The sequence below is a fragment of the Taudactylus pleione genome, unplaced genomic scaffold (assembly GCF_031769625.1).
Source record: "Taudactylus pleione unplaced genomic scaffold, aTauple2 ptg000013l, whole genome shotgun sequence".
Classification (NCBI taxonomy): Eukaryota; Metazoa; Chordata; class Amphibia; order Anura; family Myobatrachidae; genus Taudactylus; species Taudactylus pleione.
The window spans coordinates 769314-841402 of record NW_028284416.1 but is presented as its reverse complement, the minus strand read 5'-3'; the positions used below and the strand labels follow the sequence as shown (position 1 = coordinate 841402).

The 72089-nt window shown below is 45.1% G+C and overlaps 1 protein-coding gene across 3 annotated transcripts; it reads left to right on the top strand.

The window, feature by feature from the left end:
* The first annotated feature begins 15093 nt into the window (after positions 1 to 15093).
* Positions 15094 to 41847, top strand: LOC148542259 (LIM domain transcription factor LMO4-A). 3 transcript variants are annotated; one of them, XM_088469591.1, is made up of 5 exons: positions 15094 to 15115; positions 22259 to 22505; positions 36616 to 36712; positions 37966 to 38136; positions 39158 to 41847. In XM_088469591.1, exons 2-5 carry the CDS (start codon positions 22267 to 22269, stop codon positions 39164 to 39166), a joined length of 516 nt encoding a protein of 171 aa, XP_088325717.1. In that variant the 5' UTR covers positions 15094 to 15115; positions 22259 to 22266; the 3' UTR covers positions 39167 to 41847. The 3 variants fall into 3 exon arrangements, with proteins under 3 accessions (XP_088325717.1, XP_088325699.1, XP_088325707.1); XM_088469573.1 differs by lacking the exon at positions 15094 to 15115 and adding an exon at positions 16200 to 16288; XM_088469581.1 differs by lacking the exon at positions 15094 to 15115 and adding an exon at positions 17578 to 17637.
* Positions 41848 to 72089: the final 30242 nt, after the last annotated feature.

Genomic DNA, 72089 nt, shown 5'->3' with positions numbered 1-72089 from the left:
TGTACCCTTGTACAATGCCCACATGAACCCTCGGGTTCATATATGTATGTGTGAATCTGGCTCTGATACTAGCCAAAGCCCCCTCAGCCATTTACCTCACCGCACGTCACTGGTATCTATCTATAATGAGTGCAGGGTGTGCTGTGCACACAGGCCCCTTGGTCCAGGGGGGGCCCACACCGCACACCCTGCACTCATATTATCTAATACTTACCTCTCCGAGGTCCTGCATTGGTTCCCTTAGCGATCTGCGCATGCGCAGTAGACTCTGGGCGCACTCTAATGCCCAGAGTCTACTGGTTCTGCGGTGGCCGGCTGGCCAGCTGCGTCAGTCGGCTGCTGGCCACCGGGGTGAGAGGAGGGGGCCCGTGATGGGGGATGCAGCATCTAGCAAGGGGCTGCTGCAAGTGCCGATGTTAATGATGATGGTTGCGGCAGCCGGCGTAAAAGCGATGGGCATCTCGGCTTTCCCCTCGCAGTTGCACGAAACCACACATTAGCCCTATAGAATCTGGCATTAGCTTAAGGTAGTAAATCTAGCTTTCCGCCGCTGCCCGCAAATACAGCCACTTGGCGTTACGTCTCAGAATCAGCCCTATTATGTGGTCTTCTTCATGGAAATACCCAGACAACAGTGATTCAGTACATACGAGGGACAGGTGGAAATAGTAGGCTTATAAGATGTTCCCTGGCCAGGAATTAATGTGCTAAAGTAACGGTACCGTCTCAGCGCAGACATTTTTATGCTTCCACCGGGCGATCACTGTGAGTGAAATACAGGGATCGGCTTTAACGGTGGTTTTAAACCATGGAGCAATCCCCTTTTAATACCAGTAACACGGGAGCACCGATGTTTCCCACACTAATATTTACCTCATAGGAAACATGTATACTTGAACAGGGGGGAGTGTAAATAAGCCCCCTCCATATTTCCGGTAGCTACCTTTTACGTCCTTCTCCTCAACGCAAATGGTCACGGAAGCCCTTCATGCAAATACAGCCTATTTATAAAACCACAGAGGCCGTATATATTTTTAGCTTAACATACATTTATTAGCCATGGTGGGCTGAGGCGGAAAGTAGGCCGACGTCAATAATAATTTTGATGATTATATATTTTTATTTTTTTCCTGTTTCCTAGAGGCTACCCCCAGCCACCATAACAAAGGCCTTGAATAAATTCCTACAAGTCAGTCAGGAACAGCGAACAATCCCCCAGCTCTAGGGTGGTCTGCGTTAAGTGACTTTTAAGGAACGACACACAAATTAGGCCTGACACAAAGAGGCTGATGTATGGATACGCTGCTGGAATTAAATGGCGTAAATTACTCCGGTGTCAGTGATGGAAGTCAGATTTTGTGAAGGGACCGGGCAGGCTGTCAGAATTCCTCCTCAAGGACACAACAGGTTTTGTCACTAGCCTAGCTGGGTGATTACAGCGAGATTTATGCATGAGGACATCCTGACAGCCTGGCCAGTCAGGGAGAATCCAGAGGGCTCTACAGTAATAACGTGATTAGTTGTCCATCATTAAGTGACTCTCCATTAATCTATGCAGACAATTTATATACCTTAAATAATAACGTACTCTGCCTATAAACGACAAACTGATATTTCCGTCAAACAAACGGCATAATTTACTAAATGCAGCGCCGACATTATGGACGTAAGGGATTGACTTCAATGCGGTGTCTCTCGGGCATTTCACTTCTTTGACCGGACTTTCAAAAGCATTTTGGTGTTAAAACCCCCACATGTAAAATCCCACATGTGACCTGTAACATTTGACCTGCAGGTACAGCGGAATACGACAGTCGGGAAGCCGGCTGTCGGTATAATGTCAGCAGGTACAGCATATATACATTTTAAAACTGTAGTGTTAATGGAACCTTAGATGAACCACTAAATGCCCATATACATAGCTGAACAAAGCATATTACCTACGCTTTTATGACTAGTTTTCTTATAAACTGAAATGAGGATCAGATGAGGCAGTGTATCTGCACAAGCCAAGATGGCCGGTAGCATTCCATTTCCGCACATGAATTTAGAGCGTTCGCGAGTGCGCAAATCACCCAGTTTTGTACCTTGTGCTGCTCTTTATTATTCATTTTTGCACCACAAATTCTATTTTGCACCATAGGCTTTTAGGCTGGGTGCCCACTAGAAGTTTAAACACCAGCGACACGCGTTTCATATGCGGTGGCTTCCGAACTCTTCCGATCCTCATTTTCACACAGCAAAAAGTGCTGGGAAGGGAAATATACAAATGAAGGAATTGGGCAATGGTGTGGGGGACCAATCCAGGAGAGACCTTCGGGTAAATTTACTAAAGTGAGAGTTTTTAGAAGTGAGTTTTAGAAGAGATGTTAGCCATAGCAACCAATCAGATTCTAGCTAGTATCTTCTAGAAGGTGCTAGTTAAATGTTAAGTAGAATCTGATTGGTTGCTATGGGCAACATCTCTTCTAAAACTCACTTCTAAAAACTCTCACTTTAGTAAATGTACCCCCTCCACTCAACACCCCACTATTCGTAGTATTAGGTACTTCAGTCTGGTTCTCAGAAGTCTCAGGTTATTGTTGGTTACCTTGGCCTCTTTACACAATGATTTTGCAAGATTCTTAATGCATGCTATATAGTCCATCTGGTATATGTTCCAAAGTATGCGTTATTAATGCTGGGTACACACTGACAGATACATTGGCAGATCAATTGATCGGCCAATATATCTGCTGCACGTCGGCCAGTGTATATCCGCGATATGTCAGTGAACGTCGCCGTTCACTGACATATCGCATTATCTGTGTTGGACAGCCGATGGACAGATATGTTTGCAGACATACAGTATCTGTCCATCGTCAGGTGTGTACGGGTGGACGGCAGACCGCCCGTACACACACAGCGGCAGCCGTGAGGACTCGGGGGCGGGACACGCCCCCGCCCCGGCCCCCATCCGCTGGGTTCCGGCCCCCGGGACCCAAGGGCACAAGCAGATAATGGCTGTTCAGTGTGTATGAACGACCATCATCTGCAGATATATTAATCAGGTGTGTACCCACCTAAAGACCGTTGGCTGCTATCAGGTGGCGGCTAAGGCAATGGGGTCTATTCACTAAGCGCTGGAGAGAGATAAAGTTAAGAGAGAAAGTTCCAACAAATCAGCTCCTAACTGTCACTTTGCATGCTGTGTTTGAAAAATGACAGTTAGGGGCTGATTGGTTGGTAATTTATCTCTCTTCACTTTATCTCTCTCCAGAGCTTAATGAATAGATCCCAATATGCCTAACCAGTTTATTCAGCCAGCGCAAGGTTATGTGTACTGTGGTTACCTGTAGAATATGTTTCAGAGAGAAGGGAACATCTATTTGTATGATTGATCTAATAACGTTCCAGATCATAGAACAGAAATGTCATGCATTCCCACCATATGTGGATGAAGGAGCCGAGCCCCGCACATCTCTCCAAACTGGGTTTGAGGTACTTAGGGTCAAGTTTATGCAGCCCGGTTGAAACATAATACCACCTATATTTTGACACACACAGAGCTCCTGGCTGCGTTGTACCTTTTCTCTGCCCTCTCCTCATTGTCTGCTGTCTCCGCCAGGTCTTCTTCCATTTTGTTGAAGAGCACGGCACAGGTCATTTAGCATATGATGTTTATGTGAAGCATTTTGAGGAGGCCCGGAGGAGACAAAGAGACTCTGGCGATGGGTCTTTTGGATAATTATATTTTAGTTGTTTGCTTGAAGTGTCCAATATGAAAGAATTGATAAAATACCTAGAATGGAATATTTCATTTTTCCTGCTTGTCTGGGAAAGGCGGGAAGTTGGATGAGGTGACATGTAGAAGCTTAATACCACATGCCAGCCATGGACCAAGGGGTTTTGTGACCCTCCCAGGTTACTACAGACTTGGCATACATGAAGTTGGTTGAGAGCTAGTGGGCAGCGTTTAGCACAAGTGTTGAGATCAGCTTTGACTTTAGTCAACAATGCAGGATATACAGTCAGGTCCATAAATATTGGGACATTGACAGAATTTTCGTATTTTGGCCTCTATTCACCACCACAATGGCTTTGAAATGAAACAAACAAGATGTGCTTTATCTGCAGACTTTCAGATTTAATTTGACGGTAATTACATCCAAATCAGGTGAACGGTGTAGGAATTACAACGGTTTCTATATGTGCCTCCCGCTTTTTAAGGGGCCAAAAGTAATGGGACAAACTAAACAATCCTAAATCTAACTTTCACTTTTTAATACTTTGTTGCAAATCCTTTGCAGGCAATTACAGCCTGAAGTCTGGAACGCATAGACATCACCAGACGCTGGGTTTCATCCCTGGTGATGCTCTGCCAGGCCTCTACTGCAAATGTCTTCAGTTCCTGCTTGTTCTTGGGGCATTTTCCCTTCAGTTTTGTTTTCATCAAGTGAAATGCATGCTCAATCGGATTCAGGTCAGGGGATTGATTTGGCTATTGTATAACATTCCACTTTTTAGCCTTAAAAAACTCTTTGGTTGCTTTTGCAGTATGCTTCGGGTCATTGTCCATCTGCACTGTGAAGCGCCGTCCAATGAGTTCTGAAGCATTTGACTGAATATGAGCATATAATATTGCCCGAAACACTTCAGAATTCATTCTGCTGCTTTTGTCAGCAGTCACATCATCAATAAATACAAAGGAACCAGTTCCATTGGCAGCCATACATGCTCACACCATGACACTACCACCACCATGCTTCACTGATGAGGTGGTATGTTTTGGATTATGAGCAGTTCCTTTCCTTCTCCATACTCTTCTCTTCCCATCACTGTGGTACAAGTTGATCTTTGTCTCATCTGTCCATAGGATGTTGTTCCAGAATTGTAATGGCTTTTTTAGATGTTGTTTGGCAAACTCTAATCTGGTCTTTCTGTTTTTGTGGCTCACCAATGGTTTACATCTTGTGGTGAACCCTCTATATTCACTCTTGTGAAGTCTTTTCTTGATTGTTGACTTTGATCCATATACACCTACCTCCTGGAGAGTGTTCTTGATTTGGCCAACTGTTGTGAAGGGGTTTTTCTTCACCATGGAAATAATTCTTCTGTCAACCACAACAGTTGTTTTCCGTGGTCTTCCGGGTCTTTTGGTGTTGCTGAGCTCTCCAGTGCGTTCTTTCTTTTTAAGAATGTTCCAAACAGTTGATTTGGCCACACCTAATGTTTTTGCTATCTCTCAGATGGGTTTGTTTTGATTTTTCAGCCTAATGATGGCTTGCTTCACTGATAGTGACAGCTCTTTGGATCTCATATTGAGAGTCGACAGCAACTGATTCCAAATGCAAATGTCACACCTAGAATCAACTCCAGATCTTTTACCTGCTTAATTGATAATGAAATAACGAGGGAAGAGCCCACACTAGTCCATGAAATGGCTTTTGAGTTGATAGTCCCATTACTTTTGGCCCCTTAAAAAGTGGGAGGCACATATAGAAACCGTTGTAATTCCTACACCATTCACCTGATTTGGATGTAATTACCCTCAAATTAAATCTGAAAGTCTGTAGTTAAAGCACATCTTGTTTGTTTCATTTCAAAGCCATTGTGGTGGTGAATAGAGGCCAAAATATGAAAATTCTGTCAATGTCCCAATATTTATGGATCTGACTGTATAACTGGAAAAATCTGGTGGAAAACATTTAGAAAAAGAGATTCCCAAGTATTTACACTTGCGGCATAAATACTTAAAGTCATATTAAAGGGAAAATTTGTTTCTTCATGAGCTTTTCCAGAGGCAGGAGTGTAAAAATCTGTTTTTTCATCTTGTCTGGCTTAATTTTGTACCCAGAGAGTGAGTCGTAAAGCTCAGGCAGCAGATACGTAAGACATATGAAATCTTATGCGTCCAGGTTCCAGGGCAAAGGCTTGTTATTAATGGGCTGTAACTAGTGGCGTAGCCAGAATGGTGCAAGGAGGATGACCGCGGCGCTACCCCAGCTGAAAATCGGTGACTAGTCAGTACCTAGGCCGGTGACAGCGTTGCTGGCACACTCAATGAGCTTTTATTTTTTTACTGAACCTGTCTTGGTTACCTTAAGAAGAAATAAAGATAAGGTGGGGGGGGGGGAAGCATTTGGGGAGCTTGTTGTGCCTTATAAGGGGTATGTGGAAACAGCTGGGCCTGAGGTGCCTATTTTTTTCATGTTCGCTCCTCGTCATGGTAAAAGCTGGCTACGCCGCTGGTTGTAATGCAGCAATTTGACAGCCTACGGCTGAATAACAAGCACTCATGACAAGGGTGAGAGATGGCAATCGTATCTCTCCCCGTTCAATATTTTCAAGGCCGTCAGTGTTACGCCATTTACGCAAATAGTCGCTGAGGGGTTACGGTACAGGGCAGAGATGCCGCCTATAGATTTTCTCGTTTGAAAACTGGTGCTCTGCAAAAAAATTAACTTTGGTGTCCTGAAGAGGACAAGCCAACGGCGAACGTCTGACACAAATCAAGATGTAAGCATCAACTACTTGTTCTATTATTGAATGAATTCTAGAATTTACAGCAATATTCAACACCGTAGTGAATACATTCAGTGAACCTGATGGGAATATAAAGACAGACAGAGATCAAACAGTCTCTCAGGTTTCACAGCTGATAGTGAAAGTAAAGGCCAGAGACAGGTACCATCTGATACCCTGCTAATTACCTCAGGTGATGTCTAGGTTTGTTTGAGGCTTCTATAGTATGTAAATGCCTCGGCCTCACCCGTGGCTCCAGTCCAAACCCTTTATTATCCAGTAAAGAGCCAGTGGAAACAGCGTGTTTGACATTAGATGGCTGTGATCGAAGTAATAAGGGAGACGTGATAGTGATCAGTGTATGCATGGCAATACAGACTAGGAGGCCGAGGAGGGCTGTGTTATTATTAGGGTGTGAACTCAGTTGTATAACACTGATATAACATCGGTGTGAGTGGACATAAATAAATGCACAGCCAGCTCCAGGAATACGTCTGAAATTAAAATTACAGCCGGAACTAGTGACTTTGCTGGTTTCAAGTTTATTAGTAGTCGGAATTGCCAAGGATACTGGTTGAATTCACAAAATGGCTGCCTCCCTGTTCCTCACAACGTGCCTCATGTTCAGGAGGCCGGGGATCAAAATAAATAAAGTTTGGGGCTTAAAGAATTTGTATTCAATATTAGAGCTGCACACTGGCCTTTTGTTACCCAGACAGAGAGAACTGATAAGAAAGAGGGGTCTTGAGTCTCTATTTGATGTGCTCAGGAGGCAGCTGTAATGCACACAGCTCTTCTCTCTATCAGGAGTTAATTTACCTATTTATGGCACCTATTAAAAAGCGTGTCGGCTCATTACCACAGACTAACGATCAATAAGTAATTTAATAAACAATCAATGCAGTGGAGGCAATTTACCATGGCTGTTTTATGGGGAAGTCAGTATGTATAAATAATTAATCTAATGTTTTCATTGGTAACTTAAACGGAAATGTCTGCGTCTGCAGAGTGGAAGCGGACATCTTGCGCAAGGACTCGTTTTTCTGTGGACCAAAGTACCTGTATCGTTGCCTCGCTTGTTGGGTGTGATTGTGCCAGGGCTGGGATGGTGGTGGGCAGAAGAGAGATAGGTGTCTTGCCACCATGATGAAGTGGGGAAAATGATTCAGCTTCTAATTTATCTCCCAGCATTTTATAAGCACAAGAGAACATGTCATGCAAACCTGCAGCCGGGTCATACGGAATGGATAAATGGAAGCCTTAGTACATACATGCAGGGCAAGATTAACATTGGGGTGGATGGGACTACAGCCCCTGGCCTTCACATACCAATAGGCCCGTCACCATGACAGCATGATGTTAACTCCGGAGCTTGGTAAATCTGACAGCCATGGAGGCTGCAGCTGCTGTCGTTAATGGGGGGGGGGCCGCGGGAGGAGATAACTGCTGCTGACCTTCCTTGGTACCTTCGGGGGATCCTTAATATTTGTTTGTACACCTCACAAAACGAGTGTTTTCAGGAAATATGCTACAAACTGTATTTGATATATAGGCCCCATATTTTTTTTTAAAAGCCATATTTAAATCTGTTCACAAAATGTTTTCTCCTAAATTATTTTTCTTAATATTCATTACACGTTTAACTGATACGCATTTTCCTCCTGCACACATTGCCCGCCACTGTCGGATACTGCAAGTGGCCACCTTATAACTCAGCTAACATGTGACTAGATTACAGAGCACTTAGATCACTGGGTCCGAATTTGATCTGAATAGGTCCCCATTGTCCCGTCGTTCCAAAGAAGGGTTTGAAGTCATTTTGAAGCCATTTGTCATGTAAAACAAAGACTCAGTGGAAATCATGGACAATGTCCCAGGCTCCCTGGATCTGACACTGTGATACCAAAACATCCATTCAGCTTTCTTCTTAAGGCCTGAATATTATCTGTTAAGTGCATCAAAGTCTTACGGTCCTTTGGCTGCTGGAGTCACTCTCCATCCCTGTGTATTCTAAACCAACGGCCATTCATCCTTCCCCGAAACTCAATTAAAATATGAAGAGAATCAAAGGGCAAAAAGGGCGGAGAAGAGATGTGCACAGTCTTAAAATTCCTTTTTTTTCCTTTTGCAAATACACACAGGACGAGGATCCCGGTGACTTCCCTGCAAGCTGGAAGCTTTGTGGCCAGAATGAGTCCAGGGAATGGGGAAAGGAAACAGTTCTCCAAAACCATAAAACCAGGAGGTCTATTTGAGAAAAATCAGTCAAAGCAGATAAATAAAACAAAAATTCCATTCACTGCCATGCACGTTTTAAACGTGGAAACCTCTTAGTATGAGAATAGATTATATTATTTATAACGCTAGCTACAAATTACTTTGCTTCTAAATTTGTGGGATTTTTTCCTTCGCTTAAAGGACGTCGTCATTGACACACAGCTAAGGTAGCCATTTTGTGGAGGTAAGTATCCAAGATATCCATTCAACTATTACAGAGGTATGAGGTACTTTACGATGTCACTAGTTCCAATGGAATAGGTAGACTAAATATTGGTTGGGCCCACAAAATGGCCGCTGCTGTTTGCAGTGACAGGTGCTCATTAAAGAGTAGCATAAGAAATGTTTTCTTTCCATAGAGGTCATGCTCTGCTTAATACATGGATTCACAATTGGGATGTTAAAAATGAAAACAAAATCTTCATTGTTTCTGTCATGAAAGTGGAAATTTTCCTTAGATATGTCCCTTTGCCTGGGACTGTCCAGGGCTGTTTTACTAGACAGTTGTTTTTAAGTATCTCTGACGAAAAAAAAAAAAGTCTCATTTGATAACATAACATTTACATGCAAAATGTGCATTAAGCTATAACAACCAATCAGACACTTGCTTTCATTGTCTATCTTGCACTAGGCAGATAAAAGCTAGTTGCTGATTAGTTGCTTTGGTTTAGTTTACACAGCGTACAAAAATGCAATACATCAATCAGTTTCCATTTTAAAGGGGTCATTTGCCAACTGAAAACCCACCTCTCAGCTTTTGGGTTGGTAGTTGTAGGGCCGCCCACATGGGGAAGTGGGGGCAAAGGGGACACATGTGAGGGCCCGCGATCTCAGGGGGCCTGTGGGCTATTATTATCAGAACTTACATTATGAAGTAACTTTTGATAAAGGGGGCTACGTTCTATCCCACCGGGTTGCCTCGACAACCATTCACTCAGGCGGAACGCGTCCCGAAGCGTCCTCTCCTTGTAAGAAGACTAAAGACAGAGAGTCTCCCATTAGCCCTTTTGTATGAGATCCACATGTTGAAGCTGCAAACGGCTATTTTTCTGCATTGCTTGCGGGCTATTTCTCCCTCGGCAGTCAGCATTGCACCTGGAGAACGGGGCAAACTCTCACACCCCTCCGGCCCACACTAGGAGGAGAAACACATAACAACTTGGTTATATCATTAGTAGTCAATGAATTCACTTCCGAGATCAATTTTTCGAAGATATAGAAGATTTTCTCTCCTCCTAGAAGGCAAGACTCAGGATGGTGGCCTAACCATCTTCTGCTGCATCTGGCCTGGGATGTGCTGTATTTCTTAAGGTGCCCACACGCTAGGCAATATTTTACACAATCAGCCCGATTCCGACGCATCGGGACGACAGATCGTGTAAATGTCCTAATCGTGAGTCTCTACTCGCGATTACGATGCCGATGCGCATACCCGCTGATCGTACATCGCATCTTCAGATCTTGCCTGCTGCAGGCAAGATCTGAAAATCTTATCACGATGCACTGGAATAGTATAGATCGTGGGTCAATTTGGATTGTTTTTAACACCAAATCGTGCCCACGACTGCATGGGGCGAGAAATCGGACACGATATCAGATCGTGACCTGAATACCTAGTGTGTGGGCACCTTTAGTCTATATAATGACATTTGAAGTTACTTAAAGGTGCAAAGTACCTTCCGTTATAGTTGTAGTAATGCGACCTAAATTACAGCAACACTGTAAATGTTATCTTTTATCGCTGTCATTTATCTTTTTAAAAAAATCCATTTCCACAAAATGAAATCCCATTTCTGCACATCGGTCCTCCGGTAAGCGCCCTTCTGCACCTCATCCACACTTGTGCCCGACTCCTCTTTCCCCCTAGCGCGTGGACGACCGCCATCTTGATCCACAAATCCATGCGCTTCTCGTCAAAACCAAAACTACATCCCTGATGTCACTAAAGAGCATTGGCGCTGCCGTTACACATTCTCACGCTTCGTAAGCGACTCTTTAAGCCACCTAACCAGCTTACACAGCCAGACTACTTAGTCATTTATTTATTAACATTTCTTTATATTACGCTAGCATATTCCGCAGCGGTAAATTGGAGAAAAGAAAAAAAAATTTAATGAAACGACACTGGGTATAAAGTATAAACAGACAGACAGAAACCCTGTCACGAGAGCTGTAGATTTGTTATCGAACCTTCTACTAGTTCCTCAAAGTTTTAAAAAGTTTTTAAACTTCAATAAAAAAAATGTGAGCCCTTTCTGTGCGTCAGTAAGTTTGCCCTCCCCCCAAAAGCTTTCTGACATGGGCCATTGATGGGTTAAGACAGTAGTGGAGGATAAACCAGCAAGATGTGAATGGGAGATTGACAATATAAACTTGCAAACAAACTCATAACTCGCTCGGCCAGGGAACAGGCTTCAACCCGCGTTGCCACAGGCTAATTTCTGTATATAATATATGCTGTGAGGAAAACGACATTAGCTCAGCAATGTGGCAGGCTCGGTAATGCTTTTTATGAGGCTTTGAATGGTTAATGGGCACTGCTGGCTCTGGGCTTTCGGCTAATACCAGACGTGGTGTCGTATGCAGTGTGTTCTAGGGGTGAGATATAAATTGTAGCCATTTAGGAATTGTCTGCACACATGAATTAGAGGCAGGTATGCCGGATGTTCAGAGTACTGTATGATGCTGGTATTTAGTGTTTGCACAGCTGTGGGGATCCTGCAGGCTAATCTGTGCTGGAGACATATGAATGAGAGGGTACAAGCGCCCAGTGCTCTGCGAATGCTGCAAAATAAAAGTTGAAATAATACTACGGGGTCTATTTACTAAGCCTTGGATGGAGATAAAAATGAACGGTGATAAAGTACCAACCAATCAGATCCTAACTGTCCTATTACTGGCTGTGTTTGAAAAATGACAGTTAGGAGCTGGTTGGTTGGTACTTTCTTTCCGTCCACTTTATCCTCTCCATCCAAAGCTTAGTAAATAGACCCCTAAGCTGAGAGTTTATTAAATTGCGGTATTAGTGCGGAGGCTGCATTGTGGTTAACCCCCGGCACTATAGCGAGCTAGAATTACACCGATCAACACTCATTTAATTGGCAATCATACTAGGGTGATTTGGGGGTAACTTTGTGGTGTTGATTCCGAATAGGACATCGGTTTTACTAGATTGGCTGTAATTTTTGAGATATGCGCAGAAGAAACAAGGAAAGCGCAATAGACGACTGTCAACTAACTGCTGGCTGGATGGCCGATCGGTTATTTATGGAGGGGAATTATTCTAGACTGATCGTGGAGTGGACATCTAGAATCAGGGGCATTTCTAGAGAGGAGGGGGCCCGTGTGCAGTCTCCAGCACGCGCCCCCTCCTCTCTGTCTGGCGGCTGGCGGCGCACTGAGCTGTGCACGGCCAGCGCCGGAATTATAGAATCTGGGCACCAGAATGCACCTAGAGTCTATACAGGATGCGATGGTCACCGGGAAAATGGCAACGGTGGCCCTTTTCCCTGTACTGCGCATGCGCAAATGACGGGAAACTGGCCGCGGCGGCCATTTTCCAGTCGGTTTTACAGCGCCGGACCCCCACGTCGACATGGGACTCCGGAGAGGTAAGTAATTCTATGGGTGCAGGATGTGCGGTGCAGGCCCCCCTGGAGGGCCGTATTCCCCGCACACCCTGCACCCATTATAGATACGCCCCTGCCTAGAATATTTGCATCTCACCTTCTTGAATGTACCGATAGATTCCCATATACACACGTTACGGCTGGGAGCAGGATGCGTCAACGCTAAAAATGCAGTCACACCCCCGAAAAGGCAGTTTTCACTGGTTTGACCACATTATCCGGAACTTAGACCCGATAGGCAACACCATCTATAGATGGCCTATTAGCAATCTATGAGCTTCTTATCTAGAATCTTCCCCATGAGGCCACCATTAGGATCCCTCCTGGGGTCCCCAGTGGCTAGCGCATCACGCACAAAGGGACTCCCGGGTCATAAACTGACACCGCAAAAGAACAGCTCTTATCGGGAGAGCTGTCCTTTGCTTAAATGATCATGCATACAGCATCCCTAAACGTCACTATGTATGCAATCATTGGCAGATTGCATCACATCCAAAATGCGATGCCTGATGTACCCTGCCCTAAGTTCCCTATTACTTGAGGGTATCCATTAGCTCAAGATTCAGAGCCCATTCGAAAAAACTACTTTCACTTTTGAATTATGCAAATCTAAAATACCCTAATTTGTTCAAATAACCTTGACGATTTAACCAGTTGGTTTTTTAGTTGGTTTTTTTTTTTGGGGGGGGGGGGGGGGGGGGGCTGTAAAATTTCATATATATATATATATATTATATATATATATATATATATATATATATTATTTTACTATACTTTTACAACAATAGAGAGTTATATACAGATACCTGGGATATGGAATATGGAAAGTGAGAGAAACATATTTACCGTGGCTGATTCACAGGGAGACTTGATGTAAATGATCTGGAACGTTACAAGATGGAGTCTGGATCGCCAAGCCCGGGTTGTGCAGACTGTATCACAAGTTTACACAGATCTGAACATTTCTCAACACATCAGTGCATGCTTAAGGGCCGTAAATCCAAATATGCAAGGGGCCTTGTGTAAACAAGCTGCTTCTAACAAGCACAGGCCGTGTGGTGTGTGTGCACGCGTGTATAATACACACACAAATCTTTATATATATATATATTATATATATATATATTTATTTATTAGAGATGAGCAGGTTCGTATTAGTTCGTATTTCCATGCCAAGTTTGGATTTTTCCCGCCAAAAAAACGGGACTCAGAAAGAGGCAAAATGTCATTTTTCATGGACAAACATCATCATTCCTAGACAAAAGTCCAGGAATGATGATGTTTGTCCATGAAAAATGAAGTTTTGCCTCTTTCTGAGTCCTGTTTTTTTGCGGGAAAAATCCAAACTTGGCGTTGAAATCCGAACTAATCCGAACCCGCTCATCTCTAATGTATATACACACACATATAAATAGAGGGAGAGACACACACACACACAAATCAGTAAAGCTGTTAATTTTTCCTGTCTAAGCCAAATTCTAGTAGATTCAGTCAGTGGCTAGTGGCTCTCAGTTGTCGTGGAACTACAAGTCCCAGCATGAGTATGTTGGAACTTGTAGTAGCAGATCAACAGCAAATGATCCATGCTTGGCTTTAGGAATAGATTTTGTTACGTCACTTAGATGATGTAATTAGTCTCTTTATATTACTATGCTGGTAATGACATTAGACATGTTCCTGATCACAGACGAATCCAGTAGGTTCCACATATGGAATCTTGTCCAGTTTGCGTTACAAATACATTATATATATTTTTTTATGTCTGTTAATCTGTGGAAAACAATCCTGCTTAATTTAATGCAGCCATCTGCCAGCAGGAAACCGGAAGCTGAGCAATCTGTGTCATTTTATTACTAGGGGCTGTAATCAATATTTGGAATTGTTGATTTATTTCAATTTGATAATAAAAATGTATGTCTTTAATAGGACGGAGATTGAGAAAACGACATAAAAACCCCTGTGGACTAAACTGGCAAATCTTCCACGTTTGTCAGGGAAGAAACCATACGACATAAATACAATAATACTGTAATTATGATCCTTTACTTAGAAGAAAAAAGAAACTCTCTATTGCATGAGGTTAGTGCATATAGCAGTAAATAAATTCTCCTAAGTGACAGTTCCATTGTGCGAATAATAAGTCGCTCTTGACACAATACAAAAGACCATATTGACATAAATACAATCCTACTAAATATAAAACAATGCTGAATGTAATTATTCCTCTACGCTATTATCTGTAATTATTTCCTACACAATAGCACTAATATTGGGGGGTGTCAAAGGCATTGAATGTTTGCATTTTGATTATTCTAAATCAGTGATCCTAAACCTTACTAGAGGCATCTGTAAGTGTCAGCGTGCTATTGTTCCGGGACCCCAAAGCAGGTCGTTTCTGAATATATATATATATAGGTATATATTTACCAATGTGTCTCACTCATAGATTCTTCTCCTTTGCTATAATATAGATGAACCATACTGCATAGGCACTATGGAATGGTACAAGCAGAAAAAGATAACAAATGCAAGTGCACACTCTAACCACACGTGGAACCTAATAATAATACTGCTATATTGCATCAAAGAGCTTCTTAGCATAATAATGGCCATAATTATGGTCCTGACCACCTGTTTTTGGGTGTTTTTAATTAGCAAGGAGTCCTTGCACTCCAAGACTGCACATTTAATAAGGCACAGTGAGGGTAAGACCTACTATATATATGCTGTGTGTTAGTTTTGGGACTGGAATTGGGGCGCTGGGCTCTCTGGGGTGGTGTGGCTGGACTGTTTCATGGCAACATAATGTACACTTTTTCACTTCTTTAGTTTGTTTTTTTATATATGTAGCACTTTATACACTTTTAATTATAACCTCTAAGACTTAACACACAGGAGTTTCTTTATAATTCTTTAACCATCACTTGCAATCTTGCACTAGTGTGATGCCGTGGGGCGGTTCTGCTGGGTTGGCCTGGGGGGCTCCCGTGCCCTGTATTTGTTCCATAGGAGTGTTAGGGACCTGCCTGGTAGAGGTCAACTGGATGTGGTGGGCAAGCCCATAATTATGGCCATTATTATGCTAAGAACCTCTTGCAATATAGCAGTGTTATTATTATTAGGTTTAGCATGGTTAGAGTGTGCACTTGCATTTTTTCTCTTTTTCTACTTGTAGCACTACTAGTCTCAGCAGGTAGCAATCTAGGGCCCCTCCCCCTATGCACTATGGAATGGTGGGTTACTACTAATATAAAAGAAAGTTGCATAAAAATAGCAATTATAATAATACTGCAATTCTGTTTTCTGTTGACGCACTTTGGAAGGTGCAGTGAACCCCATGTGGGGCCATATAAATAACAGTTAATAATAAATTCTAATGAGCAATAATCATTTTTTTTTTTTTTTTTAGATCATAAGTGTAGATTGCATTGGTGATGCCAGTAATAAAATAGGATGCTGCCAGTATCCCATGAATACTAATAGGTGAAACAATAATAATAAATATATTACAAAGAATGATTTCTGTTGGGAGGAATGTTATTATTACTAGCTGGCAGGGCTACTAACCTGACATAGGACAATGTAATTATTATTATTATAATAGCAGTAGACGGGGGTGCCAGGGAAGAACTGCACTATACCAGACAAGCCTGATGACGGCGGGCTAGAGCCCTTTAACTATTTAAAGGTCCATCTATCTCCCTGACAGCAGCCACGCCCCCCAGGCATGACGTCGCGGGGGTGGTTATATAGGGATGGGACAGGCAGCTGCTGCTGCAGTCACTCTCTGTGCAGGGATCTGGATGTGTGTGACTGGTACCACTGCAATAAACCCCCTGGATCTAGTGGATCTTACTGACCGTGCCCAGGAGCAGCAGGTAGGGATGCGACATAACCCCCTTTCCCCTGTGTGTGTGCACAGCTTTGCGACTAACCCCTGATTGGTGGGGCTTCATAGTATCTCCTAGTGCTATGTTCCGGGGGATGCATGCATGTAGGTGACTGAGCAGGTTGCATGTGGCAGTGTGTACAGCTGCGCTGCTCATACGTGTTGCCGGGAAATCGCAGTGCGAGTCGCTGCGACCCTAGGGGCTGTTCAGTGGACGCTCCCCCCTCCGTAACCGTGACATGCCTGTGTCACAGCGCTGGCTGCCTCCGCGACAATGTTACTGAGTGTGTGTATTGGTAGCGCTACAAAGTTGCTGTGTATCTTAGAATGAGTATGAAGTGCCAGCATAGGTGGGTTTCCTGGGATCTGGAGGCAGTGATGTGCGTGGGATCTCCCTGTGCTGTTACGCTGGGTCTTGACGGGGCTCACAAACGCTGCATGTAGCGTTTGCACCTAGTGCGTGAAGTCGCTGACTTTGAGGTCCATGGCAATGAGTGTAAAACGCTTCTGCTGGTCACACACATAAGCTGTAAACGGCCTCGGAAGTGCCAGAGCCCTGGCAGATAATGTAAAACAGAAATTGGTGAAAACACTGGGTATCAAAGCATGGAGAGAAAATTGTGAGAGATAAAGTACTAACCACAAACTTACAATGGTATAGGCTGTGATTTAAAATGACAATTAGGTGCTGATTGCTTGGTACTTTATCTCACAATTTTATCTCTCTCCAAGCTCTGATAAATGCCCAGAGCCCTAAACTTAGAGGGATAAGTGGGAGAAATGTTCCAGCTTATCAGATATAGCTAACAGCAACCTCATGTACAGTGCATATAACCTCACCAGCCTTATGTATGTAACAGCTGTAATGTATGAGTAGAACTCCCCCCAATCCTGGTCTACCTTGGTTTGTAATCTCAAACTACAGATTTCACAATATTATATTTTTATATTTTTTTTTAACTGGGGAGGGTGTTGTGTGGAACCAGATTGCAATGGTATGTAATAGATTAGGGCCCATTCACTGTAGCACTGGTACATTCACTAGACTTCCCTAATATCGATTGAGGCTAAAATATTTGTGCGGTCACGTAGCCATCCAAAGTGTGTATTAAGCTTTAACGGCGCTGCGGAACCCTTGTGGCTCCATATAAATAAAGGATGAAGTTAATGATAACTTTGCTGTCTTAAACGTGCGATGAGTGTGTTCCTGTAAATTGATCTGCACTTTTTTTTTTTTCTATATGCGATGGTAAATAATGAAATCCCCACTTTTATAGGGATGAAAAATTAACAAAACGGCGTATTGCAACGTCAGATGTGCTTTGAACACACTTACTGGTAGGTTAAATTGCCTCTGACAAAAAAAAACGTTAGTGTGTCGATTTGACAGGGAAGGGAGTATAGATTGTAAGCTCCACTGGGCCAGGGACTGATACCAGTGGCTGAAATGCTCTGTACAGCGCTGTGGAATATGTGTCTATATTAATACCACATTAAGGCAAATATATTTACTTACATATTTATATGGCACACACATATATAGCAAAAAATTGCCCATTAGAGTTGAAGTTATATTTCACTGCTTGTAGGCTACAGTGGCTCATCCTCCGTTATACCTGAGACCTGACGCTGAGGCTTGGGGATCTCTGAGGACAGACACAAGGAGCTGGGGAGTGAGATTGCTTTGAGGTAGCTGCCAGGGACCTGGAGTATATACATCCCTGCTTATATTTCACAAACAGCTGCAACTGTTTCAGCCACATTAGAGATCCTTTCAGTACAAGGAACATGGAGATAATGGGGGATTGTATTGAAATTCTAAAGTGTTTAACTCCTGGGCAGCCAGTCCCCTGGTTCTGTGTTATGCCCAATGCAAGAATATTCTTTCATATGTAGGGGCACATTGTTCCAGAGGGTGATGGTGTAACAGGGCTGAGTCTTTGTGCCATCGCTGCTGCTACAGATTAAAGTAGTTGTCTCTTTTCTTGCAAGTCTGATCACGCATCTGCAGTTGTGTATCGACGACAGGTCATGCTGGGGCTGGTAGTTCTGCAACAGCTATGCAAGATGCCTACATTTCACCTGCTTTGTGGTCACGCTGAATTATCACCCCTGTGTTATTGCATGAAAATCACATGCCCAGATTGCTTTGACCATGGCATGAGTGAATGTATTGTGTGCCACAGAGCTTGCAATCGAACAGTGACACTGGACAGCAGCGCTAGAATTTGGGTATTAAATAGTCGGTGAATAACTTTAAAAAAAAAAAAAAAACATAAATGTGGCCTATAACCAGTTACACTTGTACAAAATGGACAATGCTTTCTTCTGGATACGTTTTTGTGTTAGCTGCACTTGCTAATTCTAAGTTACAAAGTGTATACAAGACTGGGGCAATTGGGTACTGTACCACACAACAGCTGGCTTTCAATGGGGAAAGGATAGCTTCTGTGAAGACCGTCATGAAATCTGGGTTTATATAGCTTTTCCCGGGTTTATATACCTTCCCTTTATGCCTGTTCAGTAATCCCAGATACACGGCACACGCCTGAATTAGTCACAGGATGTCAATGTAATTATTACTGCAGTGTTTCAGACATTGAAGGATGCAACAGACTCCACATAAATCAGGTTAGAGTGGTGTCTATAGATTAGACTATAAATTATAAACCTTTTATCACCGTAGTCGCCTATCTCCAAAGACCTGACCTAACGAATGATGCTGTACCTTATGCTGTAAGCATTTGGCAAATTGAGCCGGCTCAGTCCTTGTTACACGTATGTAGATAACACGTGAGCCCCAGGTGGGACGTTTGGCGTGACCCGTATTCACGTTAAGGTACTGAACTTGTAAGACTGCCATTCGCAGATGTAACTGAGGCGACTTCGCTTGGGATCTCGGCAAACCTTGCTTTTTGGTTTTCAAGCAAAATTAACCCCCTCCGAACTGCTGGAGCTGCCTGTAGCTTGCGAGAGCGTCTGGTACCTCTGCTGTGGAAGGGTTAAATGTTAATTGCTCTTGTGAAACAGTAATATTTCCACCCAGGGCCATTTATGCTATATGGTAGAGGGGCACGGGGCGACCTGCTGTACACAGAGGGATAAATTAGGACATTATCGCAGCCAGCTCGAGGTTACGATGTAGGATAATGTGGCAGTCTCTGGTTAATTGGCAAAGAGGAGACAATCCTGGAGTGTGTGTAATATGAATGCCTTTCCTGATGCTGTAAATCTACTTTAAGCTTCCCCTTCTAGGGGGCTACTCTAATGCCCCCTGGGGCCCAGCAGCCTGGAATTAGATGGTAGTTAGTAGTTAGCACTGGATTTTAAAACAGGAACTACACATGCGATGCAAAATGCACTAGAGGATCCCCTTGTTTTAAATTGAAAAAACATGGATGCTCACAGTGGCAGGTCAATGTGAGTATCCATGTTTTTTTTCAGTTTATTAGGGGCGCTAAAACTACACCAATTGTTTATATTCCAAATAAGTTAAATGTCGAGATACTATCCACTTATTCCATGATTCCACTGTCTGAATAATTGTAGATTTTCACCTAGGCCGATGTGGTCCCGTACAAATGCCCGATTTCCATCGCCGCGCAGTCACACCTGCGCTAGAACCGAGCATCAAGAAAATCGCTCTTAAAGTTCTGCACAAGTGAATGTACGCCAGACTGATTAATCCGTGGACATCACTCACTTTATAAAGTCACTATCTTTCAAAATGTTTAGGGGGAGATGTACTAAGCTCTGGAAAGTTATCAAGTGGAGAGTGATAAACCGCCAGCCACTCAGCTCCCAACTGTCATGGCACAGGCTGTGTTTAAAAAATGACAGTTAGCAGCTGATTGGCTGGTGGTTTCACTCTCCAATTTGTCACTTTTCAGAGCTTAGTACATCTGGCCCATTATCTGTTAAAATCAATTTTTTGTGGGTTTTCTAGAATATATTTACAAGATATAGCTTCTGCTATACACTATACAGCAGGATTTCCCAAACTCTTTCCTCAAGATACCAAACAGCCCAGGTTTTAAGGATATCCTAGTTTGTGCACAAATGGTATAATCAAACTGACTGAGGTACTAATTAAGTCACCTGGGCTTAAGCATGGTTATCATTAAAACCTGGACTGTTAGGACACCTTGAGGATCGGGTTTGGGAACCACTGCTATATACAGTTTACAACAATCGTATTTTCCAAGCTCTCCCTACAGACAGTGACATCTTAGGGCCGGATTTAGCGAGAAACGCAGTTGCTATTACGCACGCAATTGGCCGATTGTTGCGTACTGCGTATGGTTCGCAGTGTGTACGAAGGCGCCATTGCGATTGGGACTGTGATTGCAGTGACTACGCAGACCCATCGAAGAGTGACTGACAGGAAGTGCCGTTTGTCGGCAATCGCGGGGGGTGGTCGGAGAAACACAGGCGTGCCAGTGCGTTTGAACACCATTGTAGGGGCGTGCGTATAGTAGCCACTGCGATTCCCTACGCAGCCTGAGGCCTGATGGCGAGGGATGAAGTTAGCAATTTCTGAGTAAGGTCAGAGCTTGTGAAAGTGTGCGTGAGGCTGCGATGGTACTCGATTGTACCGATGTTTTCGCAGTCTTGCTAAACATTACGGATGTGAAAGGTAAAGTGGGCGTCCTTATATAGTGCAGCATTGCAATGGATTAGCATACTATCGCATTTGAACCGCGTGCATAATCGCGATTGCATTCGCAGTTGTCTTCCGTAGTGAATCAGGTCCTTCGTTAGAATGTCATGCCTTGTACTTCCATCTAGTTCTTCCTTTGTATGTGCTCTGTAAAAGTGGCCTGGCTGTTGCTTGTGCATCAGCCAATATGAGAATTCTGCAAATTACGAGGCGTTTAACATCTGCAGCTCCTAATTTGCCAGGAATGTCTGGTTCCCTACAAATTGCTGCTGGTGGTTTGAGCGTCGGGATCGCAAAACATCAATAGTCATTCTGCTGACTTCTAAGTAATCTATTTTCTTTTATTTATTTATTTTTTACCCTGCACAGAATTGATCTTTGTAAGGCAGACAACCTCTCGCAGTAACTAGCCTAGCTTACTGGTTACTTCTTATGACCGGGTCACTTGGTTACACCGGTTATTGAATTTAATAATGTATAGCGAGCTTGTGACCATGTACAGATTATATTATTGTAATGCAGCTGGTCTCTTTGCTGAAAGGATTACTGTACAGTGTGTTAATGTGCAGTAGTGCTTTTAGCACTTGCTGTGACACAATAGGGAATGTTTTAGTCGCCTCAGGGTTACAGGTAGTATCGCATCCCACCGATAGTCAGCGTTTGACTAGAGTGCATTATCGTAAAGGCCCCAAGCAGCCATTGATGTGAGAGTCTAGTACAGTACCTTGCAGCACGCAGCATTTTCTGAGTTACAAATGTTCTATGTATTATGCCCTTGGCAAGTGCAGGATTGTAATTGTGTAATGTTGCTGCCATCTGGTAGTCTGAGGAATAGAAGTGAGCCCCCTGGCATTCACGGGGGTTATCAGTCGGGTGATATAACGTTGTGTGATGCACTTCAGCCCAACAGGCAGTTGCTATACAGTGTAATGTTACAGCCCCCCTCCCCAGTAGCGGTTGCATGTAATGCGTTGCAGTGAGAGTGTTCCCGTACAGTGTGATCGGTTGCAGACGGGGGTACAATACAGTGTGCTGGGTTGCAGATTCCTGGCAGTACAAGTTGCACAGAGTAGACTGTGGAGCTGCTAGAGGGGTGATTAGCTATGCTCTCTGGGGATGTCTGTATAATAAGCTATTTTCTGCTCCTTGAGCAAAGTGGTTCTTTCAATCACTTAGGTTTCTGCACAAACTGTAACTGGAGAATTACAGCTGCAGTGCCGTTCAGCAGCCTATTGTTAGGAAACGTGTTTTGTTTTGTCCACCTCTAACCCTCCTGTTTTACGTTCTGTCCTCTTACAGAACCAGGAATGGTAAATAACCGGACATCGGAAGCCACCACCACGTCTGTCAGCAGCAATGGTTCCCCTCCCAAAGCCTGCGCTGGCTGCGGGGGGAAGATCGCAGACCGATTCCTCCTTTACTCCATGGATCGGTACTGGCACACCCGATGCCTCAAGTGTTCCTGCTGCCAGGCTCAGCTCGGTGAAATCGGCACTTCGTGTTACACGAAAAGTGGCATGATCCTGTGCCGAAATGACTACATCCGGTGAGTGTTCATGCTGTCGTTTTAGGTCTGTGAACTAAAAGGTGGTGGTTTCAGGGCCAAGGTACTTTGGTTGTCTACTGAAGCGCTAGGTGAGTCATACACAAGCCCTGGCTTTCTAGCTCCTGTGGAACCGAAAGTCCCAGAATGCCCTGCTAACTGTGCCAGAACTTGTATTAGGTTAATACTGGTTCTGTTATAGATCACAAGGCTGTTGGTAGTCATCTTGGAGTTCTGTGACTGCTATAAATGGACTTTACCTCACTGCTGTATTTGGCCACTGAACTCAGACTGACATTTAATATCTTTATCTACAGTAGCTATAACCTTATCCCATGAACATAAGAGAATAATGTTTTCTGCAACTTGACTCTATCCAGTTTTGCTAATTTGTCACCTTCACTGCTGAGGATTTTGCAACCCCTGTGCTGACCCTATTTTAGCACTTTTCAGGCTGGTCACATGCCAACATCCGTATCAGTAACTTCTTTATGCAGTATGAATGCTGTTCAGTCGCTAATTTGCGGTGCAAGTTGCTTTAGAAAGAATTGCTTTCCAGTCTAATCGTGTCGTTCCAAAGCACAAGTTATTTATGTAAAAAGGGGTAACACGATGTAAGATTAACGTTTGGGGTAAAAAGCAATAAAATAGTACAGCCGATACATACGCGTGCACACTAGTCCCAGTATACAGTCATCAGTCCTGAAGTCTGCGGTTGCAAAGATGTCTGTACACTGGGGTCAGGACACAGCCTATATACCTTACAGGTTTGAGAGTTAACAAAGGGACAAATTGACAGGTTTTCATTGGTTCTTGATTCTGATCAATCTGGTCATTGGTCAGTTCATATGGTGTCATCAGGGGTATGGCTCAGTCCTCCAACGGTCTGTGTAGCTTCCCGTCGAAGAACTGGTTAAAGCTGGATACAACACTGCATACAAGTAATTACATTCTACTCAATAACTCCCTATCATCCATAACTAGCGGACGCATGATGCGACTTCTTTGACGATAGAAACGGATGTCTGCAAATAAACAGGGATTTAGTATGATGCCAAACATGACATGTCCACTGTATTCTGAACCTTAGATCTCTTTTGTACATCTCACATCATAATTATTAAATAACAATACCTTTAATAAGTCTGGTTATTAACTATGTGTGGGAACCATTTTATATGTATGCGTTCGCATTTGTGCGTCTGTGTATTGAAATGGCAAAAGTGCGTATATATGTATGTGAATACGCATATGAGCGTGTGTTTGTGTCAGTGTATGTGTTGTGAATTTGCATTTGTGCGCATTGGATTGCACTGACGCAAAGTAGCATTCTAGTAACACGTCATCAGACTATAGACTACTATATCGTCAGATAATTGTAAAGCGATCATATCCAATTATATGAATTTGACAGCAGCAACTATACAAACTTTTGGTTGTGTTTGTTCTTCATTAGAATTTGAAGTCTCATGTAGGTGTCAGGATGGGGGGAGATCAGGCACTTTAGTGCCCTCCACCGTTTCCGCAGTACCGGATGATATGGTCTGGTGATCGCCAAACAGTAGCCACTTAGAAACCACATCATTTGAAAACCAGGGCTCCCCACTTTAAAATCTGTGTACCCCTGTGTTTATTGAAGCCAGTAAAGGGGATATCCTTTCCCATCCCTGGACTTTATGCTGGTTTAGTTGGTTATTTTGATTATCACACCGATCACAGGCAATAATTGAAGGTTCAATATCATTTGGCAGCGCTGACTTCCCTCTTTTAAACCAAAGTGCCCTGAATTTCCAGCTACCAGGATGGGGGCAATATGTTTGTGTACGTGCCCTCCCATCTCCCGGCTCTGACCGGTTTTCAGTGGCATCAGCGCAGTAAAATCATTCTATTGCCTTCTCCCCATCCCTCACAAGCAGTAACTGCTGGAGGGGGACTCAAACAAACAAATTGTTTCTACAAGTCCTGCGGTGCTGAAGACAAGTGGGATTTGTCCTCTGCTTTTTAGAAGTACTGTATCTGTTGAGGATGAGTCCAACTCGTTCTTGGCACCGAAGAGGATTAAATGCATTATTTGCTTTATTAGGAAAGATAACCCAGGTTGGAAGTACAAAATGTCCATACTTGGGCAGGTTTACATGTGGCACCCCAATTGCTTAGATCCTAGTCCCTTAGCAAGCTCATGTGCAAACTACTTGATGCGGTCAGCTAATTCACTGCACAGTTGTAGATCAGTTACTTGTGGACCAGGTTTTCCTCTGATCCACCGTGGACATATGATCACATTTTCATAGGGTTTGCTGGACTTTTTGGGTTTACGAGCAAATTTGAGGCCACTTTAGTAGTAGCAGTAGTATCTGCTGTATGTATGGCCAGCTCTGCATTCTAATGTTCCATCCTCTGGTTTGCCTAAACCAGGGGTTCCCAACCACGGTCCTCAAGGCACACTAACAGTCCAGGTTTTAGGGATAACCATACTTGAGCACAGGTAACTTAATTAGTGCCTCAGTTTTTTTGATTAAACCATCTGTGCACAATCATGGATATCACTAAAACCAGGACTGTTAGTGTGCCTTGAGGACCGAGGTTGGGAATCACTGGCCTAAACTCTCAGTACTTTCACATGATCCGCTTGTGTGTTTCGGCCAAGATCAGGATTTTGGGGTGGGTGAAGAAATCTGGAGTGACTAGAGGAGTGGGAGCAGAGGGTCCTGCCTGTGGAAGGTTAGCAGTTGAAAATCTTATGACGGAATGCCCCCCCCCCCAAAAAAAAATAATTAATCATACTACCTCTTTTCCCACTTTTATGCACAGGCTTGCTGTCAGAAGCCTAATTCCAAAAGTATTTTCATCAGATGAATGTATAATGACTAGGAGACGTCACAATTTTTGTGGGGGGCTAGCCTGTTGCTGCATGGGTTAAGGGGATACCCAGGCACCACCAGTGCAGACAATGTCATCCGTGCTCCCCTCCTCTTATTTTGTACCCCCTTTGTTGAGTGAGCTATATTATACGTAATGTTCTGCAGTATAAATGTAACACATCTAGATTCTCTTAGAGATAAGTGCGGTCTTCCGGTTGTAGACTGAGTAATTACTGGAATGTGATCTCTGTGCTGCGTATGGCACCAATCCCCAGGCAGTTATCGGGGTGTGAAATAAAAAAACACTCGGGGCACTTTGTGTAATTGAAGCCTCCGATGTGGACGAGGTTATGAGGCTGGGTTTGGTCTGGCCAGTGCTGATTCTCCGCACGGGGGGGCTTGCAGTGGAAAGTGGATTTCATACATAATCTACTCCTTGTATACGCTGTTGCACAATGGTTACTGGTCACATCCACGCTTAGCCTGCTGGATTACACCCTGCTAAGGCCCCTTCGGCCGACAGCCTGCACCTCTAGCTGGTTGCATCAACACAAAGGGTCTTTGGATATTAATTGTACAACAAGCCTTCTGCACCCCCACCCTTCCCCAACTCCCCCTTGGCAGGTGAAGTTCCCTGTAGGCGTTATTGAAACATACGGCATCAATTAAGCCCCTGTTATTTTCTATTAAATTCAATTCCTTTCCTCACCGTGAGGGCTACAAAAAAACTTCCAAAAATACCATCCCCCGTCCATCCCCCCCCCCCTCCTTAGCTGAATGCATTAACTCTTTCTGTGCAAGGCTCAGACCAGTGGCCTAGATTGATAAATTTGTACCTATTCTATATCTGCCTTTTTGCGTGGAGGTATACGGACGAGTCCAGGCCCCCACTAGACGTTATGCTGTGCTTTCCTGTTACTTTGTGTTTAGTCAAGTTAAGCAGTGAAGTGTGCAGGAGGTTAAGCTCCCGGGACTAAACACCGAAAAGCTTCGCTATATGGAGTTTAGTAGGGGTCAGATCGTAGTCCCCATTGACAATATGGGGACTGCGATCTGATGTGCTAATTAGCACTTTGCCGGTGATACATTGGAACAATACATAAAATTATGCAGAAACGGTAGCTTCTGGATAATTTTATGTAAAAGCCAGCTTGATACATAGAGCGCTAGATTTAGCCACTTACACGATTTTCTCTACATTACAATGGATGGAGTATAATTTGGTATTTGATAAGTGCTAAATGAGATTGTAGGAGTCACAGAAATTATTTTCTGTATCTATTGTACATTTAAAGGCAACCCAATATAATAAGTGCGGATATAAAAACAAATGCTTAATTTCAATGTGCGGGATCCATCAGTGTCCTTAAAATTTTAGTATGTTCCCACAGTGCCCCCCACTAAGCTTACTGCTCAGCCTATTTGAAAGAGGAAGTTGAAGACTTTAAAGCTGCATACACACGTAAAGATTTACTGTCCAACTATCCAACTAGTTGATTGGTTGGAATGAAAATCTGGTAACGTATGGGAGTAACTGATGATCAGCAAATTGCTCCTAAATGCCAGAAAACAGATGAAAATGGCCGTCAGACAAGTTTGTTAAATGTTTGATCTAAACAATTTGTTCAAACCGTTTTTGTCCATTTTCCGGCGTTTGGGAGCAAATTGCTGATCATCAGTTACTCCCATACGTTACCAGATTTTCATTCCAACCAATCAACTAGTTGGATGGTTGGACAGAAAATCTTTACGTGTGTGCAGCCTCAGGCTCATATTCGTGTTGTCTCTGTAAATTCAAAAGTGCAGACTGATCACACAAATGGCTCAATAAAAGAATGGGTGTTTATTTGAAAAATGGTTTAGGTGGAATTGGGGTAACCACAGTTGGCTATATATTTCTGATGAAACGTCTTAATCCATTTAGCAAATTCTGGTGTATAAAAATTACAACTTTTTTTTTTTTTTTTCCGTAAGCACAGACCATCCCATTTCCTTCACTAACAAACATTACTATTGGGGGGGGGGGGGGGGGGGAACATGCACCCTTTCTAAAATTGGTCAGCCATTGCTACCTGGAGAAAAGGTACCATTGGGTATAAAGGACATCTTGTTCTTATAGTGGGAAGGTCTTTGGTGAAAGTGATTGAGGTAGAAGCCCCATCCAGATCCATTTTGTGGACTCTTGTGTATGCTATAGTGGGCTGACAATAGAGAAACTGTTTTTGGGGGTGTAAAACTGCCAAACAATGGCTATTAGGGCTAGTTTGAAGCAGGAAGGATTAGCACAAACCTGTAACTAATTGGGACCCTTCTGGTCTTGCGTTAAAAGTGACAGCTCAATGCTGTAAAGCCGCAAGTAGGCTATTTAAAAGGTATTTCCACTCCTCACAAGGCAATTCTTAAGGGGCCCATATATCGGCAATCACAAAAAAAAAATCAGATTATCTGATCCCGCCCCCCCACCTTCCAATTTAAGGATTCCCAATCTGCACCCATACATTAGATATTTTTTTAGTGATTTGCAGGTCATTTTCAGGAAATACAGATCTGCCAGTCTTCAAAGGCTCTAATTTTACAGGGCGTTTCACTCGCCATGGGCCCCAAAGTTTTTCTTATGACTTTTAAAGTAATTGACGTAATTTTTGTGAAGTTTGACACATACCTTGGTCTATGAGAAACCTGAGGAAGGTGTTGAAAGTGTTCGCCATTAGCATCCAGGCCAGCTGTTCACGCATGCGCTAAGTGAAGGCCAACTGTTCACCACCGTAGTCAGCAGCGCAGTCCAAAATTCAGTAATGGTGGCATTTGCTGTGGATCCCCTATTTGCGGTTTGGACCGTGCTGCTGCCCACCTTGGGAGCCGCCACGGCTAGTCAGTAGGTATTCCTGCCTCTGACAGTGGTGTGTACTGTGGCGTCCACATTCTTCGCGTCTGTTACGTGCCAATATTAACCGGTACACCGCAAATTTATTGTCCAGGCGTACTGGAAAACTGAGTAGATGAAGGCTGGCAACGACAATTTATTGAGCAGTTTTGGGTTCAGAAACCATCAGCAAAATTCACCATTCAGTATCTGGTGGAAAAACTGGAAACCACTGGAACATTGGGGCTAATAGCTAGTGAAACACCTTGTACTAGTGACAGTCTGCAAATCCCCTGATCGTTACCATACACTAGCAATATCCAGTCCCAATTGGTTTGTGAATTTTCAAAATGTTGGACAACCTGATTCACCAAATCCGATCACTTTTTGGTCAACCTGTGAACCCCATACATTACTGATTTTTATATATATATGTGTATATGTATATATTACACACACACCTTGTATAACAAGTGACAGACAACGGTGTATATTAACATGCATGCACACACGTTTTTGCTATCAACGATTTTATTAATGATTTTCTGTCAGATTTTTTAAAGTGTAATGAACGATTTTTTTGAACTACAAACTATTTTTGCATATTCCCATAATGAAAATCGTTCAGTTGGTCAGTCTGAATGAACTACAAACGTGAACGCGCGGGAACGATAATCGTTCATCGTTTTAACTCAGAAAGTGAACAATTTTTTGAACGATAAACTATATCGTTATCGATAATCGTTCAAAAAATCGTGTGTGTGCACCTTAAGTTACTATAGCAATCATTGTTTTTGTGAGACAGCGGAACTGCAGTAGTCTTAAGGGTAGTAGATGACGACACTGGAGTTTCATCCAGTTGAAAATTCTACTGCAAAAAATGTTTAGTGCAATTGGCAAATTAAGGCCCTTTGTCCAAATTTCACTTGGAGCTTGTGCCTCATACCTCAGCGATGTCATTAGTTAGCATTGAAATGACATAGGTTGCTTTCTCAAACCTCCCAACATGACAAAATGCTCTGTTCCTGGACTTTCCTCTATATGATTTCCATCACCTGTGTGGAAACACCTTTCTTATCAATTAATTAGTTCAACACAGGTGACGGCAATCTTAAATTATTAGGCAAGTCCAAGAGCAGAACATTTTCCCTTGATGACCTTTTGAAAATAACAATTGCGTTAAGGCCCTCATACATCAGCAATCAGAAAACCACAATTGAACAATTTGAAGATTTATTGCCCGATTTTTAGGATTTAGCAATCTAGCAATCTGCGCCCATACACTACAGATCTTTCAGTGATTTGCAGATCGATTGCAGCAAACACAGATCTTCCAATCTTGACAGGCCCATCATTTTACTAGTAACGTTCTGCAAATCTGCTGATCATTTCCACACTAGCAATTTACAGCCCCAATCCATCTGTGCAATCCAACATGTTGGACAATCTGATTTAACAATTCCAATCACTTTTTGGTTGCAATCTGCGATCTGTGGAGCCCATACATTGCAGATTTTTATACACAATCGATTGCAAATTGCAGAATTGCCACAATCTATTGCTGATGTATGGGGGCCTTAAGGTTTAGGGCAGTGGTTCTCACACTCTGGGCCTGATTCAGACCTGTTCGCTAGCAAGCGATCGCTCGGAGTGATCGATGTTTTTCAATGTGCGCATGCGTACGCTTCACAATGCGCGTGCGCAATCTAGTAATAGCGATGGGGAAACTCTTGCTCACCAAGCAGACAGCCCAGCTAAATGAGTGACAGGTCGTTTGTGGGAGGTAACAGGGGCAGGCCACTTGAAACGGGAGTGGAGGTGCGAACGCAGGCGTGCCTGTGAAATTCAACGCCGTTTTAGACGCATGCATAATTAACAGCCAGCGTCATAGGACGTGTCACTTGGTTGAAATATACACTGAAGTCCTCGCAGTGCTTGCGGCAGGGTATAGTCAAACTTAAGCGCTGCGATCGATTCCGAGGGAGCTTGATGTACCAATAGTTTCAAGCACTTCCCGGAGATGTGTTCAAGACAGTCTTAAGACAGGCTGGTGGGTGTCTACAATCACAAAATGATCGCTCGACAAAAACGTAGGCGTGCTTATGACTTGTCCTGCGAGCGAATGCCTTGACGTCAATTAGCCGAATTTACATACGCTGGGAGCGAGTGATTGCATCTAGCGAACGGGTCTGAATCAGGTCCACTGTCCTCAGGACCCCACACAGGTCACGTTTTTCAGGTCACCCAGCAGGTGCACAGGTGTATTCATTACTCACTGACTCCTTCTAAAAGATGCACAGGTGGAGATTATTTCACTTGTGACTGAGGAGACCTGGAAAACATGCAATGTTTGGGGTCCTGAGGACCGGGTTTGAGCAACCTGTGGTTTAGGGGTTAGGGTTAGACTTGTCATATGTGTGCTGAAGGTGTTGATAAGCTGAATGTCGACCAAAAATACTAAACCATTAGCAAGCACATAACTTCCCTAACTCTGCCATTTCAGTCCAGGCTTTAAGGCTATCCATGCTTGAGTCCAGATAGTTAAAGCAAATTGACCAAGGTACTCATTAAGTCGCCTGCGTTCAAGCATGGATAGCCTTAAAACCTGTACTGCAATGGTTGCGTTTGGGGAAACTCTGGCATAGAATATACTGAAAGCCCTTCTGTATAAGAATGTAGAATATGTGCATAATGTAGATCCCAGGAGTGTATATCACATGTTTACTAATACTTGAAAAAAACCAAATAAAAAATGATCTTTTATTAAATGTGTGATTTAGCTCCAGAAGCATGAAATCGATGTTGAGCGATTTGTAATCCTATTAAAATGAAACTTTAGTAAATATACCCAAAGGAGCGCTTTACAAAAAAAAGTGTCTGGTGTGCCTTTAACAGATGAGGATTCCTGCCGTACGCCTGTAAGAAGATATTGGCTCATCTATAGAACAAGGCATTAATTGAGAGAGCGCTCATGAGATCCTTCGCTAGCGTCCCATAATAGTATAAAGGACAGTGTTACAAATGACGGTCTGCTAATTAACTTCATTCCAGGCCTGTGACGGAACTGGTGTGAATGGTCTCAGATTGTGTTGCACAGACTAGACTGTCCTATTCTCATCCACGCCCCCCCCCTCTCCCCCCATTCTCTACCCCCTCACTTCTCTCTCTCTGAAAAACACATTTAAATTGGAAGAAATAACAGGGCTCTCTTGTCCAGCCCCCCCTTCCTTCCCCGCTTAAATTACTGTTTAAATTAAGATAGAAAATTCATTACGGAGGCCTTTTTATTAGATTGGACGGCAGTTTGGCGACTGCACTAGGATTGTGTCAAAGAGCCAGAGAACAGGATATTAAAGGCAAACTCACATCAATTACACGGCCGATTCAGACGAGATTTTCAAGGAGACGGAGGGAAAACATTTAATAAAGGGAGCAGCTCATTTAATTTTTTTTTCCATTTTTTAAAGGGGGGGAGGGGGGTGGGGGGGTTGAGAAAGCTTCTGTGTAATCGCCATCGCTGTGTAATCACATGTCTGCTGATATGTTTCCAGGTCTTCCTGTTGTAATGTGAAGATATTATAGTATGTATTTGTGGCTTTGGATGAGGGCGTCAGGCTAATATCAGTGACTTTGTGTTTCCAAGTGGTGAATTTAAAAACTGGGCAGACAGTGTAATGGCAGGGTTAGTGCTTGTTCTCTGTGCAGTGTAATGTCAGGGTTAGTGTCACACAAGGACCCGTGCTCTGTGCAGTGTAATGTCAGGGTTAGTGACACACAAGGACTTGTGCTCTGTGCAGTGTAATGGCAGGGTTAGTGTCACACAAGGACTCGTGCTCTGTGCAGTGTAATGGCAGGGTTAGTGTCACACAAGGACTCGTGCTCTGTGCAGTGTAATGGCAGGGTTAGTGCTTGTTCTCTGTGCAGTGTAATGTCAGGGTTAGTGCCACACAAGGACTCGTGCTCTGTGCAGTGTAATGGCAGGGTTAGTGTCACACAAGGACCAGTGCTCTGTGCAGTGTAATGGCAGGGTTAGTGTCACACAAGGACTCGTGCTCTGTGCAGTGTAATGGCAGGGTTAGTGTCACACAAGGACCCGTGCTCTGTGCAGTGTAATGGCAGGGTTAGTGTCACACAAGGACTTGTGCTCTGTGCAGTGTAATGTCAGGGTTAGTGTCTCACAAGGACTTGTGCTCTGTGCAGTGTAATGGCAGGGTTAGTGACACACAAGGACCCGTGCTCTGTGCAGTGTAATGGCAGGGTTAGTGACACACAAGGACTTGTGCTCTGTGCAGTGTAATGGCAGGGTTAGTGTCACACAAGGACTCGTGCTCTGTGCAGTGTAATGGCAGGGTTAGTGTCACACAAGGACTCGTGCTCTGTGCAGTGTAATGGCAGGGTTAGTGCTTGTTCTCTGTGCAGTGTAATGTCAGGGTTAGTGCCACACAAGGACTCGTGCTCTGTGCAGTGTAATGGCAGGGTTAGTGTCACACAAGGACCCGTGCTCTGTGCAGTGTAATGGCAGGGTTAGTGTCACACAAGGACTTGTGCTCTGTGCAGTGTAATGGCAGGGTTAGTATCACACAAGGACTTGTGCTCTGTGCAGTGTAATGGCTGGGTTAGTGACACACAAGGAACCGTGCTCTGTGCAGTGTAATGGCAGGGTTAGTGTCACAAGGACTCGTGCTCTGTGCAGTGTAATGGCAGGGTTAGTGTCACACAAGGACCTGTGCTCTGCAGTGTAATGGCAGGGTTAGTGCTTGTTCTCTGTGCAGTGTAATGTCAGGGTTAGTGCCACACAAGGACTCGTGCTCTGTGCAGTGTAATGGCAGGGTTAGTGTCACACAAGGACTTGTGCTCTGTGCAGTGTAATGGCAGGGTTAGTGTCACACAAGGACCAGTGCTTTGTGCAGTGTAATGGCAGGGTTAGTGTCACACAAGAACTTGTGCTCTGTGCAGTGTAATGACAGGGTTAGTGTCACACAAGGACCTGTGCAGTGTAATGGCAGGGTTAGTGTCGCACAAGGACCCGTGCTCTGTGCAGTGTAATGACAGGGTTAGTGTCACACAAGGACCTGTGCAGTGTAATGGCAGGGTTAGTGTCACACAAGGACCCGTGCTCTGTGCAGTGTAATGGCAGGGTTAGTGTCACACAAGGACCCGTGCTCTGTGCAGTGTAATGGCAGGGTTAGTGCTTGTTCTCTGTGCAGTGTAATGGCAGGGTTAGTGTCACACAAGGACCCTTGCTCTGTGCAGTGTAATGGCAGGGTTAGTGCTTGTTCTCTGTGCAGTGTAATGGCAGGGTTAGTGTCACACAAGGACCCGTGCTCTGTACAGTGTAATGGCTGGGTTAGTGTCACACAAGGACTTGTGCTCTGTGCAGTGTAATGGCAGGGTTAGTGTCACACAAGGACCAGTGCTCTGTGCAGTGTAATGACAGGGTTAGTGTCACACAAGGACCTGTGCAGTGTAATGGCAGGGTTAGTGTCACACAAGGACTCGTGCTCTGTGCAGTGTAATGGCAGGGTTAGTGTCACACAAGGACCCGTGCTCTGTGCAGTGTAATGGCAGGGTTAGTGTCGCACAAGGACTTGTGCTCTGTGCAGTGTAATGGCAGGGTTGGTGTCACACAAGGACCCGTGCTCTGTGCAGTGTAATGGCAGGGTTAGTGTCACACAAGGACTTGTGCTCTGTGCAGTGTAATGGCAGGGTTAGTGTCACACAAGGACTTGTGCTCTGTGCAGTGTAATGGCTGGGTTAGTGACACACAAGGACCCGTGCTCTGTGCAGTGTAATGGCAGGGTTAGTGACACACAAGAACCCGTGCTCTGTGCAGTGTAATGGCAGGGTTAGTGTCACACAAGGACTCGTGCTCTGTGCAGTGTAATGGCAGGGTTAGTGCTTGTTCTCTGTGCAGTGTAATGTCAGGGTTAGTGCCACACAAGGACTCGTGCTCTGTGCAGTGTAATGGCAGGGTTAGTGTCACACAAGGACTTGTGCTCTGTGCAGTGTAATGGCAGGGTTAGTGTCACACAAGGACCAGTGCTCTGTGCAGTGTAATGACAGGGTTAATGTCACACAAGGACCTGTGCAGTGTAATGGCAGGGTTAGTGTCGCACAAGGACCCGTGCTCTGTGCAGTGTAATGGCAGGGTTAGTGTCACACAAGGACCCGTGCTCTGTGCAGTGTAATGGCTGGGTTAGTGTCGCACAAGGACCTGTGCTCTGTGCAGTGTAATGGCAGGGTTAGTGTCACACAAGAACCTGTGCTCTGTGCAGTGTAATGACAGGGTTAATGTCACACAAGGACCTGTGCAGTGTAATGGCAGGGTTAGTGTCACACAAGGACCAGTGCTCTGTGCAGTGTAATGGCAGGGTTAGTGTCACACAAGGACCTGTGCTCTGCAGTGTAATGGCAGGGTTAGTGTCACACAAGGACCTGTGCTCTGCAGTGTAATGGCAGGGTTAGTGTCACACAAGGACTCGTGCTCTGTGCAGTGTAATTGCAGGGTTAGTGCTTGTGCTCTGTGCAGTGTAATGTCAGGGTTAGTGCCACACAAGGACTCGTGCTCTGTGCAGTGTAATGGTAGGGTTAGTGTCACACAAGGACCCGTGCTCTGTGCAGTGTAATGGCAAGGTTAGTGTCACACAAGGACCCGTGCTCTGTGCAGTGTAATGGTAGGGTTAGTGTCACACAAGGACTCGTGCTCTCTGGCTGCCTGACTTGTAGTTGCTAAGGATGATACAGTAGCTGAATAACAGATGTTAGCTAGAGCTTCTTGTACCTGGGTCAAACCTTTAGCTTTGATAGTATGGTCCAAAGCTAAAAACATGTACTATATGGTAACCAAACTCCCAGGGGCTTTATACACCTGAGGATGACTCACCTGCCCCCCTGTGGATGGATTGGTTTCTTATTGTACTTATATTGGGCACTGTGTGCATTACCTTTATGTCCCTCAGAGAAGACCCTGCTCCTCTGCTCACGCTTCCGCTTTATCTAAATATGTAAAACTGTGTATTTAAATATATCCAAAAGGGAAGTATAGTATCTCTAGTATAGAGTCCTGAGGGATGCAATCTAGTAACTTGGCATCTTTCGTTCCCCTTGGGCATGAGCATTCATCACCCTGTGTGACGCGTTCCATTGTCCGGAGGTCACTGTCCACTGCTACGGGGTGGTGTGTCGGATATTGTGGGGGTGTGGTATGATCAGGCAGCACTAATCAATAGGCCCATTGTTCCTCTGTGATGCCAGTCAGTAGGAGAAGTGGCTCTGGGCATTCATTTGAACAGAGATTCAAGACTTCTTGTGGTGCCAGCAGCATATCAGAGTGAAAGCTGCACATTAGGATACTCTAATATTGGGTGTGAGGGTCCTAATATAATGGGATAACCTACCACCGGCGCAAGCACCCTACGATTCTCCATCAGCAGCGCTTGAGGTGTGCTCCAAGGAAAGATCTGCGACTGAGCATGGACCAAATCGGACTTGAGCACAGTGTTGGGGGGAATGTGGTGGGCAAGTAGGCCGCCTCTCGTGCTAGTATAATCTTCCTTTTTGTGTATGGATAAAAGCAACACAAATACACACAGCTGTAGAGTATGAGCCGTGCGGAAAGCACCTATCTGGTTCAGAGGTGAATTCACCATCGGCCAATCAGAAGTGATTGGCTAGTGAAGGCGACCACCGTTATCAGTGTGTATTTGCACCTGCAAGTGATGCGGCTGCTGACAGGCATGTAATACCTCTCCATGGGGGCCTGTCCCTGTTCCCAATAGTGTCTGCTGCAGGGAGCTAACTTCCTCTGAGATCCAGATCACTGGAGGAGATGTATCAACCAGCGTAAACAATGGAGAATTGGAATTTTTAAGTTACCCATAACAACCAATCGGCTTCGGGATAGCATTGATCAAGCACGTTCTATAAAATGAGAAGCTGGTTGCTATTGGTAACTTGTCCACTCGTTACCCTGCTCGAAGCATCTCCCCTATTTCGTCGTGACCACGTGGCAATCGTCACTTACTGGTCACTGGAACGGTCTGTGATCTACCTGGAATGTACATGATTTGTTACCTAGAGCCAAGCAATGGACCCCAGCCCAGCAACATTAATAACCTTTAAATTGGCCTCTCAAATCATGCTCTATGTATTTGAGGACAAGAATTCCGCTTAGGACACTTAAGCAGACAGTGCCAGCGACTCCATTTAATGTATTAAAATAGCTGCAAAGACGTAAAGGTCATTAAGATGAATATGGAAGATGGCTTTTTTCTAAATGTCTGCTTAACGTTGAAATGAATGAAATCTGGTATGCAGAGAGGTAACGTTGGTTTCCATGACTGTTGGCACAGGAACTATAATAATCAGTGATACTGGTTGTCTTCTGCAGGTTATTTGGCAGCAGCGGGGCTTGCAGTGCGTGCGGACAGTCCATCCCGGCCAGCGAAATGGTGATGCGGGCACAAGGCAGTGTCTATCATCTGAAGGTAAGTTGCTCTCTGAATCGCCCAATATATCCCTGTTAATAATATACCGGGGTGGATGATTTGGCTTCTGCAGACCTATCTGGGATTAAGGGCCTGATTCAGAGCCGGACGCTCTGACCAGAGCGCTCGCTCTGAATCAGGGCCCTCCTCCATTAAAATGGAGCGTCCTCCAGGACGCTCGTATAGCTGTGGGTGACCACGCACAACATATATGAGCGTCCAAAAAGATGGTCGCGATGGTCTTGACCATCGCGACCATCGGACTTGCGACGGAAACCCTGCGGTAGGGTTTCCCAGCCACAAGTCCTGGAGTGATTTTTGGCTCTATCAGAGCCAAAATCACTCCCACTGACATCACTAGTGATGTCAGTGGGGCCGGCTTCAGACTGTAGGCGTTCCCATGGGAACGCCTCCGTCTGGCAGGCACACCCCTGGCACGCCCACCAAAGGGGGCGTGCTGTCAGTCACCATAGACAGCACGCCCCCTTTGGTGCGAGACCCGGAGCGACAGCTTGGCTGTCGCAGTCCGGGTCTCGCGCATGCGCACGACGGAGCTCCCTCCGTCGTGCGCATGCGCAGTGGGGAACATCGACCCACTTGCGAGCGTACTGCCGCTTGCGAGTGGGTCTCAATGACCCCCTAAGCTTGTACTTTTTAGACTGTTAAAGTTCCCATTTCCGCTAAATTCGGTATGACAATTGACTGTCTGACACTGATGGTAACTAGTTTCACCATCGATGTCTGTTCATCGTTGGTGAACATCAACTGTGAGTCTGATGGCAGCTGGCAGCCATGTTTTGTGCATACCCAACCAGTGACCATCGATGATTAAAGCGTTGATTGTTTTCCCTAAAATGGTTTAAAACCATCGATATCCCTCCCTACACTAAATTAACTTAATTGTTCTTTCCTATATGCCTAATTGGTGTTTATTCCTTGAACAATTAAGGGCCTCATTTATGAACGAGTTTTATCACTCAAAACGAGTGATATAATTCGCTGTGTATGATAAATGATGCTCCAGCCAATCTGCTCCCAACTGTCATTTATCAAACAGATGACATGAGCTGATTGGCTGGAGCACCTTTATCTTACACAGCGAGTTCTATGACTCGTTTTGAGGGATAAAACGCTTTGATAAATGAGGGCCTATATGAGCAATACAGGCTGTCCCTCTATTAAAGCATTAGGCCTGACTGTTACATTAGTTTTCCTGGATTAATTCTAAATATTTGTTTTCAATGTCCCTTCAGTGTTTCACATGTGCTACGTGCAGAAACAGATTGGTACCGGGGGACAGGTTTCACTACATCAATGGCACCATCTTCTGTGAACATGACAGGCCCTCAGGTCTTCTTAACGGCCATTTAAATTCTCTTCAGAACAACCCTCTTCAGAGTAGCCCCATGCTACCGGACCAGAAAGTGAGTACTCTTGTAATACGGGTGTACTGGCAGGAGGGCAATGCGTAAGCTAAAAGTTGTGGTTGAAGCTATGCCTTGCAGGCAACTAGCAGTGCATTTTTTCAGGATATCCAAGGTGGAGCTTTGAGATGGTCATTAGTTGAAATGCCTTTTGTTCACAGCCTGTGAAAAAGGACTTCCAGCTAACACTACTAGAAGTTTCCCAAAGCAGCCAATCAGCAGCCACCTATCATTTTTAGACTGTACTTGATAAATTTTACCTCAAAGCTGATTGGTTGCTATAGACTACTTCTCCATTGGTACACTTCTCAACTCTTTTTGTGGTTGATACTGTACTCTCATGGTCTTCCCTCTTGTGCTCCTCCCCTGCCCCCATTGGCATCAAACCTTTATGCTCAGCAGGAAGCGCTACCTCTGTGGGTACTGTGACTGCTTATGACAGTGTCTATAGTTTGTAGCACTGTAAGCCTTTTTGCATTTTTTTTGCCTCTTGTTTTGTGTGCACGGTTTATGCTGACTTTGCATGGCGCTATGGAACCCTTGTGGCGCCCTATAAATAAATGATAATAGCCCCAATGTGCTTTACACCAGTGGTTTGGTCCAAATAATTCTATCTCCTTTTTTTCAAATTGCTCAAAAAGATCTCTCTACACTTCTGCATGGCAGTGAAAATGGTTTAAGGCACTTTAATATATTAATATATGAATATGTGCAATGATTTACAGCTCTGCACTGTCAAACTCTGGAGGCAGCCATCTTGAATCTGGTCATGAGAAAGCGGTCCATCTGTTCACTTGTAAATAGTGATGTCATTATGGTCCAAGCCACGCCCACTTTTTTCCCCTCACGCCGTGTGATGTCACTGGTTCCAGGTAACTTGATAAGCTGAACATTGGCCCAGCCCACAAAATGGCTGCCTCCACTCTAGGGCAGTGACGGGTCCACTTTGATTTTTTGTTTTGTTTTTGCATTCAGAAACTCCAAAAATTTCCTAAATTAATTTTTTTTGTTCTTCTTGCAGGTTTGCTAAGAGATTGCAAGCAGTGTATCCTCTGTGCCTTCTGTTAATATTTTCTCGGAGACACATTGTTGGCATATATAAATATCTATAAATATATATATTTTCCTCCTTTTCAAGTTTTTGCTCTATTTTTTGGCGTGGCGTTTACCCACATTCTGAGCGCTGTTCAAAACAGCCACTTGTTTCCGAACTAGAGGAGGATAAAGGACTTGTAAATGACATGTAAAAAGAAAACTATTTTACAAATTAAGATCTGGAGAAAGTTTTTGGACTGTATGTTGGAAGGCCGTGTTCATGATGTATATATAGGACAAGTAAACCACCTCCACCCCACCCGTCTTTGAACATCACAGCAAGGACTGGCCAATCGGAAGCAGCTGCTCTTCTTTGGGGACCAACACACTGAGACCTGTAGCCTGTACTGTTCTTTAGTAAGAACAGCTTTGGTGCTCCAGGTTAATGAAACATCAGGGACTCCAGCCTTTAATGATATTTCTGACCCTGGCTTTGAAAACAGTCTGGGGACAAAGGAAATGTTTGACATGTGCCAGAACATGTCTTTGGTATGCCCAAAATACAGTTTGCACGGGAATCGTGACCTCAGAGTGCAGTTGTCGGTCGTCCATATTGAATGGACTCATGTCATCCAGGACAGCGCTACACAGGCAGCCCACGTGTGACCAGGCTTACACTGATTCCGTTCCTCGGCCGCATAGCCAGCATACATCTTTCAATCCGGGTCTGTGAAAGGATTTATTCTACCGCAGACTGTATCCGGCCTGAACAAAAGCATATACCGTATATTCATTCACATTTCTTCTGTACAGCAGCACACGCACTGTCGGCACCCTGTTTTTTTTGTATTCTCAAGTTAAATGTCTTAATTTATAAGAATGATAAAACTTCTGTCGCAAGCTTCTTGTTGGAAAGCTGCAATTGGATTGTAACGTGGTTCTTACAATTGGTGTCTAGAAAAGATGTGTCCATACAATAAAAGCTGGTGACTGCATAAATGTGTTCATTATATGGTGTTAAAATTAAGTGCAAACTAAAAAAAAAACAAAAAACAGAGAAAGCATCAACAAGTGTCACCTACACATGGCTGAGGCGGCCATTTTGTGGGTTGAGCCAACATCCATGAGGATGCAGCCTGTCAAAAGGAAGAGAACAATTTGCTGTAATGGGTTATGGTGGGTGCCTCTGTGTGAAGAGACACTTTTCCATCTGGAAACAGGCATGGCAACCTGACTAGTGCATTGTTGGGCTATATGAATATTGGTTTAGCCAACAAAATGGCTGCCTATGCAGTGAATGCAATTCAAGCTGACAAACCCACAGGTTCTGCACATCTGGTTACACAATCTAGTTTCACACAAGTTTCTAAGTTTATGGTTCCAAAAAGGCAACACTAGACCTAAGTAACAACACTAACAATTATATCTGTTTACTGATGTGTAAAAGCCCCAGCACCGCATATATCATTGCAAACATGGTGCGGACGCAATGTTTCCAGAGATCTGCACATGCACACTACAGAATTCAGAGGAAATGATGCACACGCTAGTTTCCCAGGGACCGGCACAGTACCAGAGTCTACTGGTGACATGCATCAGCCAGGGAGGTGGGGGCCCCGCACAAAGACTGCACACGCTCCCTGACTACGGGTGAATATCTTCATTTATCTCAAAATGCGCAGTATAGTGACTGCATTTACGACTCTAAATCCGTCATGTTCAGGCCTGGCTTTCTTGCCCCTAGCCATTGCTTGTGTCTTGGCTTTGTCTAGCTTCTCTGTGCCAAGTAGTGTTGGGCATTGCATCCTTGCACAACTGAGGGGTCTATTTACTAAGCAGTGTTAGGAGACAGAGTGAAAAGTGATAAGTCAGTGATTAGGTGCAAGTCAATCAGCTCCCAACTACCATCTCACAGGATGTTTGAAAAATGACAGTTAGGAGCTGATTGGCTGGCACCTTATCACTGACTTATCACTTTTCACTCATTCCTAACACTGCTTAGTAAATAGACCCCTACGTCTGTTTCTGATAACCTTGTGACATGTCCCTGCTCACTTCACAAGAGAATAGTGGGATGTGGGTGGTGTCCTATTTCCCCTGGGAGTTTGTTGGGAGTCTCCAGAACATCCTGGGAGAGTACGCAGGTGTCCGTATGATGAGTCGACTCCACGGGCCCAAGGCAAGCTGTTTTGAGCCCCCTTCTATTTATTAAATAGAAAATGCCCCTTAGTGATTACTGGACCATAGGAAGCAGCCCAGTTTGCCTAACTACCAAGTTGGCTATAATATTGCAATGAAGAGGAAGATGTAAATTGAAAATGTGTTTTGAAATTGGGTTGGGAGGATAATTATTGTTTGAACAAGAACAGGATTTAACACTTTTATTCATTATTGCAGTCTGTATAATGCTTAACAAGGTAAATTTAAGGACCCCTTCAGTCTTCCCTTTAATTGTGATACAGCACCTCAGTTTCCGCTGTTCCCTATGCCGCGCCACAATCCTAATGTGTGTATTTACAATACAAGGCTGCACGTGTAAATATCAGCCACAAAGTGTTGCACTTTCTATTGTCTGAATCCCTAACGTTGTTTCCTAATGTGTAGCGTGCAGCCCTGGGACAAGTAAAGCGTTTTGTAGCAAAGATTTTGATCTTATATTGAATAATAAATATGGGTTTCCATGGCTACTGTTTCAGTGTCTTTATTTTTTTTGGAAAAAAAAAAAAAATTATATTATAAATATGTTCTCCTATATTGCGCAAAATTGTATAGTGCAAATGAAAGTCCAGGTATTGTCATTTTTTATGGTGCAGCTTCTCCTAAAAACCCTCTTCCCAAAGGTCAATGTTTCTGTACGTGGAAAAAAATAACTTGGAGGCGCACAATGGTGAAGTACGTTTCAAACTCAATTCTTTACTAAAAATAAGAACCACTCTCATATAAAATTGTGATATATGGAAATATCACAAACAGCGCATAAAGTAAAAGGACCTCCGGACATCCCACATAAGCCGACACCCCTGGCGTCCTTTACAATTCACCAGCGCTTCCTGGACTGATGATGTCACAGCGTCTCCGTCATAAGCCAAGTCCAGACATGTTTCATCCTGAAGGACCACACACTGAGGAAGTTCTTTGGGATGAAACATGTTTGGGCTTGGCTTATTACAGAGACGCTGTGACATCAGTCCAGGAAACGCTGGTGAATTGGAGAGGACGCCAGGGGTGGCAGCTTATGTGGGATCACTGGAGGTACTTTTACTTTCTGCGCCGTTTGATAATTCCATATATCACAATTTTATGTGAGTTTTTTTTATTTATTTTTAGTAAATTGAGTTTTAAACTTACTTCACCATTATGTGCCTCCTTTTTTTTTTTTTTTTTTAATACATGTACTAAAAATTTATATAAAAAAAATATTAAATATATATATAAAATTTTTAACAGTACAAGAATGTATACGGATAAATAATAATTCTAAGGCGCAAACCAAAAAAATACAATCTGTCTGTTCATTGTCCTTTTCCATATAGCAGTCTTAGGGCCTGATTCAGAGCCGCTCGTAAGCGGCCGCTCGTTCGTTCTGACCGATGTTCGCACATCTGCGCATGCGTACAGATTGTAATACGCATGCGCGAACCAGTCAGTGCGGCTGAAAATCATTTGTTCGCTATATAGCGAATGCCTGCTATTTTGAGTGACAGAAGGAGGCGTATGTGGGTGGTAACAGGGGAAGGTGCTTGAAAACGGGGGTGTGGAATTAGATCGCAGGCGTGCTTAAAGGTCAAAACGGGCGTTTTAAGGGAGTGCATAATTAATACAGCAGCGTCATTGACCACGTCACTTGGGGTTTTTTTACCCCGAACTGCTCGCAAAATAGTTGAAAAAACCAGCCACAAGAATAGCGAGCAGTTCATACGCTGTTTGATGTGCTCGATTAATCTAATAAATAGCGGACATGACGTAGGATGCGAGTGGCCAGGGGGCATATTTTTCAAAATTACAACCGCAAGTTTTGCTCGCTCGTTCAGACTTAGAGGCGTGAACAGACCGCAATTAGCGAACGGTTCATTTGAATAGCCACCCCTTGTTTTAGAACGAACGACCGCAAATAGCGAGCGGCTCTGAATCAGGTCCTTAGTTTTGATATCCATTAGGAGCGTTGGGTCCAGTCTCCCACATAAACCTTAATACAGTGGTTCCTGAACTTTCTTGCGTCAGGCTGCCCTGCATTGTTTTCATCGCACCCTTGGCCCAAAAGTGACTGAGAAATTCAGCAAAAATGACCAAATTAAGTCATTGTGACCCCCGGTCTTCTTTAGGTCAGTGATGTTGTGGAGGACAGGGCGCACATATTTTATGATGAGCAAAACCAGTGCTAGTGGCTGTCAATCACACGGACCATAAACTTTATTTCATTTTTGACCACCAGCCTGTGGCACCCCCTGCAAGTGCCCCATGGCACTCAGTTTGGGAACCACTGCCTGAATAGGATCTACTTTGAATTGCAAATCTATGTTGTGGTGGTTAGAGCAGTTTGTATAGAGTTGTAATTTGAAGTACAATTTGCCACATGCATTTTGTAGGCTGACCCAATATCCACAGGGGGGAGGGAATTCATTTGAGAATGAGCCTCTGCGATGTTCGATTGCACATATTACTGCTCCATATAGGAAGTGAAACCAAACATTGGTACTGTTTGTGCACCTCTATGGGCTGGAAAAAAAGCTGAAAATTCACATGTGCATTAAAAAAAATATATGTACAAATCTCTAACATTTGTGGCTAACCCTCCTGCAAGTTGCATTTACATCTCTGAAAAATGCCACCATTGGGCACTGTATCCCCCTCACCAGAGGCCACCCAAATACTTTATGCAGGGCCCTCCCTACCCTGTGACTTCATGCCTCTTTTTATACTGTCCATGTGGTATGCCTTCACTCTATGGCACTGTGCCACCATATACCTCAGTTACCATACTGTGCTGGCATCTTCCCTGCTGGGTGTAGTGTGGGCCCATAACTACCTCACATCCTGAGCGCTACCTGGTGTGTGAGAAAGGAAGAAAGTGTAAGCTCACCGCTATGTACTTACATTATACGCCAGTAAGTTTTTTTTTTTTTTTTTTTTTCTAGAATTAAGAGCAAAAAGTTTCCCGTTTGGTTGGTGTTTGCCGTAAAGCTCACTTATGTCTGTGTTTGCAAGCAAGTAGTATATGCAAATGCTAACGTCCATCCTTTGCATTTGAAATATAAGGTGTCGGATACCCCCCGCACCCAAAGCAGAATGAGACTGAGGTGCCTGTTAACCCAGTGTGACCCCAAATGAGATGTGGGCTAATTACCATAGACCCCTTTAATGATGCTGGGGGTGAGCCCAGCACTACTTCAGTAGCCAGGCTGCCCCTAGCCCTCTTCCTACACTGAATGGATGCTGCGTTCCTATTCTCCGGGGTCTGGTACTGCCGCGTAGTGCTGGGGGTGAAAAAAAACTCCCGAATGCCCGTGGGTGTAACAGTGGGGCAGTGCCTGAAAAACGGGGCTGTCCTGCTATAATTGGGACGGTAGGGAGTGGTGCGCGCTGTATCGGCCTCACAGGTCAAACGTGCCTTGATACCTCATAGAGCTGGACAATAGCAGCCAATGAAAGCTAACTCCAGTTAGCCTAAATAAATAATAATAAAAAGCAAAGGTCTAGTGTTGGGTACACACTGGCAGATATATTGGACGATCAATTGATCGGCCAATATATCGGGTGCACGTCGGCCAGTGTGTACCAGCGATGTGTCTGTGAACTACGTCGTCCACATACTGCGTCGTTGTGCTGTACAGCCGATGCCCAATATATCTGCTGCCGACCGCCTGTACACTTGCAGCGGCAGCCGCGGGGAGAGGTGTGTGACCCGCCCCCTCCAACACACAGAACACAGACAATGGTTGTTGAACAACCATCAACTGCAGAGATATCTGTTTAGTGTGTACCCAGCTTTATGTGCAATGGAACGTATGTGCTCTTTGGTTATCACTGTACAGGCGTAATATTACTCTAAGGGTTTGATACAGACGCCATTATCTCACTACAGAATGAACCCATGACCAACTTAGACGTAGACCAGATGGTATTGCATGGCGCTTCATATGTTGTGGTAACCTTATTGCTCAGAGTGCAAGTCGCCGACTCGGAGTCCAGCAAAAGAGCCCCAGACCCTCACGCTTCCTCCTCCATGTTTGACAGCTGTCGGCACATGGCTCTATTTACTAAGCAACGGATGTAAAAGCCGCAGCTTCCCGGCGTCTTTAAGCGCGCAATTTAAAAGGGCAATGTTTTCAATAGGACAACATGGGTTTTGCTATTAAAAGCATCAATGCCCTTTTTAAATTTTAAGCATACCATCCTTTCACATACTCAACAGCATACAAAATACCTGTGTGATGAACTAAATGTTCAAAACTTTGATTCCGCGGCCTGTAAGACCTTCTTCCAGCCTGCAGTAGCCCACTGGCGGTGCTTCATGGGCCTGGCAAGCCTCTTTATCATCGCTGCAGAACAGCTGTAAGCTGAAAAAAGGCCTTTTTTTTTTTTTAGATATAATTCTGAAAGTAGTTTTTTTTTTTTTTTTTTTTAGTTTTTTTTTAGTTTTTGCTAAAATAAACTTTTTTTTTTAAATTTTGTTATCCTCTAACAGTTCACCCCCTACCTTTGTGTCATTTTAGTATATTCACTGGACTTGAATGGCTTACATTTCAATAAAAGCTGGAGAAATGGGAGGCAATGTTGACCGTCAGTGTGTATATCCTTTTGTTAAAAAAACACATAAAATAGGTTAGGTTCCGGCATGATTTATCACCACGGCTGTGATTTCCCCGACAGCTGGTACCCACAAGTGCCGGACAACTGCCTCTAATATGAGTTCTCGGCTCCAGACCGCAGTAAGCGATCAGCTGCTGTCCGCAGGACCCTGGCAGAGACAGCTGGGAGTTTGGATGGGGCCACACCAGGAATATCTAGAACATCTCTGGTCAGGATTCTTCTGCAGGCCATGTTTATACAGTGTACCACTCATATCTATCCCATTATACCAATTAATGTAGAAACAAGATGGACGACTTTCCCTATTTTGATTTTGCAGAACAAGTACCACGATGCCACTGCTGTAGAATATGTATATTATATACATTTTATTAAATAGAAATAGTTATAATCGCATTCATAATGTGACAATCTGTGGTATTGCTAATATTTGGACACATGAAAGCACTTCTAGGGGTGAGCATGGTGTACACGTTGTAGCATTTTTCTGCTTATTAAAACTTTGCTTAACTGGCACGTTTCACTATAGAATATCATCAGGGGCCTAGTAAAATAAATTTTCAATATGTTATCACCGTGGCAGACGAGTTATACAGTATGTGGCTGCGATGGCGAATGCAGGGGGCTGAGGCATGCGTGGAATAAGAGCGCGATTTTGGCCATTCCAAACTAAAAAAAAAATACTAATAACAAAAGCTTTCATAAAGAAAAAAAATAAATTAATTTATATATATATAATATATATATATTTAAAAAAAAAAAAAAAAAGAGGAACTAAAGGGGGCTCAAAGTCAGATACTTTTCACAATTACCAACAGGTAGACAATAAATTTTGGCTTATTATACATTGGAATGTATATCCAAACAGTCTTTCGGAGGTATGGACAGACCAATCGAAAGTTTCCAAATGTCTTTTTATGAACTCTTCTTATGATATACTTGATTTAGATAACCTTGGAAGTCATCAAGGTGTAAACTCTTCTTATGATATTGCTGTATTCAGATAACCTTGGAAATCATCAAAATGAGGGTTTCTGAAATAAGGGTCCATCGAATTCCTGAAAGTACACCCTCACACCGGAAGAAAACACCCAAAACAACGGCCGCAAGGCCAAATGTTACATAGTATATTAAAAGATTTATCAGAACATCAAAATCAGCAAATTATAATATGTTGTGCTTACATAAAATGTATGAAGCAGGGTGTTGTTACTGATAGCCGAACCACTGGTAGATGATTCATAGACACCTCTACCTCACCCAGAAGGGTGCGAGCTCGTGGTAGGGGACCCAAAAAGTTTGGCCCTGAACTGACACCTTTGACTTGACGCGTTTCATCCTTTAGTGGCACTTCATCAGGTGTAATACTTAATACATAAAAGAGCCACTGACATGAAAGGCTGCAAAATATATAGCTCCTCAGTAAAAATCCCAGAAGGGAAACAATTCAAATCCATAGGGACTATGCCCGACCAACTCTGCTGGAGGAATTATATATATATATGTGAACCATGAAATTCAAATAAAGCGTCACAAAGTGCATATATGGCAAGTATAAATGATGTAAAAAAGGATTTAGAGTAAAGCAAGATCTTCAAGGCAAGGTATGGAGCTCCATACCTTGCCTTCATGATTTTGCTTTACTCTAAATCAGATAAGACTATTGCGCTTAAACTTTTTATCTATTTATTCATATTTATTATGATATGAAATTGTCTTTATTTTATTATTTTATGTGTTGATCATTATTTTTAGTGCTGGTTTGTGCATTTTTTATAATAAATCTATCTTTAAGTTTTTAGTTTTCATTCTCCTAGTGTGTTTTTTAAACAAATTATTGCAGTGTAGATATATTGCGTGCTGTAGCTATTTGGTGATTACTCCCCTTAATTATAGAACTTGGTAATTGTCACTTTATGCACTTTTGCATTTTACTAATTTGTTTACAATTATTTGAGCTTTTTTTTTCTTACATCATTTATACTTGCCTCATAAACACTTTGTAGCGCTTTATATCAATTTCATTGTTCACATTTTAAAGCAAGGTCGGGCTGCCAGTCTGAAAGGGGTCTCAGCCAGGTCGCACCCGGGATGGACACCTGAACAAAATCTTGGGTGCGACCAATCATTACAATGTGAAAAGGGTATCGGTCACCAAATTTTACAACTAAACAGTCCCTACCAGCGGCAATTTTCATATGTAGATAATTGTCGTAATCTTTCAGCATGTACTATACTAAACTTAAGGGGGGCATCTACTACACGATTTTAGCAGGCGATTGAACGATAACGACGTCGTTATCGTTTAAAAATCGTTTATAAATCGTGCAGTGTTTGGTTGTTAACGATCAACGATGCGCGCTCCCGCTGGTCGTTTGATCGTCTCGTCAGTCGACCGAACATGCAGGTCAATTTCACTTGATCTATTAAAGATCGTTTGCAAATCGTTTGCAAATCGTTCAGACTGAAAGATAAAATTTCAAGGGAAAAAATCAAGGGAAAATCGTTTACAGATTGGACAGGGAGTAGATCATCTAGTGGATGTGCCCCTTTATTGATTGTAGACTTGATTTTCCCTTCCTCACTGTTGCCTGGTGCTCCCTGCTCTAAATATTGTTCTGACTGACTTTTGGCGGGAAAAAAAAAATCATCAAGTGCATCAGTAAAAGCAGATGTCCGACAAACCAAATTCAAAAAATTGACAGAAAATATATTGACACTAAGGTGGGTACACACCTGAACGACTTATAATTGGACCGATTTTAAATCCAATTTCCCTTGAGGCTAGAACATACGATATTGAGCGTAGACACTGTCCAGTATCGCATACAACCGAACAATATATTGTATCATTTGATCGTATCCGATTTATTGCTGCTCCTACACTATACTCCAATGTAGTGTTCACTGGCAGCATATGGGGCGGGATGCAGCAACCTGAGAAATGCAGTCACACCCCCAAAATGCGGGCTTGACCGCATTTCTCATATGCACCAAGCCTCGGAATGTGATGCACTCCAGGGTTTGGATGCGGTGAGTAACGCCATCTTCCTGAGGGGTTCTATCGGGAGAGTGCTGTGAGACGGATCCTTATCAGCACTCCCCCGCGGCGGTGGTGCTGGTTATGCATACCGGCGTGGTGCTGGTTATGCATACCGGCATTACCAACGCCGGCATGCATGCGAAGGGCGGCAGGATGCATCACACCCCATCTGTGATGCATCATGCATCCCGCCCACGATGTCAAAATTGGACAAATCGGACCAACATATATCGTCTGGTCATCCGGTTGGCCGTACACACTACACAATTGGCACCTGATCGCATGCGATATCTTCCGGTTGGCCGACCGGAAGACATCTCATACGGCCCGCATGAGCGTGCAATAGTTCGTATACACTAGCCAATATGCACAATTTGTCATGCCGATACGGCAAATCGTGCCGATATCAGCCAAGTGTGTAGGCGGCCTTAAGAATCCCCATTGATCACAAGAATGGTAGAATCCGGCTTGTGACAACAGAGGAGAATGCAGAGAACCACAATTCATACATGCCTACCCTCCCGGTTTTCGCGGGAGGCTCCCGATTTTTCGGGTAACCCCCCGCACCCCCGGAAGGGTAGGCATTTCTCCCGCATTCTGCCCACTTCCTAGTGAAGTGGGCAGAATTAGGAGAATACCCGTGGCAATCTCGGGTCTCCGTGAAGGGGGCGGGGCTTAAGCTGTGATTCTGCATGAATCACAGCATTTGGCCCCGCCCCCTATGTAAATTGTGCCCAATCGCGGCAATTTTACCGCAAGGGGTGGGGCTTAATGACGCGAATCATCAAGCCCCGCCCCCGTCGGCCCCCTGCTGCTTCTCTTACCCGGGCTTCTCCCGGGAAGAGAATGTTAAAGGTAGGCAACCCTGCCACAATTTCTGCCTAAAGGAAGATGAGATTTTACCGATAGGGTTACCTTTGTGTGCTTTATTAGGTGTTAGATGTGCAACTAGACCCCGAGGGACTTACACTCTCTATAGTAGAATGTACCTAGCACTCACCTTTAATGTAGAATCTCCATCTTCGGTGTGCTGGGTATACTTAGTAACAATCATTTTAATTTGTTGTATATTGAATTTCCTTTACAGCACAGCACAGCTCTGGTTATTAAAGACAAATACTACTAGAAGTTGTTCACTGCATACTACCAAGTGGTGGCATGTTTCTGAAAGAAAATCCCACACCCTTAGGTGTAAATTTACTAAAAGTGAGAGAGTTTTTAGAAGAGGAGATGTTGCCCATAGCAATCAATCAAATTCTACTTAACATTTAACTAGCATTGTCTAGAACATAATAGCTAGAATCTGATTGGTTGCTATGGGTAACATCTCCATTTCTAAAAACTCACTTTAGTAAATTTACCCCTAAGGGAGAGATCATCTTTACCATACGAACCACAGTGGTTTATTTCCCAGGCGTTCCTGATCATGTTTTTTCCCGATATTTAAAAGGTCAATGCTTTTTACGAACCGTGTCTTGTCACTGAAAGCATTGCCTTTTTAAATATTGGCATTGCCTTTTCAAATATCGGGCATAAAACCAATTAGAAGCGCCGGGATTTCCAAACCGATGCTTCATAAATAAACCCCACAGTCTTTTAAGGCTGGCATCGTTAAATCAATTTGGATGGCCATTTCGACTATTTTAAATCTGATTACCCGCTAATTTCTGCATTTATGGGTACAAAAAAAAAAAGAACTGAAAATAATCTGCATGCATTGGGGAGTGATACAGTAGTTTGACAGCCAGGACAGATGTTAGATGGGGTTAGAGGATAACTGTATCTGCTCATCGCCCAGCCTCGCCAATGGCGCCCATTTCGCATCCAGACACTCGCTCACTTGGCAGTTGCGGTGAATGGCATGCTCACCGAGCACTTTGGGCCTGATTCAGAGCCGCACGTAAGCGGCCACTCGTTCGTTCTGAGCGATGTTTGCACAACTGCGCATGCGTATGGATCGTTTGTTCGCTAAATAGCGAATGCCTGCTATTTTGAGTGACAGGAGGAGGCGTGTGGGTGGTAACAGGGGAAGGTGCTTGAAAACGGGGAGTGGAGATCCGAACGCAGGCGTGCCAAATGGTCAAAACGGGCGTTTTATGGGTGTGCATAATTAATACAGCAGCGTCATTGACCACGTCACTGGGTTATTTTATAGTCAGAACTGCTCTCAAGATTGCGGTAGGAAAAACCAACCACAAGAATAGCGAGCAGTTCATACGCTGGTCGATGTACGATGGACGATGCGAACGGCCAGGGGGCGTAGTTTTCCAAAAAACGACCACATATTTTGTTCGCTCGTTCAGACCTAGAGGCGTGAACAGACCGCAAAGAGCGAACGGTTAATTTGAATAGCCACCCCTTTTTTCTGAACGAGCGAGCGCAAATAGCGTCCGGCTCTTTGACCCTTCAGAACTACTCTTAAAATGCTCCACTATAAACAGATGTTAAAAATAAGGGCCGCCTCTATTTACAAGCTCTCGTACTGGCCTGTGGTGTTTTTCGTTAAAAGGAAAATAAATAAATAAAAAAGACCCCGACGCAGGCGATTTCTGAATTTTTAAGCAGCTACTTTAACAGGAATATTTCTGTGGACAAAAGCAAAGTATACTGATAAACAAGGCTGTCTGTGATGCAGGCCCCAATCTGTCCGGGGGTCCTGGAGGAATCCGGCCCCACTTCAAACTTCCTCTTCCAGGCTTGTGGAACGAGACACGTTTTGCTGCAAACCTTAATTGCTTGTGTGTGGTAAGTCAGCACTGTAAGGCCAAACACTGGTAGGAATGGATTTGAGCCCCAGCCCTGCACTGTGTGTGTCTGTCCTCGTTAATGGAGAGGTGTTCATTAGCGGGGATTAATGAGGCATTCATCTTTTTTGCAGCTCAGATTGTTGAAACTAATGAGGCTCACCACCCTGGCTGGTTCCCAGCCTGAGACTCCTGTCTGTCTGCCCGGCAGATGTTGGTGGAGGGACCCTTTCTGTGCCTGATCTGCAGGTCACAGTTCCAAGATCCTTGAGCATTTGCTGGCTGTGAAGGGGTTACGCAGAGAGTTTATCCGTAGAGGTGAGCAAATTACCTGTGAAATCGTGCGCAAATCGAGTTCGGGCCCTTTCATAGAGAGGAACAGTTCCGGCGATGCAATCTTCGTGTTTTTTTTTGCGCTACGTTTCTGCTTCCATGTTTGTCAACTTTATAGTCCAGCGACAAAGCTGGGATGGCAACAGTTTGTGCATTCGGCTGTGTCCGGGGTAGGACTGCGACACATTCCGCCAGCGCCTCATGGTCAGTTTTGCTGTCGAGTGCAGAACGAGGCGAAATTTACGATAAACAGCTTTTGCTGCTTTTGCTGATCTCCAATAAAAAGCTTTATAAACTGAGGGGTCTATTTACTAAGCTTTGTTAGGAGATAAAGTGAACGGTGATAAGGTACCAGCCAATCAGCTCCTAACTGCCATCTCACAGGCTGTGTTTGAAAAATGACCGTTAGGACCTGAATGGCGGCTACCTTATCTCTGTTCACTTTATCTCCTAACAAAGCTTAGTTAATAGACCTCTTAACCTCTTATGATACAAAAACACATATAAAGGAGTCAAACTATGACAAGAGTATAACATATCAACATAACCGTATGTACACGGGAGCAGAAATGTGACGTGTAGAATGGCTTCAAATTTATGTACAAGAGAGAAGAGTAATGGGACTCCGACATTTACTAATCCACGGTTTTGCAAAGCCGCCAATAGATTTAAAGCGGCAACAAAAATAAATGCTAAACTAGCCTGGTTTAGCATTTATTTGGGTTGCCGCTTTAAATTCATTGGTCAAAGACAAACTGGGGCTTATTAAATCTAGCCCTTATACTGACCGTCGGTGGCAAGTGTGTCCAGCCATTTATGAGCGTGGTATAAATCACATTCTCCTCTGCTGAGAGGATATATGTGACAGGTGGTGCGGGAAGAAAGGTCCTATGTCCTGTATTCCTATAGGAGACACAGAGGAGACATGAGTCCTGTAGCAGTATAACCTATGATGCTCACCTTTCCTATGTGTAACTCACAGTCTGCACATCGAGGCCGGCTCAGCGTATCTTTCTCGGTGCATACCTTATAAGCGAATGCATGCACACTCGCCAATACAGACTTATGTGATTCTGGCGCTTACGCCTGCCTTTACCTAAAGAGGGGCGTTCTAACATATGGCAAGTACGCTAAGGGGGTGATACAGAGGTATTCAAGCTGTTACTGCGTCTTTTACCCAATGCTAATACCGCGGCTGGTCTTCACACTGAGACGCCCAATGGCCGCGCCACTAATCCGCCACTGTGCATATTAAGACGCACAGGGGTAGATATATGAAGCAGTGAAAAGACTGGAGAAGTGTGCCAGTGGAGAAGTTGCCTATAGCAACCAATCGGCTTCTACTTTTCATTTTATAGAATTGACTTGATGAATGCAACCTCAAAGCTGGTTGGTTGCCATGGGCAACTTCTCCACTGGCACACTTCTCCAGTTTTTTCACTGCTTCATACATCTACCCCAGTGCCGGTCGCACCATCAAACTTTGGACCAGCTCTATGGAATATGGCCGCCAGTGTCACTGCAACTGTGGCAAAAGACACAGTGGCTGACCTCAACATGCACCGTGACACGCCCGTGCATCATGTGGGCCCATCTTTCTGGCTCAGTGAGTATTATACAATACAGAGAACCCTTCTTTCTGGTTCAGTGAATATCATACAATGCACAGAACCCATCTTTCTGGCTCAGTGACTATCATACAATGCACAGAATCCATCTTTCTGGCTCAGTGAGTATCATATAATGCACAGAACCCATCTTTCTGGCTCAGTGAGTATCATATAATGCACAGAACCCATCTTTCTGGCTCAGTGAATATCATACAATGCACAGAACCCATTTTTCTGGCTCAGTGACTATCACATAATAACAGAACCCATATTTCTGGCTCAGTGAGTATCATACAATATAAAGAGTCCATATTTGTAGCTCAGTGAGTATCACATAATACACAGAACCCAAATTGTTGGCTCAGTGAGTATCACATAATACACAGAACTCATCTTATTGGCTCAGGAGTATCAAATAATACATAGACGCTAACTTCTTTACTCAGTGAGTATCAGATAAACCACAGACCTCCATCTTGTTGGCTCAGTGAGTATCACACAATACACATAAACCATCTTTCTGACTCAGTGAGAACGACACATGTACATAGAACCCCTCTTCTTGGCTCAGTACCACAAGTATAGGCAGAACCCTGTACTCAGGGACCACCCATGCTGTAACTCACTGCACCAGGTGGTTACACTGACATTTCAGGGCTTGAATTAACCATTGCTCTTCAGCAGGCACCTGTGGAGAACATAATCTCTGTGTTACTTATCAAACTACCAGTGTTCCCATCGGCCTCTGGACGGGCTGCCCTGCCCGGGGCCACACAAATATACAGCTCTCACTGTAAACACAGCCTGGGCAGCCAGACCTTCTGGGAACAGCTGTGCGCCGTGTGGTAAGTTTCCCAGGCCGCTTCTACCTTTCCCTGTGCACAGATGTGCTGAGTGCTGTTTGTGACTGGAGCATTTTCCAGAATAAACTATAAATTGTCAAACAAAAGAGCTGTAAATGTCATTCAGCAAGATACACACATCTGCGGCTCGGAATGATGATGCAGTTTTGTGGTGTGGTGTTTTCTGTAGTGAGACAAGATGGCGGCGTATTGCCACATTTAGCTCTTAATGGTGGTTGGAGCTGGCCAGATCAGGCCATTTGTGGCCAAATGCAGGCTAGACGGCGCCCTCAGGCAAACAGGAGAATTTGTGCTGCTGGATAAAATATTTAAATGACCGTCAAGGTACGGGGCTTGAGTATTGAGGGAGGCGATTTTTACACATGCTTGGAGGTCATTGGGCATAGGCCTAAGGTACTGATGGGATGTTATCTCCATTAAATGGCCCTGATTTCCAGAGAGAGCCAGAGGCAAGGTAGGAAAAGGTGAGTTGAGGTGCATAGGCGTATTACCGCCCCCAGGGGGCCCGTGCACAGTGACCTCACCCCCTCACTGATTCTAACTAAACAGTCTATTTACTAAGCCTTGGATGGAGATAAGTGATTACAGATAAATGGCCTGATTCAGACCCGCTCGCAAGCACTATGCGCTCGCAAGCGGGTCGATGGCCGGGCAGTGTGCGTGTGCGAGCCCCGGAGTGAGCAAGAAAAACGGGACGGCTGTCGATGGTGGTGGGGGGGGGGGGTAGGGGGGGTTGGCTGGACAAACGGAGGCATTCCCAAAGGAAGGCCTGCCGTTTGAGGGTGTCAGTAGTGAGCTTCCGGCTCTATTAGAGCTGGAAGCTCACTGGGGCTTGCGGCAGACGAGACCCTACCACAAGAGTCTCGTCGCAAGTCCGATGGTCGCGACCATCACCTGGCCGCTCGCTAAAGCTGTGGGTGGTCACCCACAGCTTAGCGAGCGGCCAGGAGGCCGGCTCCACAAAAAAAAAAAACGCCCTGATTCAGAGCGAGCGCTCTGAAAGAGCGTCCGGCTCTGAATCAGGGCCAAAGTCCCCACCAATCAGCTCCTAACTGTCATTTTTCAAACACAGTATGTGACATGGCAGTTAGGAGCTGATTGGTTGGGACCTTATCTCCATTCACTTTATCTCCAAGTCTTAGTAAATAGACCCCTCAGACCCAAGTCCAAGTTTGGACGGATCCCACGGTTATCTGCAAACTGCGCAGGCTCCGGTAATAAGCAATCACAGACTGCGCATGCCCAAATGGGCTTATCTGAGCGGCAACCATGCGAAGGCACGGAATTGTTTTGTCTCGTGGGAGTGTCATGGGAGTATTGCGGACACGTAGGCCGACTTCCATGCTCAATCGTAGCGTGCGTTTCGTTTCAGACGGAACTTTCTCATCCAGCATGGGGTGAGCGTAAGTTCTGATACTAACGATAACGTCTGCGGACGGAAAAACAGTTGGTCGGCGCGCCTGTCCGGGTGAAGATGGGTGAATACTTGGCGTTTACAGGCGGGCACTCACATTGGCATAATTCAGTACGGGGCAGCAGCTGAAGCTGCGTCTGACTCAGCTCTATAATAGTGAATGTCAGCAGAACCTATTTTATCCAAAAGGGCTGAAATGTTAAGACATGGTTATCTAGGCTGGGAAATATTACAATAAATCTAATTGGCTTTAGTCCTATCGGTATTTGTTCATCTAAGGTAAACAGCTATTAAAGTCAGTCCTCAAAGTCAAGTGTATAAAGTGTGTAATTGCTTAGCGGAGCTCTTTGCCTAAATGGATCATTAGGGACAGATGCAATTCATGTAGAAGTACGTTACTTGGACCCCCCATCCGTAGCCCACCAAGGACAGCTAGTATCAGTCTTCCCTGGCAGGTACCCCTCTAGGGAACCGTGGTGTTTTGCTGCATGAGGTGATGTGACAATTATATTAATCTTCTTGGCCTTCTGAATGTCTGTCTAGAGAGGAGCAAAACTGCAGCTAAATCGCACGTGAATCCAGGTTTGCGTCGGGAGACACCATATTGTGGAGATGAAAACTTCCGGAGATACTTTCCATGAAACCGTCGGAGCTCAGATTTTTAAAACGACTCCATGTTCACCGCTGGTGCTTACCTCATTCTGGGGACCAGCACTCGGTCACACGCCAGCTCCAGAATAACAAAAGTGGGTACAGCAGACAGTGGCCCTGATTCAGGGGTGGACGCTCTGACAGAGCGCTCGCTCTGAATCAGGGCCGTCCTTCTTAATTTTAGAGCGGCCTCCTGGCCGCTCGCATAGCTGTGGGTGACCACCAACAGCTATAGCGAGCGGCCAAAAAGATGGTCGCTGATTGTCGGCTAACAGCAGGGTGCGTGTCCAAATATTTGTGACTTGTTGGGGGCAGAGTCAGGAGCGGGGCCACACGATCGCATCAACGTGGCCCCACCCCCTCTTCACAATGTTGTTATTTTCGGCACTATGAAGCAGGGGGCGGGGCCACGATGACGCGAGTCAGCACAAATCGCGTCACCGTACCCCCCCCCGCTGTGGGGATTTCCAATGTATTCTGGGGGGAGGTCAGGAGGATTGGGGAATATCGGGAGGCTTGCCTGCCTTTCCGGGGGGCCAGGCGCGGCACCCGAAAATCGTGAGGGTAGGCAAGCCTGTCTTAGGGTCTGATTCAGAGATTTACGCAAACCCTATGTTTTATTTTTGACCATCGCCAATGGTGGGGGGACTGCGCCTGTGCAGGACCCGTTCTGTGCTTGTGCAGAACAGATCCTGCGAGATCACTTGTAGTGCCCCCTAATACAAAACCTGATTAACAGTCTGCAGCTGCTTAGGGCCGGCCACCGGGTCCATTTAACAAAACGGGGAGGGGGGAGAGGGGTGTCGCCCCTGTTTTGTAGGCGTGGCAAGGCCAACGCAAATTTCTTGGCCTCCTTCTAAGCAGTTCTGGTGGCCAGTCTGGGTAAGCTTAGGCTCACTCAGATGGCCGGTAGCTGCGACCACGGTGATCCGATTATGCGTTTTACCAGATGGAGCACTCGCTTCTGCGATGGTGGCAGGAGTCGGCTTTTATCCTCAGACATCGCTGTTGGGGTTCAAAGACGCAGCGCCGATGCTATTAGCGTCCATCTCTGATTTAGGCCCTTAGTTGTGTATGACGCAAAATACGTCCACAAAACCAACCTGTATTCAATCTGGCGCCATCCCAGAATCACATAAACATATAACACATAGAAAGGCAGAAAAAGAGACAGGGGCCTTATATGATTTCGTAAATAGGCCTCTTTAATTATAACTCTTTCTCGCAGCATATTGCAGCAGTAAGGAATGATTATTCACTGTGATTTATCAAAAGTCCTTCTGCTGGGACAGCAGCCGCCATGATGAGAGTGACCAGTGGCAGTATGTACCAGTAAGTACCAGTATGTAACTTATGTAACGCGCCCCCTAGGATGGAATTTCCAGCATCCCTGTTTTACAGAACTGTGACACTGAACCGCGCAATTCTTTTTATCAATACTTATTACTGTATCTATTTGTATTTCTATGTATCTGTGTTTTCTAAGTTATTGTTTATTAAAGTTATAAAAAGAAATTACATTGTAACCATGTTCGAGGAAACGCCATGATAGGGACCTTAGTGAGCCAAGGTCATTCAAGAGCAAAGCTGGGTACACACCGTACGTTATATCGTCTGATATATATTTCCCGATGTGAATCGGAACAATTAATCGTACACATCGTATGGTTTGTACGCCCGATCTGTTGTTCCCGGAAGCCGTTCAATGAATCGGCCCATCTGCTGTGCTGCACCTTCCTCATCTGTTACCAGTGGTTGCATGCGGTGGAGTGCGTACGGGGGCCGGGGGTGAGAAAGGCCCATAGCCCCCACACTACTGTATGTACTCACTTGCCACCTGTTTTCCTGTTCCCCGATCATTGAACATTTGCGCCATTGTGCAGCAGGCGATTGGCTCACAATGATGCAACCCTAACCCATCACCATCACCGTTCACCAAGAACCTCATTACCAATCTCCCAGACTGCCCACTTCACTGGGGATCGGGGAGGCTGGTCTATTCTGTCCTGGTAGAGGTGCCCAAAATCTGCGAGTCTCCCAGACATTCCAGGAGAGAAGGGCAGTATGACTACGTGCCAACGCCACCATTTTGTAAAGCGGGTTGAAAATCCCCACGCAACTCAGAAAAGCGGAGCGCGGGCTACAGGAGGAGTGAGCGCACAGACGGTTTGTCACTGTCCGTGCCTTTGTCGCTGATACACAGAAACGCAGATCTATTGTAAAACCGCTTGTAAATCCGTCCCATTAGTACGCAGAGCTTAATTAAGATGTTTCAAAAAGAATTTCACTCTTCTGCTCTTCTACTATAGAGATTGAGTTACATATAAATTATAATATGGAGGAGTTTCATATATTGGATGTATTGAATCTAGACCTCCGGCCCTGGATTGCGTGATCCTCACTGCAGCGTCCACAAATTCAAAAGCAATAAACAGGGTTAACTGTGAATTGACCGGAGGCAAGTCACCCTGGCACCTCCAGAGTTAATATCTACGGCGTGTCGGAGAGAGAGGGAGGGGGGTGTGTGTGTGGGGGAGACAGCTTAAATCAAAAAGCTTCAGGGTATGAAAAAAATTCCCCTCTCACCCAATCAGAGTCTCGTGAATAATTAAACTGATCAGCGTAATTAGCTTAATTAAGTTAATTTGACTACGGGACACGGCCATATGGCGAGGAGGAAACAAAAGAGGGAAACTAATTAAAAGTAAAATAATGCGGATTTTAATTAACTCGATCCCCAGACATCAGCAGATCCGGGCCCAGGCCCCAGTGTAGTAATTAAAAAGCTCGGTTTCACCGGTAACATTTCTAAATCCACCCAACCCCCAGCCCCCCACCCCAACACACTCTCTGCGAGCCCTCTGTGCTAAAGTGCCCCCTCCCATCCACAGACAAGAACTAATTAAAACTGTAAATGAATTAGCTGTGTTGTATTTTTGGAACAGAATTTTTGATTAGAGCTGCAGTCTCTTTCTGTAGCAAAGTCTCTTTCTCTCTCTTTGTGTATGAATACTTCTCTCACGCTCCCAGAGAATACGTCTAAATTATTACTTGAATAGCGATTATTGTGCAAACAAGCGTTACATTTGTAACGAGATCCTTTGGCGCGCAGCGGACGACCATCATTTGTGCAAGTGCAACTGTGACATTGAATTTCCTTCACAGGATAAACTTGAATTCTTTTTATTTTTTTGCATGAATTACCCTGATTGGCTAATGTAAACGGGACGACTTCATAAAATAAAAAAATAAAAATACAAACGGTTTTGAAAGTTAACCCGTTTCCTATATGCGCAGCGGAAGCTGGCAACAGGGCCGTAACTAGGGTAGTGCGACCTGTGCCATGGCACAGGGCTCCGCAGGGCAGGTGGCGCTGTTTGGGCCTGTCAATTTTCCTGTTTATTATCATTCTCACTTGTAGCTTCCTCTTCTTTTATCCCCAGCATCTCCTGGCCTCCCCTATCTCTTCCCTGGCCCTTCCCCATGAGGACATGGCCCTTTTTTGGGTTGTTATCTCCATTTAAAAAAAATAGGGGGGGCGCCAATGCTCTTTCTGGCACAGGGCACCAAAAAGTCTAGTTATGGCTCTGGCTGGCAATATATTGCCACAAGGATTTAGTGACAGCGTTGAGGTGACACAGTAAATGTAGATTTCCCGCCAGGATGCCCAGGTTATCAAAGCAAAATGGCCGCATCTACAGAAGAGATTTGATTGGCACACACAGATGGAAGGAGCTGGGCAGATTATACTGACGTAAGGAATAACAATATTGGCATGTTCAGAATATCGACTTGCAAAATGTCAACACTGACAAAATGCTGACGGGTTCAAAATGGCAACAGCAAACATTTTAGCCTAACCCTAAACCCGAACCCTAAAATTTCTATTGCCAACATTTTATATGAAGACATTTTGACTGTGTTGACATTTTGCAGACATCAAGAACATGTCGGGTGTCGACGTATTTTTTAACCATGTTCGACATTATGGTATCGTCCTATTGACTGTTGACTGATTGCCACCGCGATGACTACTTCCTACGGAATAGGCATTACAGAAACAAGATTTTATTTGCATTTTACAGAGTGAGATTCCTGCAACAAAATGGAGGGATGAAGACAGCGCACTTAAAGGTTTCACTATCATAACTTTATTGTCACTGTACAAAAACATGGAGTGACAATGAAATACAACTGGTGACTCTCAATATTCCTAACACAATTCTAACATATTTTAGATGGATTTTAGTGTAAACAGGGCATAAATAGGATGGTTACAGTCGTTAATAATACTATTCATTGGCCTGGATCGAAAATATTGTACCAGCTCAGAGCTGGTGGAGTTCAGGTCTTCTCAGGTTTTTTTTATTAATGTATAAAGGCCCTCATTCAGAGCCGTACGCTCTGAGCAGAGCGCACGCTCTGAATGAGGGCCGGGCTCCATTTTCATGGAGCGTCCTCCTGGACGCTCGTATAGCTGTGGGTCACCACCCACAGGCTATACGAGCGTGCTTTGTGATGGCCGCGATGGTCGAGACCATCGCGACCATCGAATTTGCGAGCCGGAGCCTGTGGTTGAGGTTTTCAACCGCAAGCTCCGGAGTGATTTTGGCTCTATCAGAGCCAAAATCACTCCCACTGACATCACTAGTGATGTCAGTGGGCCGGCTTCTGACGGGAGGCGTTCCCGTGGGAACGCCCCCGTCAGGGAGGCACGCCCCCGGCACGCCCACCAAAGGGGGCGTGCTGTCAATCAACATTGACAGCACGCCCCCTTTGATCGGACACAACGAGCGAAGGACTTTCCTTCGCTCGTCGCGTCTGGCGCATGCGCACGACGGAGCTCCCTCCGTCGTGCGCATGCTCAGTGCATAACATCGACCCACTTGCGAGCGGACAGCCGCTCGCGAGTGGGTCTGAATCAGGCCCAAAGATTTTTTATTTTTTACTTTTTAATATATGTCTGTTTTTGAACCTTTTTTTTTTCTTTTTGACTCTATGATAAACAACATTGGAAAATCCCACTTATCGCCGCAGAAAGGGGCTCATTGTCTCTTACTAGCAACAAGAGAACATCCGCGTGGTTGTTGACAGAGGTTTATTCTCCAGCTAAACTAGTGTGAGATTATATATTTCATTGATTGACTGTACCACTAGGGACTCATTAGCATCAGTTGTAGACGGTTATTGCATCATTATTACATCAATCCATGTCATAATTCTGCATCATTTGCACTTAGTTACCTTGCGCAGAACTGTTATTAAGTTTTAACTCTGGTAATCTGGCTTATTGCTTACTGCTTCATAATAAATGTGCTTCATTGTCCCACCCCCCATTTATAGCCATATCTATACAGACTGTCCTAGCACAGACTACGAATGACTGTGTTCTGCTTGTGCAGAGCTATAATGGAAGCAGGGGCAGAACAATGGAGACAATGGAGGTGCCTGCCGTCCTTGCGCCAGCACTGAAGGGGCACCTCCTCCATCACCCACAATATATTCACCCCATTTGGGCATACATGCCTACTCTTCCGGAAGTCGCGGGAGGCTCACGATTTTTCGGGTAACCCCCTGGACCCCCGGTGGAGTAGACACATCTCCCACATTCCTGCCCACTTCCAAGTGAAGTGGGCAGATTGGGGAGAATTTCCACGGCGATCGGGGGTCTCCGAGTCAGGGCGTAATGACACGATTCCGCAAGAATCGAATAATTTGGTCCCGCCCCCTAGTTAAATATGCACCAATCGAGATGATTTACAGTGAGGAGGTGGGGCTTAATGATGTGTCACGTCAGGCCCCGCCCCCCATTGGCGCCAACCTGCTTCTCCTCCCCGGGCTTCTCCCATGAAGGAAAAAGAAAAGCTCGGCAAGATATGCACTTAGGGCCCGAAATATGTACCCGGAGTGAACCGTCACAGCCGCTGAATACATGGCACCTCTTCCCGGCACCTGGGAAGCTATCATAACCATATACTAGTGGAGGGCTCTGTGTCAGACCATCAGCTGCTGCTTCCATCTATCTATAGCCTGTCCCTGCTCATTGGTGTCGCTGCTCCTCAGCAGCTTCTTATGCCAGTGAGACAAGTCCGGCTCCCCCCCTCGCCCACAACTCCCCGTTCCACTCCTCCCTGGCAGCAGCCCTAGCCACGGACCTGTGCAGTGGGCCCGAGCATAAGCATGGCTGACGATCTTCTAGGAGCAGATGTCATCAAGGATGCACTAGACAAAGCTGCGGGTAAGAGGGCATGGGTGGCGGAGTCAGGATCTTTAGTGGAGCAACTTAGTGGCATTTGAAGCAATCAGCAGTAGACTGGGAATTTTGTGATTTATAGTCCCACCACAGTGGCAGTCTTACAGTATCTTAACTGAAACTCAGACCTCAAAGCCCCCACATCAGGGGGCTTTTCCCTCCACCAGGGGTATCAGGAGGGCTCCCCACCCCACATCATTTGGTTTTCTCCTCCACCAGGGGTATCATAGGGCTGAGTAGAGAGTGCCAGGGAGGGATGCTAGGGATACTGTACATGAGTGGTCTGAGTAGAGAGTACCAGGGAGGGATGCTAGGGATACTGTACATGAGTGGTCTGAGTAGAGAGTAACAGGGAGGGATGCTAGGGATACTGTACATGAGTGGTCTGAGTAGAGAGTACCAGGGAGGGATGCTAGGGATACTGTACATGAGTGGTCTGAGTAGAGAGTACCAGGGAGGGATGCTAGGGATACTGTACATGAGTGGTCTGAGTAGAGAGTACCAGGGAGGGATGCTAGGGATACTGTACATGAGTGGTCTGAGTAGAGAGTACCAGAGAGGGATGCTAGGGATACTGTACATGAGTGGTCTGAGTAGAGAGTACCAGGGAGGGATGCTAGGGATACTGTACATGAGTGGTCTGAGTAGAGAGTACCAGGGAGGGATGCTAGGGATACTGTACATGAGTGGTCTGAGTAGAGAGTACCAGGGAGGGATGCTAAGGATACTGTACATGAGTGGTCTGAGTAGAGAGTACCAGGGAGGGATGCTAGGGATACTGTACATGAGTGGTCTGAGTAGACAGTGCCAGAGTAGGATGCTAGGGATACTGTACATGAGTGGTCTGAGTAGAGAGTACCAGGGAGGGATGTTAGGGATACTGTATATGAGTGGTCTGAGTAGAGAGCACCAGGGAGGGATGCTAGGGATACTGTACATGAGTGGTCTGAGTAGAGAGTACCAGGGAGGGATGCTAGGGATACTGTACATGAGTGGTCTGAACAGAGAGTACCAGGGAGGGATGCTAGGGATACTGTACATGAGTGGTCTGAACAGAGAGTACCAGGGAGGGATGCTAGGGATACTGTACATGAGTGGTCTGAGAGTACCAGGGAGGGATGCTAGGGATACTGTACATGAGTGGTCTGAGTAGAGAGTACCAGGGAGGGATGCTAGGGATACTGTACATGAGTGGTCTGAGTAGAGAGTACCAGGGAGGGATGCTAGGGATACTGTACATGAGTGGTCTGAGTAGAGAGTACCAGGGAGGAATGCTAGGGATACTGTACATGAGTGGTCTGAGTAGAGAGTACCAGGGAGGGATGCTAGGGATACTGTACATGAGTGGTCTGAGTAGAGAGTACCAGGGAGGGATGCTAGGGATACTGTACATGAGTGGTCTGAGTAGAGAGTACCAGGGAGGGATGCTAGGGATACTGTACATGAGTGGTCTGAGTAGAGAGTACCAGGGAGGGATGCTAGGGATACTGTACATGAGTGGTCTGAGTAGAGAGTACCAGGGAGGGATGCTAGGGATACTGTACATGAGTGGTCTGAGTAGAGAGTACCAGGGAGGGATGCTAGGGATACTGTACATGAGTGGTCTGAGTAGAGAGTACCAGGGAGGGATGCTAAGGATACTGTACATGAGTGGTCTGAGTAGAGAGTACCAGGGAGGGATGCTAGGGATACTGTACATGAGTGGTCTGAGTAGACAGTGCCAGAGTAGGATGCTAGGGATACTGTACATGAGTGGTCTGAGTAGAGAGTACCAGGGAGGGATGCTAGGGATACTGTACATGAGTGGTCTGAGTAGAGAGTACCAGGGAGGGATGCTAGGGATACTGTACATGAGTGGTCTGAACAGAGAGTACCAGGGAGGGATGCTAGGGAAACTGTACATGAGTGGTCTGAACAGAGAGTACCAGGGAGGGATGCTAGGGATACTGTACATGAGTGGTCTGAGAGTACCAGGGAGGGATGCTAGGGATACTGTACATGAGTGGTCTGAGTAGAGAGTACCAGGGAGGGATGCTAGGGATACTGTACATGAGTGGTCTGAGTAGAGAGTACCAGGGAGAGATGCTAGGGATACTGTACATGAGTGGTCTGAGTAGAGAGTACCAGGGAGGGATGCTAGGGATAATGTACATGAGTGGTCTGAGTAGAGAGTACCAGGGAGGGATGCTAGGGATCTCTCTCCTGATACTTTTTGTGATCTGTAGACCATAGGCAACAGCAGCTAACGCCTCCTTGAATTGAGATACATTCAGGGGATTCTATAAATCTGCAGATATCTCCTGAAAAAAAGGTGTTTTGGGAGGATATCCTGCAAATTTACTTTAGTAAATAGGTTTAATACAAACATGGTCACATATATGGGGGGGGGGGCACCAAATGATAATTAGCCTCTGGGCGTCTGGGATGACCTTATGCCACTGAATGTAATATTTTTACTTTATGTCAATCAGCAAGTATTGTCTAGAGGAGGATTTGGGGCACCTGTAACCCCTGCACCCCTCTGAGTGCCTAGACTCTATTGCATTTGCAAATATAGGCTAAGTTTTGGCTCTACAATTCCCATGCAAAGGCAGATCTGATCATGTAGCCTGATCACAGACTGTTTGGAGGGAATTGGTATGTAATGCCGGCTGTCGGGATGCCTACTGTCAAAATACCGACAGCGGCATCCCGATGGTTGTTATCCCGACAATGGTCAGGTAAGTATACTTACCCTCCCCCCTTCTCCCCCTCACCCCGTTCTTGTAGCCTAACCCTAACCCTCCCCACCCCGCACCCTAACCCTCCCCGTTAGTGCCTAAACCTAAGTCTCCCCCTTAGTGCCTAACCCCCCCAAGGGTGTCTAACACAACCCCCTCCCCAAGGGCTGCCTAACCCTAACCTCCCCCCCTAAAAAAAACTAACGTTAACCCCGCTATGCTACCTAAACCTAACACTCCCCCCACCCAGGGCTAACAGCTAAGGGCACCCCGGACTTACCTCAGGACGAACTTTCTGGATTCCGACGTCGGATTTAAGATAGGCATCGGTCTCACAACTACATCCCGTTTGGAGAGTTTGGCCATACATGTGCAGTCTGGTTGGGTTGGATCCAGTGGCTAAGGGGTCTATTATTGAAGCCGAGATAACTGTTTACTCCAGGGCCAGACTAAAGCCCACATGGCCTTGAGGATGAAAATGATCAGATGGCTATTGTGAGAAGTGGAGGAGGTGTGACCAGTGCTGTGTGGGTGTGACCAGTGCTTTGTGGGTGTGACCAATGCTGTGTGGTCTGTGCTGTGTGGGTGTGGCCAGTGCTGTGTGGGTGTGGTCTGTGCTGTATGGGTGTGACCAGTGCTGTGTGGGTGTGGCCAGTGCTGTGTGGGTGTGTCAGCCCCAATATTTCCCTAAATACGTAAAAATAGAAATATTACATCATAATATTTGTGAGGAAAATATAAATACAATGAAATACTTATGATTTAGGGCCGAGCATGGGCAGCTAGTTATCATCATGGTGATGGGCCTATTTTTATATGGATGCCTGGAGCTGTACTCCCATCCGTTCGTTGTTAACCTGGACCCACTTGACTCCAGCGTTTTCTCCAAGGACTGGTGCATAAAGCAGCTTCTCCCAAGTTACCAAGACGTAAACTATGGAGATATCAGAGATTTCTCCCCTGGTACCTCTCTTTCCGCCATCTCTATACACCTGTATGGGGATGGTGACCTGGCTGAATGTAACAAGCTGCAGAGCGCTACGCTTTTACCTGTAGCTGACATCGTCTGAGATAGGCCCTAGCTATATTGGGCCTTGTGGACACAGCGAAGGTAAAATCACTACACACCTGTACAGATTATAGCTGCGCATGTGCATATCTCTATAGCGCTTTGTAACCAATCAGATTGTAGCTATCATTTCTCTATTGCATCTTAGAAAATGATAAAATGATAGACATAATCTGATTGGTTGCTATAGGTAACACCACCACTATTCATTTTTAAGCATTAGTAAATCTACCTCCTGTGTGTAAGTTTACCTGGTCAGGAAATCTTCCTGTAAACAGGGATGGGGAACCTTTTTTCTGCCGAGTGCCATTTCGATATAAATAACATTATTCGCGGCCAGGTGCAGACCACACCCCTGCCGTGTGATGTTACAGGGGGCGTGGCCACAATCACCAGTGATTACAGCAATGCCCGGAGCATCCTGAGGATGCTCCGGGGAGCTGTAAGGGCAGCAGTGCAGGGTTGCCTACCCTCCCGATTTGGGCGGGAGCCTCCCGATAAACGGGTGCAGCTCCCGCCCCCCCGGAAAGGCAGGCAAGCTTCCCGCCTGCTGCCGATCCCCCGTCTCTCCCCCCGCCAGTACCTGTTAAACCCCCGATTCGCGTCATTTTGGCCCCACCCCCTGCTTCACAATGCCTGTTTTTTCGGCATTGTGTAGTGGGGGCGGGGCCAAAATGGCGCGATCGCGTGGCCACACCCCCTGTCACACCTGCAAACTGCCCTCAGTCCACCTGGCCACGCCCCCTTTTGCTGGCCACGCCCCCTGTTCTGCCGATCTGGCTGCTCCCTCCCGGAAGGAGTAGCCAGATAGTCGGCAAGTATGCAGCGGCCTGACTGTCTGAAGCATCCTAAGGACGCTCCAGGTGGCACTGCTGCATAGATTATGGCCACAGGGTGACATTATAGGCACCCTGCTAGCCAGATGAGGCTAGCAGAAAAAAGCTCTGAGGGCCAGACCAAATGATTCCGGGGTCCTTATACGGCCCCCGGGCCTGAGGTTCCCCATCCCTGCTGTAAAGCGTTGTGTACAATTGTATGAGCTGATAATAAACTTTCTCTTGTTAGAGCTGCTGGATGTAGATTTGAGCTGCCGATCTGTACGGGTTAATCTAACACGCTTCAAAAGATGGGCTGGAGTGAAATGGCCGCTGCTAATCAGATATGCAAATTGCAGACTTGTCAGATCAAATATACGGTTTAATTAAAAGACCCATTTTCAAAGGCAACTGAGGAAGGAATTGGAAATGAGTGGGAGATGTTCTAACATTAAAGTGTGAATAAAACACAGAGATCCTGTTCATTCTGCGATCGGAAGACAAAAGAGCAGCAGTGAATAGCTTGTCATCTGCCTCCCGTGCGACAAAGGAGGCGCCATCTTGTATCTCCTGTCCAGCAATTTCAGCCCCGCTCTGTTTCATGAGATAATATGAATAGACACAAGGCTGTCAGTCACTGTGACGTGCTGGCAGGGCCTTCCTGATAGACAAATTATAAGCATTAGTAGGGGAAGGGGGGGAATGAGTCTACAGATTGAAATGCAATTTAAGAGATCATTTATTGAAGACATGTGAAAATATATTATTCTATGAACCGAGGGCCTGATTCAGAGCCGGACGCTCTGACAGAGCGCTCGCTCTGAATCAGGGCCTGCCTTCTGTTTTTTTAGAGCGGCCTCCTGGCCGCTCGCATAGCTGTGGGTGACCACCCACAGCTATAGCGAGCAGCCAGGAAGATGGTCGCGATGGTCAAGACAGAGCCGAAAGCGCTCCCACTGACATCACTTGTGATGTCAGTGGGGCCGGCCCCATGGGAACGCCTCCGTCTGGGCAGCCACGCCCCCGGCCTGCCCACCAAAGGGGGCGTGCTGTCACTCAACATCGACAGCACGCCCCCTTTGGTGCGAGACCCGGAGTGACGAATTGTCGCTATCCGGGTCTTCCGCATGCGCTCTGGGCCACCATCGACCCGGTTGCGAGCGCTCGCGAGCGGGTCTGAATCAGGCCCTGAGACCACAGGTTACTGACGGGGAATAGGGGAAACGACAGTATCGACCTGCATAAATATATTTTTATTTTTAGTATGCTTCCTAAGTGTCAGTGTGTCATTGTTCTGGGTCCCCAAATGTCAGTGTGTCATTGTTCTGGGACCCCAAGTGTCAGTGTGTCATTGTCCTGGGACCCCAAATGTCAGTGTGTCATTGTTCTGGGACCCCAAGTGTCAGTGTGTCATTGTTCTGGGACCCCAAATGTCAGTGTGTCATTGTTCTGGGTCCCCAAGTGTCAGTGTGTCATTGTTCTGGGTCCCCAAGTGTCAGTGTGTCATTGTTCTGGGACCCCAAATGTTAGTGTGTCATTGTTCTGGGACCCCAAATGTCAGTGTGTCATTGTCCTGGGACCCCAAATGTCAGTGTGTCATTTTTCTGGGACCCCAAATGTCAGTGTGTCATTGTCCTGAGACCCCCAAGTATCAGTGTTCCATTGTTGGGATCCCATAATGGCATTTATCAGTAGAATGTATTGCATATCTGACAATCAAAGGACTTAAAATAACAGATTATTATTATTATTATTAGCATATTACGTGCTGCACATTGAGGGAATTATAATAATATATAGTACACAGTGGCAGGGGCGTTTCTAGAGAGGAGGGGGCCTGTGTGCAGTCTCCGATACGGGCCCCCTCCTCTCCGCCCGGCAGCGCACTGAGCTGTGCGCGGCCAGCGCTGGAATTATAGACTCTGGGCACTAGAGTGTGCCCAGAGTCTATAGTGTATGCATAGGTCAGCGGGAAAATGGCCGTGGCGGCCATTTACCCTGTACTGCGCATGCGCAAACGACGGGAAAATGGCCGCCACGGCCATTTTCCAGTCGTTTTACAGCACCGGACCCCCGCACCGACGTGGGACTCCCGAGAGGTAATATTATGGGTGCAGGGTGTGCGGTGCGGGGCCCCCCTGGACCCAGGGGCCCATGTTCCCCGCACACCCTGCACCCATTATAGATACGCCCCTGCACAGTGGGGTCTATTGGCAGATAAGCCCTTTCTCGTCTGTAAGCTGGTGAGTATGCCATAGTTGAGACTTCTCCCTATCTCCTAAAAGATACACATAAAAATGGGGAAACCTGTTCAAGAAATGATAAGAGCGATAGAAAATCTTTATTGTCTCTGCATCTTAATAAATATCCCCCAGTAAGAGGAAACAGAATGTACAGATGGCTGCGCCCAAATGAGTTTGCAATCTAAGAGGTACGGGGGAACAATTGGTACACAAGGTAGTGGCATATCTGTGATTTCTGGTGGTGGAGGTTATGGGGCCTAGTTATTTATAATGACTGGCTGGGCAGCAGACACTTGGGCCGTAGGTTCTGAGGGGGCGTGCTGTAGCCTGTTGTGGTGTGCGTCACCACGACAGGGGGTGTGGTCTCAACATCGCACAACAGGGGGTGTGGTCTCAACATCACACAGGGGTTTGTGGTTACACCTCCCCTGCACTCCAAGGCCCCTGCAGAGGCCCAGGTGAGGGCGGGGCTTACACTGAAGCAGGCGGAGCTTTGCAACAAAGTGGGTTTTAAAAGGATCACTCTATAAAGCACATTCTAAACTCATGACACTTTCAAAATTCCACTAGAGCGTCTGCCAGCTAGAGTGTCAGTTCCTGAGTACAGCGATGGACAGTTATAAAAACTAACGATTATTCCACTTTTAAATAGAGAATGTAACCAAAACCAGATATTACATGTAGCTCTTGAACCAGAAGATTTAAATATAAAGTATATACACCCTCTATTGTTTTTATGGCTATCCACAACCGTAACAGACCTCAAACATTAAATTCAATATATTCGTATAAATGAAATGTATATATAAAATCCTCATCTGAACGACTGCTATGTACTACAGCACTTTTTTACATCAGTTTTGATAAATCTAGAGAGTGGTCGCTTTCCGTACTTTGAAATGTGCTTGTTACCGTCCAATACAGATATTTAATGGTTAATAATAACTCACTCGTATGTCGCTGAATATGTCCCTGTCACAAGCACAATTCTACGAGGGACACAGCCGAATGAATGAATACTATCTCTTGCTTATCGACTTCCCGTCCTCTGACTTCTCCCGTTCGGCCTGGAAAGTTCAGGATGTCTGGGGCTGGGGTTCCTCCGAGAGATTACACACTTGCAGGGGCCCGGTGCTTCTGATATCTCCTGTCCGTTCATTGTCCTCTGGAGGAACCGCTATGCGTCATAGTATGACATCACTGATGCCTTTATCTGGCGGACAGCGCTGGGGAACCAAAGGATCATTGTTTGGTCCACTATCTCAGAGCCGGGGGCCGTCAGAACTACGCTATATTGTTCAGGTTCATTATATTTTGCTGTATGAATGAATATTCCATTTTTTTCTGTTAAAAGAGACACAGATGGGGGAGAAACACCCCTCTATAGGGAATAACATATAGCAGATTATAATGATATCAGAAGTCACCAAGGATTTCTGTCATACAAGGAAATACATAAATATTCTTATAGAATCAAAATGTATTTATTTTTTTTCCAGGATGTTTGCCACTGTTCAACACAAAAATACTCTGCAATAATGCTTTGACAGTTGGCATTTAATTACATACAGCTATTTGCAAAAGTATTCAGACCCTTGACCAAGTCTCACATCTCATTCAGCGGCCTATTCATCATCGATGATGAAGTATTGAACTCGCTACGAGAGATACTTAAGTATGCAACTCGCAGCAGGGGATAGATTACATCATTGCTCCGGTGCGGGGACAGCTGCTCCGAAAAGCAGCTGTCCCCTCGGTTAGTATCGCAGCTACCCGAGGTCACGCATGTGCACAGCCGCCGAGGAGTTTGTGAGGAGGCAGCGGAGGGATCTGCGCGGATCCCTCTTCGCACTCCCAGAACTCCTTCCCATAGGCAGGAGCGGGAGTCCGAGAACAAGCGCTGTCTGAAGATGTCGCTTGTTCTCGGAAGCAAACTCTGAAAACTTTCAGTTTTCAGAGTTTGCTGAATATCAGGGGGTCGTTTTCGGAACCCTGATGATGAATGGCCCGCTAACTAAAATATGCAGATTCAACACTGACATTTTTATTTTGAAAATTTGAGTCTTTGTTTTAATGTGACATCGTTTTTATTATATTCCAATCCAAATACATGTTAAGAAAAGAAGAACCAGATATGTGCTGTTTGCATAAGTATTCACACAAAAAAATTAACGGGGCAGCTGAACAATACTGGGACGGTAGGGTAATTACCTGATAAGCTAGGCCAGTCTTTGTATGGATGCACAGGTACGGCTAACCTGAAAGCCCAGATTTAAGGTAACTCTGGGCCTGATTCAGAGCCGGACGCTATTTGCGCTCGCTCGTTCAGAAAAAGGGGCCGGCTATTTAA

Coding starts and splice junctions, on each gene's coding strand:
- LOC148542259 (XM_088469591.1), top strand. CDS start 22,267: ATGGTAAATAACCGGACATCGGAAGCCACCACCACGTCTGTCAGCAGC. Junction 22,506..36,615: donor TGCCGAAATGACTACATCCG/GTGAGTGTTCAT, acceptor TGTCTTCTGCAG/GTTATTTGGCAGCAGCGGGG. Junction 36,713..37,965: donor GCAGTGTCTATCATCTGAAG/GTAAGTTGCTCT, acceptor ATGTCCCTTCAG/TGTTTCACATGTGCTACGTG.